Source organism: Solanum pennellii, chromosome 9, assembly GCF_001406875.1.
Source record: "Solanum pennellii chromosome 9, SPENNV200".
Classification (NCBI taxonomy): Eukaryota; Viridiplantae; Streptophyta; class Magnoliopsida; order Solanales; family Solanaceae; genus Solanum; species Solanum pennellii.
Window position 1 is genome coordinate 75,542,279 of NC_028645.1, and position 70,842 is coordinate 75,613,120.

Below are 70,842 nucleotides of genomic sequence, written 5' to 3' on the forward strand. Positions count from 1 at the left end.
TTCTCCACATAATTAATAACAAGAGTTCCTAGGTAGCATTTCAATAAAATCCTAGTAAAAAATTATGCTAATCTCTTTTTTTTCTTAAATACAAATTTTAACCAGTATAATTATTGTATATGGCAGCCGGATAATGACAAAAGAGTTTAAACTTATCAATATGAAAGATCTAAAAAAAAATATACTTATACAATTATATACCAAAATTGCCTATCCAGATAATAATTAATCAAAGTTGCTATGGACATATAAAAACTTTCTAAAACATTATGCTAAAACTAATAAAAAATAATTACACGTCTGAAAAGAGTTTAGATTGAAGATTTTGGTACGAAATATTAAATAGAGATTGATATCTTCTACGCGATAGAAAATATATTAATATAATTTTATAGATTCTGATTCGACATTAAAAATATATATATTAAGGTGGTTGTGAGGTAGACAACTGGGATTTGGAATTATTTAAAGTTGAGCATATTATTATTATTATTATCTTGAACAGATGCATAGATGAAGACTTCAAAAAGAAAAAATAATAAACAAAGACAAGTAACATCATCATATTTTTTTAAATAATGAATAGAGTAAGATGAGTCATCACTTATATATTTGTTTATTAATAGCATGGCCATATATATTATTATATATATACATCTTGTTTTGGCATTTCTAGACATACAGATCTTATTCACATGAGTCCATACCGTGTGTGAAAACTCTAATTCCAACAACAATTTTGAAATTCTATTGAATTTTTGTGAGTGGTAGCTTTAATTGGTAAAAATAAATAGTGTGATTATTTTTTACATTGTGAGCTTTTCAAAGTCAAAGTCATAATCAAAATTTAGTATTGTCGTACTTTTAATATATATCTTAAAATATTAGATGAAATGCTTATATTTTTTCTTTTTAAGTACAAAAATTTGAATGACGTTAAAATCATGATCACATTTCAATATCATTTTTAATCATAATCTTGAATTTCTATATAACTTTCACATTAGGAACGTAATGAATACGTAGATATACATATTATATTAAAAGTGTGATTTTTTTAACAGTTTAGATTCTTAGACGTAGAATGTGTTTATATGTGGACAGATATCATGGAAAAGGGAGAAGATTTGTGCTTGAAAAAGGAAGAGACATAGCATTAGTGAACAAAGCATGTGATTTTTTGAAAGATCATTATTGTGTTCCTCCTAATTGGAGACAAGATGAAAATAAAGGTATGATTAGAGACAAAGATGGACGTTGGATTCAACCTGAACGTCCTAGACTTGATGATCATCCTCATGATATTCATCATCATCTCAAACATTTAGGACTTTAATCTTGTACATTATTAACGTGTGTTACTATGTAATTTTGTATGTAATATAATATAGTGTTTTAGTTTTAATGACTGCTAGGTTTTAAGTATTATTTTATAAATTATGTGATATTAAAACAATGAAAATTCTAAACTCTTCTTTTTTTTCTTCTGCACGATTAAATATTGTGTACTTTGTTCTTGTTGACGGCTCGCCGACACCATTGCTCATGTTAAAGAACAATTATTAATTTATACTTATGTTATTAAGGATACATGATAAGAAGTAATAAATTTCATCCTGCGAGAAGCACATATAGTTTTACTAGTTTTTCATAAGATAAAAGCAAATGTCGTTTGATTGGCTAAAAATAAGTGGGTTTTAAGTAAAAAATAAAAAGTCAAATATAAATGACTTTTAAATCAAAAAATACAAATAAGGGAAGACCTACTTTTGATTTTTAACTTATTTTAATTTTTTTTTAAAACTTTTTCTTCAAGTTATTTTTAACCTTTTCAAACACTTTCTAACTAATTTAAAATTATTTTTGACTTATTTTAAGTTATTTTTAATCTTGCCAAACACTTCCTAACTTATTTAAAATCATTTTTTGACTTATTTTAAGTTATTTTTATGTATGTCAAACACTTTCAGAAGTCAATAACTGACTTAAAAGTACTTTTGGTTAACTTTTAAGCCAAATTCAAACACCCTTATAATTTATTTTTTTTCAAAAATTTCCTAAAGAAAAAATACATTTTGAGAAAAATACCCACTCGAGGCCTGTTTGAATTTGAAGTTGTTAGAAATTATAACTTAATGACACTTAACTTATTTTGTCTTTTTGTTTAAAAGTAAGTGGTTAAATCCACTTCTTTTTATTTTATCCAAATACTATAAAAATATTAAAAAAATACTTAATATAACCTCATCCAAACAAGCACTTTAAAAGGCTTGGTCAAACTTTAATGCTGCTCAACAGTGTGTATTAAATAAAACTTGGCATTTGTTAGCACAAATTAAAACTTTTAACTTAAAGCATTTGAATAAAATTATCATTTCTAAAAAGAGTTTAGTTAAGCTTATCTGTAAGATTAGAATGTGGTGGGAGATAAGATTGAGATGAGATCATCTTAAAAAGCTTGTAAATAATATGGTTGGCTAAGGATTTTAATATCAATACTAATTAAAGATAGTTGTCAGATCAACAGGATCTGTATATAATTATTTAGAGGAAAACAAATGAAACAAAAGGCAAGTTTGTATCACTTTATTTTTTTTTAATTAATAGAAAAATAATGTAGATGACTCATTCATTTGTTTATTTATCTATTCTTGACATATCTTACTTACAACTCATATGGATCCATCCATATATACTATGAATTATGAGACTCTGATGATTGATCAAAAAGGAGATAAAAATTGTTCACCTATAAATTTGAAAGAGGGACTAGACCTTACCTCGTATATATATATATATAGACTATATAATTGATTATAAACTTTCTTATAAAATTTACAGGAGGGACTAGACTTTACCTTATATGTATATATATATATATGTATAGACTATACAACTAATTATGAACTTTCTCTTTTATCATATCTAATTCTGAAACTAGAACCATGTATATAGTTATTTGATGGCATAATATATAAATACAGTTTTGAATTTGCTTCGAACAAATGATATTTATATATGTTTTCTAGTTTTAAATGTGTATAAGTAGATACATACTTAAATTTATATAAAATTAAATAAAAAAAATACATTTTGTCTTACATAACATATTATAAAATGATAGTTTTATGTCTTATGTTACGCCTTATGCGTATTATTTATCCTCCCATTACTATGTTGTTTGAGAAAAAGAATAATTTATTTTTAATAAGTTGTAATTATAACAGAATCAATGAAAAATTTGAATATGTGATTAATGTATTGATTGTTATCAATTATGTTATTAGGTTATTTTTTAACGAAGTATATTCATTATAAATAAATAATTCAAATTTATATTTATTTTTAATAATTTTTAAACCTTATAGGTATAAATCATATTTATGAAATAGTCAAATATTCTTGAAAAGACTTAGAGCCAAATCAAAAACTTGACTCACATATTATTTATCAAGAATATTGATAACTTAAGATCAAACGCTAGTTAAGATTTGATACATGCTCTATTTCTCTAAACATATTGTCTTGGCTGATTTTTCATCTGCAATAGCACCTTGTTTTCCACAATTTCCAACACACCATATATAATTAATTGCCTTCGATCAATAATTTGTAGACAATTATTTAATTTTTTGTAATAAAGTAAGGTGTTTTATTAACTTTTTAAGAGAAACAATAACGCTTATAAGAAGTAGCAGAAATTATTTTTTGTAAAACAAAAGTAGTTTTCATTTTTTAAAAAAACACTTTTTGAGAAAATTAAATACACGTTTAAAACCCGTTTAAAGTTAAAATTTTCAACTTATGACTTTTGATTAATTTTTATTTCTTTAACTTAAAAAATATATATTTGATGCATTTTATCCCAATACTTATAGAAGTGTTTTAAAGTACAATCAATCCAAACAAGCACTTCAAAAGATTGACAAACACTAGTGGCTGTTAAAAAGTGTATTAAATAAAACTTGGCATTTGTTAGCACAAATTAAAACATTAACTTAAAGAATTTGGATAAGATTGAGATGAGATCATCTTCAAAAGTTTGTAAATAATAATGGTTGGCTAAGGATTTTATAACCATTAAATTAAAGATAGCTGTCATCAGATCAACAGGATCTGTTAGTATAATTTTAGAGGAAGACAAATAAAACAAAAGGCAAGTATACATGCACCATTTCACTTTTTTTTTTTTTTATGATAAAGAAAAATAATGTAATTTCTTTATCAATTCTTTACATATCTTACAACTCACATGGATCAATCCATATACAATATGAATTATGAAACTCTGGTGATTATTGATAAGAAAAGAGATCAAATTTAGTCCCACGTATAAAATCTAAACTAATGTTATTAAACAAAGAGGGAATCAAGTCAAGAAATAGTAAGGAATTTTCAATAATGACATATTAGAGATTACTAAATAATATTTGGAATATAATACTAGAATTTATAAGTATGAGATGATCAATTTAACATGATTGTGGAGTATAGGATTGGTTAATGATATCAACATAAAATGTTCTCATTACACAAATATTATCTAAAGACAATGTTTATGCATAAAGAGAAAAAATAAGCAAGTGTTACATAGGCATTTTTTTACTTATTTACGTTTGACTTCACAAACCCCCTTAACATCATCTAAAAGGGGTGTATTCATTTTTCAATGTTTAACGAACTTTATTCTTACTAATTATAACTCATTTAAATATAGAAAAATGAATAGAGAGTATGTAATAGTAGTAAAGATGAAAAAAGACATAAAATAGTAAATTTATCTCTTGATTTTTCAAACTAAATAAATAAAATCAAATGACTGTATTTAGTGCATATTGGACAAATAAAAATGAATGAAGAACGTAAAACTTTATCCATATTATATATATAAATATTGCTATATAACAAGTAGAGAAAACGTGGACAACTGTTCAAATCCATTAGAAAGTGAAAGAATACATATCCCCAACATCATGATCTCAACAACCTAATAAAAATATATATGGTGTTTTTGACCTTATGGAGCCAGCCTGCTTCTTTTCTCAACAATAATTCAAACTCTTTATTTCTTATTTAGTGGGTTTTCATTGATTTCGACGTACCCATTATAAAATAATCTCATAAATATTTCGAAATTATAATCCTTTTTATCAACCAACCAAAGGACCTTGAGAATTGCATACAAAGAAACATTGACAGTTGATTTGGCTTTATCACAAATATCATAGAGGAAGGTGAATTCAACCATGAGTTTTGTATTTAGACAGTAAGTTCTGCAATATATATATAAAATACAACTTTATATCATATACATGAAAAATGAGTGTGTATAATTTATATAACTTAACTGTCATGATTTCGAATGCATCCTGATTCAAATACTGGAACTTCACTAGAGATGAATCAAAAATATTTTAACACATCAAAAGAAGTGGAATAAATTTTTGAATCAGCATATACAAATCAGTATTTCGAACGCATAACATCTAAGTTCTAATCCTGATTCAAATAGTAACAAGAACTCCGCAAGGACTCCATATGTCATCATGAACAAGTTCAAACCCAAATTTAGTAGCTATTAAAATCAACTGAAACAGTTACTTTCTTTGTTTAGCTAAAAGGCATGTAGTCACAATGATGTTGTTTATCAAATCTCAAGTTTAAGTGTTATGATTCTTTTTTACTATATCTAGAGGTGCATGCTCTAATCCTTTTGGCCAAACAAAAAACTATAATCAACAGTTGACTAGCATTACTCACACCACTTGTTCATTATTGTAGTTAGCTGAGCATGCTGTAATGACTTTCCTTTCAGAACATACAATCCAAAGTTCTCTTTACCAATCATCTTCACCTGATTACTGAAGAGGTTTTCATATATACCCAACTCAGGGAAGAATACTACTGAACATCCAACTCCTTGGTAAATAGTGAAACTGATAACAAGTTATACTTGAAATCATGAATATACAAATAATCATTCCTAACATCTCTAGATTAGAGGTAATGTGGTTTGATGCCTATTATTCACTATACTATCTACTTAATATGACATTAAGTTTATAAAAGTACCTGCAGTTGCAGCTTTCCCCATATGTTCGAGATGTTCATTCTTCATTTCCATGTTCAGCATTTGATAAGTTTGTTGGTTCGGCTTGATGGCTGGTTGCTTGTGGATATCCATCCAGCAAACTTATATCAGCATGATTAACAGAAGTTCAAATCTCCCTCCTTTCTTTCTGAACTTCAAAATCTGGTGGATACCCCACTTCTTTTGTATGTCCTTTTGTGTCCCAATACTCGTACTGCATTGGGATTTTCCTTGCCTTGAAATTAACACCCACCTATGTTGTTGAAGCCTGCAGCTCCTTCTCTTACCTCTGCAACATGTGCAAAGTCTGCCAAAAATGTCTAATTCTCCTATAAAATTATCAGTATCATAACCAGTACTTGGCTTCTAGATTGAGCACAAGACTCATTAAAGCTCATTGGGATTATAGGAGTCTTTTAGATATAAAATGTTCTGAAGTTCTTAGATTCTGGGCATGCACTTCCAAGATAGAGCATGAGAACTTTACACTCATTCGAAAGATCTTCCAGTTTAGGAAAAATAATTCAATACAAACATGGTACACTGTGATAAGGTAGCAATCTCTTTATGCAAGTAGAAGATTCAATAGTCATTCACCTTGCCAAATCTCCTTCAAATCATTCAACATTTTGTGAGCATTAAAAGCATACACAATACCATCGACCAACTCCTTACAATATTCATAAACCAAGAGAGGCCTACAACATTCACCTTTTCCCACTATTCATGCAGGTCAAACTCATCTTAAGTAATAATCATCGAGAAAATCTAACTTGCTCTTGCCAAGTAAACCTATCCTCTCATAGATCTACTCCACAGTGCATAGTTCTCAGTCCAGATAATCGAATACAACAGCAAATTACCTGGTGTGCCAGTAGGTTGAAGACACAAAGGATGTCCCAGGGACTGATCAGAAAAAGAAGAGACAAAGGGTGATGGTGCTCAATTGAAGCAACTCTTCCCACTAATCAATCACAAGAGCGGTCATCTCAATAGCTATGAACTCAACTGCTCAAGAACGATTCAACTCAGACTTGTTTGAATCGAAACAACTTCTCCCACTGATCGATCACAGGAAGAAGATGAAGAAGAGAAAACATACTGCAACTGGATCTAGCTACATGAATACACTGTGAAGTCTACTAATTGTCCACTTAATAAACCAACAGTCTAACTGATTGTCTAACTAAACTTTAAGTCAATTAGATCAAACTTTACAGCCTTGCCATTTACTATCTATCATAGCCGTCTCGCAGTTACAATCTCAGCTTGTCACTTGCGCTCATTCTATCAACGAATTATTAACAGTGACTAGCATGTAAAGGTTAAATTGTCACAATATCAAACACCTAACAAGTAATAAAAGATGTGTAAACTGACAGTAGTTTTAGGAAAATGAACATTTCCAATATATAAAAGCCATTAAGCAATCCGCTTAACTGCTATTATTGCTGCATATCAACTAATTTTATAATTACAAAAACAATACTTAATAAGCAATGTTATAATTACACCGCCCAAATGTGCCCTCAAACCCAGCAGAAAAGTAGAATAACGGAGAAAAGCATCATCAAGATATTAGTCAGCAATCCTCTGGACTCCCCTAAATAAAATCTGGACAGAATGTTTAACCTCAATTACTTTGATCAAAGGAAATACTGTTGACAAGATGCAAGCCAATGGATAAATGCATATACCATCATCACAACCACCTTGAGAGACCTTTTTAAGTAGTGAAGTTAGCATTTGTTCCGAGAAGTATTAGTGACTCAGTGTCTTAGAAAGTTTTTTGCTTGTTGTAACTCCATACTGATGTTCCATAAGCTACCATCAGTCTAAAACCTCTTTCAAATTGTACCTGCAAATGTAATGTCCGCACAATATAAACAGTTGTGGATTTGATAAATGGACAACATACATACTGGTTAAAGAAAAGATACTACACATTGAATTGATTGAGGGGGTGGAATATTCAATCTTCACATACAGGGTTTAAAGGTACCATTTTTTTCATTAAAGTGATATCAACCGTCAATATATTGAGCATTTCAAACTTTAGGAGACCATGTAATCCATCTCATATATGGTGCAAGCCAGTTGAACATATAAGGAAATTGTAAAACAGAACTCTTGCTACAGCTAAATGACAATGAGTGCAATCAAGTTGCGAGTCTAATTCCTGAGGTTGTACGAAAATTTGAAAGATGTACTTCATTCCAATTTATGTGACATAGTTTGACTCGGCATGGAGTTTTTTCAAAAAAAACTTGAAACTTGAGGTCTTAAACAAGCCATGACATTTTGTGTGACTATATAAGACTTTGAAACTAGTGATCTAAAACATGGTCATAGTATGGCAATAAAAGCTTCAAAGTTCAAATTAAGAGCAAAAAAGTAAGTTTCATGCTTCCAAATATAGAATCGTGTCACTCATTTTTAAACAGACTAATAAGGAAACAGTGTCGCATAAACTGGAGCCGAAGGAGCAGTAATCATTTTGGACACCAACAATCACCTCAGTTGTAAGAGAATAAAAAAAGATACCAAAACTTGAACACTTAATTAGATGCATCATAAAAGAGTTGTGCAGTTACAATATCCCACATCCACCCTCTGAACTTCGCATCCATATCCTCATAAAATCATTATCCCTGATTGCAAACACTACAAACTGGCAAATTACCATAGGCGCTTCAAACATCTTGAGCTTTTTAGCTCTGCACATGCATATCTGTTATTCATTAGAAACTTGAAGTCTTTTATTTGATTATTCACAATTAAACAAATCATACCGTGTAGGGACAATGTCAATGAATTTGCATCATATTGGATATGATTAAGGATTTTCAGTCATGTTCAATATGTCAGTTCCATAAGTGCTTATTGCAGCATATGCAATGATCTGAGAGATCTAATACTTCTATCAGGATTTATGTTATTGGATGTTTTATTGGCCACAATGAATATTAATCACAAAACTAAAATTTCTAAATTGTGATCTCAGTTCAGACTTCACAACTGAGAGAGTATAATGTTGGCAGCAAAATAAATACAAACTACCATCATCATGTAGTGGTCTCCGTTTTCCTCCTTAATGTGAAAAGACAGAGGTAGTTGTAATTGCACTCAGCCTTAATTCACATGACGTATGGCAACAAGAGGACAGTGGCTAACGGTGATAATCTAAGTGGCATAAATAAGAAGCGCCTAAGAAGACAACACGATATGAGACAAGGCATATGTAAAATTACAAACAGCCTCCTTTTTGTGTATTACAGAAGGAACCCTTTCTTACTCGTGTTCTCTGTGTCACTTGACAAATTGAGCCTTTATCCCCGCATATCAAACTCTTGCAGCAGCTTTAGAGTCGTGCTCTGCCTTACCCTAAAAGACAAAATGCCTAGCCTATTCAGTAGCAGAAAAGAGCATGACACAAAATTAAGACATCAAAAATCTATTAAAGTTTCCACAGAGTGTGAAGTAATTTTTTCAAAGACCAATCTTATTTATTGGAAGAAGAAGAGGGAAAAAGATGAAAGTTGATCATTTGCTTCATTAAAGGGATATTCAGTTCAATGGAGGAACAGTCCTAATAATGAGCACACTGGTTGATACATTATGTGATTTCAGACTTCAGTTTCACTAAGAGTGAGAGAGATGTTGAAGTTAAAGTGGTTCTGTTGTGCATGCATTCGAAGCCATTAAATTTAGTATTTAGTTATATTTTTAGTAGCTTTATTTATTATTCTAGAAGAGGATTTATGTTTCATAGCTTCATAAGTATTAAGTTAAGCTATATTTATTAGTTTGGAATAGGATCTAGATTTCCTACTTTCATAAGAATTGACTTCCTATTGATGTAATAAGACTCCTATTTAAAGAGGTTTTTGATGAATAAAGGGGTAAGTCATATTTCAGAAAAAATCAAGAGATCGGAGTTATGTCTTCCATTGAACTCTAAGGTTTCAGTCTACCTTTGAAGAACTGAAGTTATAAGTTATATACAAAAATAGGTCGACCTGGGAATTCGAACAAAGGCGAGGGGAAGTCGAAGTCAATTGATTTAGATTTTCATGTTCATCGTCATGTGACTCGATCTTTTTCTAATAATCCTAACAATTTCTTCACAAATACTATAACAAAAGAATTACAAGGAGGAAAGCACGAGAATCAGGTAAATGACAAACCTCAGATGGACTGCTTCGAATCTTCCTTGTTGGGGTTCGCATGGTGACAAACTCCTCTGCTGCTGTAGGGTGAATACCCACAGTGGTATCGAAGTCCGCCTTGGTCAACCCTGCTTTGACTGCAACCGCAAATCCCTGGAAGTTTCATTATGAAAAAAAGCATTACATGCATATTTTATGAACAATCTGAAATATGCACCAAAGAATTAAACGGAAACTCCAACCTGTACAATTTCTGGTGCATCGTCTCCACACATGTGCAAGCCCAGAACTTTGCTAGACTTCGCACATACTACCAATTTCATGAAAACCCGATCTGGAAGACCAGAAAGAGTGGCCTTTAATGGTCTAAAATTTGCTGTATAAACATCAACATCACCATATTCTTTGATGGCCTGTAAAAACAATTCAAATCATTTATCATAATAATTACTTATCAATTCACATACTCTCGCTATTATACCTCTTCTTCTGTCAGGCCAACTAGTCCAATAGGTGGCTGGGAAAATACTGCACATGGTACGTTCCTATTTGGGAAAACAGAACACTCAGATCAGGGAGCAGCTATAGATGTTTCTTTTTAAACAAAATAAAATTCAGCTGTGAGAGCTTATGCATTTTACATGGTAGAACCACAGATCTCAAAGCACAATGTACCAATTTGTAGTAAGAAATAATTGGAGAAGTGTGCATCTTCGGCAGTCCTTGTCAAACTTTTTAAGTCATCAAATGAATTCACAGAAGAAAGAAGAGGTACCTATAATCGGGTTTTGTGGGTTCACCAGCAAAAATAGTTTTTGCCAATGCTCCTCCCTCCATCAAAGCAACTGGAGTTAGATTAATTCTATCAGTAACATCTCCAACTGCCCAAATTGATGGCACTGACGTACGAGAATACTCGTCAACCTGTAAAAACAATTTCAAATTAAACTCTCATTCAAGAACACATGCACTAAATAGCTAAAGCAAATTCAAAAAAAAAAAAAAAAAGAGAGGAAGGCAGGAAGGCAGTCACCTCTATGGCTCCGTTCTTTGTCATTCTCACTCCCACTGTATCTAATCCTAAATTCTGCAATGTGTTTAAACAAAAAGAAAATCAAGCAAGTGGTGGTTACAACTTGAATATCCAATCAAAGAGAGCATGTGTTTGCAAAAATAGATGAAAGCAGTAATAAGAAAAGACGATATCCTTCCACATAATATGAACAATATCAAATAACAAACAACGAAGGAGTTGATGATGAAAATAGAAGCAAAATAATCACCTTTACAGGAGTACTAGTCCAACCAAATAATTTACCGCCACCCACCACCCCCACCAAAAAAAAAAAAAAAAACTGACTGGCCTTGGCAATCTCACACCACCCAAAGAGAGGATGGGAGAGAGAGCCCAAAAGAAGGTTCAGTAAAAGATCTTCTCATCAGAGTACCTTGGAGTTCCAATCTCATCAGAGTACCTTGGAGTTCCACTGCGCTAAATGTTATAAAAGCAAACTTTCAGCCTTTCACAGGCATCACAGGGTTTTGGGTTTAGTATCGCCAATTTTGGGGGGAGGGAGAATGATTGGCTAGACTATAGAGTAGAAATCACCATGCTCTTCCTCCATAAGGCTTCAAACATAGTAATTAACTGAATTAACCTATGAGGTCTATCAGAGATATAAGCTACCAACAGAAAGCAGAATAAACCTTTGTATTTGGACTTCGTCCTGTTGCAAACATGATATGAGAGAAACCTTCAACTGTTCCTCTGTTAGTCTTTATAGACAGTGAACCATCTGCTGACTTGACAATAGCCTGAGGCGACTCCTCGGTATGGAACTCAATTCCTCTCAGTGACATCTGTTCACCAACAAAATCCCTAATCTGCATATACAAAAGAAGTTGAGTGCATCATCCAGATTTTGGGTTATGAGAGAAAATACTTAACAGAATCTACTCTGCATGTCAGGGATAAATTACTCACTTCTTCATCAAAGCCTCTCAAAACCTTCTTTTGTCGTATAAATACATGGACCTCACTTTTCAATCCATTGAAGATTCCAGCAAATTCAAGTGCAATATAACCGCCTCCAACAATGGCAATTTTGTCAGGCTTCGTTGGCAAATCAAGGGCAGCATCAGAATCTATAGCATACTCGCTTCCAGGAATGTCTGGGATAAATGGGCGGCCCCCAACTGAAATTAGTATGTTCTTAGCCGAGTAGAGTTTACCATCCACATCCACCGTATGAGGATCCACCACCTGAAAGTACAGACAAACACAAGGTAATATGCTTCAACTTGAAGCCTTAAAGAGCATGAAATTCAAATTCTAACATTTCCCGACCTTTCCCCGCCCTTCTATCAGAGTGACATCCGCATTCTTCAGAATATTCTTGTAGATACCCGTGAGGCGCTGCAACTCGGCATTTTTATTAGCAATGAGGGTGCTCCAATCATGTTTAGGTTCCGCCTCATAGTTCCATCCAAAACCACAACTCTCCTCAAACTCATGAGAATATTTTGATGCATATACGAGCAATTTCTTGGGTACACATCCCCGAAGCACACACCTTCATTAGAGAAATCAAGAAATGATTACACTAAATAGAAACATTATTGTTTATGTTACACTTCATATGAAATTATTTCTCCCCTGGTTCTAAGTTATATGACATTCTTTTCATTTTGGGATGTCCCATAATGTTTGACACCAATCTATTTCCATACAACGTTCACATTTATCAAGAATTCAACACATTAAACTATTCTGATTTTAAAATTTGATGTGGGATGTTTTCACTTCTCACTGTTAAACTAGCTTTTCAACCATTATTACAATATATTTCTCCAATGTCACTACTACAAGACAAATGCAGTCATATAAAATGAAATGGAGAAATCGAGGGAATCTCACAATTCTTTCTTTGTTTACGGTTTTCTAAAAGTTATATAGATACTTCAAGATATAAATGGTGATTTAAATCACTCATTTTTTCTATCCATCTCAAAAGGTTGGATAAGATAGAATAATTACTGTGCCTGACCAAGTCATATATGGTTTTACCATATAACGACTTGGTCAAGTAACCGCTTTTCCGTAGAGAATGGCAGAAGAAAACTTCACTTGAAGGTAAACGTGGTTAGCCAACGCGGAATCAAGGCGGGCAGTTGATGTGAAAAGGAGACAATCAACTACCACAGTTTTATCGAGAACAAGCCGAGCTTTTAGAGAACAATTTTGAGTACAATAGGATGTTGTTTAGGCCCATAAAGGCTAGCCCCATAGATATGAAAATGGACTTTTTGTACATAGAATGAACATCACTCATCATCCAGCATACATGCAACATGCATATTCTTTCACCTAAGTCTATTCCATTCAATTCCATTTGTTTACAAGCTTCATGTGAAGAAGCTGGTAAAAAGAAATGATAACATCACAGGCATTTACAACCTCACTGTACATACTATTTTCTTATATTAATGCTAGTCATAGTCTAGTTTCTGAAAAACAATCCTACTCTCCCTAGAGAAATATGCACGATTTTGATATCAGGACCTTCCACGAAATGATCCTGGAATCCATAGTAAAGCTGCAGTTTTTCCTATGAATCACATAGCTCATCCAGTTCGATCAATTCAGAAACTTTAGCAACAATATCATAAAACAACATTACACTTTAGCTTAAAACATATTTGAGACAAATAAAACAGTGAATAATCGCCCATCTTCTACACTTTTCTCTAATTCAACAATTTGTTGATTCTCCTTCACCTAATTCCCCAGATAAAAGTATAAAAAGAGTAAAGATGACATTTTTTCACAACCAAATAAAAAAGGTTCACTATAATGAAAAACTCACGTGCCACCGACGCCTCCAGTTGAATCAGAAGATATAGTAGAGAAAGGAAGCTCACAAACAGCAACCGAAGCCCCAAAATTAGAAGCAAAACGAGAAGCCCTAACGCCACCACTACCAGCACCTATAGTGAATAAATCGAAATCGTAATGCCGAGGAGTTTCAACTCCATTAGATGACTCAGCACGAGGAGTAGTGAAACGGCGGCCATAAGATAATGATGAGGTACGGGTATGAGAGAGAAAATTGAAGCGGAGAGGCTTGACAGGGTTAGAGAGAGAAAGAAGAGAGAACTTAGAGAATTTGGTCTTGTAAAGAGAATGGAAAGTTGGAGAAGAAAGAGTTGTACTGAGCTTTGGTGAGCTCAAAGATGTAGCCATGGCGGAATAAATTTCTCTGTTTTTTTCTTTTTTTGTGGTGAAGAAATAAGTGAAGGCAATTCCGAATTTGTCTCTGTTTATTTTTAAATTATTTTTTTTTGTGATTCGAAAAATCTCTCAAAGATAGCTATTCAAACTTCACTTCTACGCAGCTTTTGTTTATTTATTTCTTTTGGAAATTTGACTATTTTGGAAGTATCTAAAAGGTTAATTTTAAAAATTGAAGTTTTTTTTTATTTTATTTTTAACTGAAAATACTTTTGTTTATTATTATTATATTATCCTCTGAAAATTCTAGAGTATAATTTAATTTCAAATTAATTTTCAAAAATTTCTGGCTTAATATAAAGTGAAAATAAACCATTGCCAAATGCCTTATTTTTATCAATTTCATTTTTGCTATAAAATTATCATTGTTATTTGTTAAATAATTTTAAAATATCCTCATCAATAAGTAAGCATTCGGTCATGTGATATAATATATGAGATGAAATCAACGATTGAATATACAATTTCAGCCTGATTTCACTTTATGATTCTATATCATTAACTAATACATTCTTATACACCCTATCAAATGATCTTTTAGATATATACTCTGCATAATGGAGAAAGGTAGGAGCATTGTGGAAATTGAAGTTTAATCGGTTACGTTTTGTTGATATATATATATATGTTATTTTCTCTTTTATGTTTATGTGAAGCTAAACTTTACATTCTGAAAATGATAAATTACAGATATTTATATTTGACGATTATTTTCAATCTTAATACGAATTATCAATTGTGATTGTTTTTCTTAATTTTGTTCACAATTGCTTGATTGTTTTACAAACATTTAGGTTCTATCATTTACTTTAGACATGCTCGAGAAAGGTCATTTAGGTTCTATCATTTACTTGAGACATGCTCAAGAGAGGTTATTCTTAGACTAGAGAAGAACTAAAGAAGACTTGACCTAATTTCGTTAAATTTATGGCTAAGATAAAGATACACTTAGTTGTCTTATTCAATTAAATATTGTAAACTCAATGCATTCATAATAAACTAATTTCATAAAAATACAAGTGACAATATACTTTGATAGACAAGTAATAATTTAAGAGAATACTACGAGTAAATCTAATCAAATTAATTAGCAATATATAACTGATAAATCAATATGAAGAAATAATTCGAGAACTCAGTAGGATTGGTGAACCAATTTGAACGCCTCTAACATTCATTATTGAGTTTATGTTTATTTTAATGAGTTCATAATTATAATTGAAAAAATAATAAGAATGAGAGGTGTTAAGTGTTTTATCATCCTGGTGTCGAGCTCCTCTCTTCTTTACTAAAATACTATTTCGAATGAATTGGGAATTACGTCTTTCTTTGATCTACATAATAAGGCTTAGGAGCTTTCTTTGTCATAATAGATCTCTCCATACCAAGAAAGCGAATCACAATGGATCAAAACCCTCAATTTCCTTCCAATTAGTAAGATTTTATCTCTTACTTGAAAAATTGTGATCAAGCCCTCCCTTTATTCCTCGAAATCGAGCGGGCAACAAGAATTAGAGTCAACCTGTATAACATCTGTTTCCATCTAATCGGCATCTAAGAAGCAAAACTTCTCGATTGTTTGCTCCTTGTGCAGAAATGTTTTTCATGATCTCCAGCTCTTTCTCACCAGCTCGTTCTTTACTAAGCATCTAGACGAACCTGATTTACATTAGTTTAATTCAGTAAATAATTAATCACAAGTCCCTATTGGACGACATTACTACTCTTTATTGTATAACCTACATAAATCTCGTCGAGTGAACGTATACCTCATATTTCTTTCTTCCCTTTCTAAACATCACTAATTTTGTTCAATATTGTTTAATGCATCACGAATTGAATTGATTGTTGAAAGAGGAGAAGGAAAAATACAATACTTCAATTGAAGAGTGTAAGAGATACAACATCAAAAGAAGTAGTTAAATTAATTAAAGTTTGATTATAGTATGACAAAAATTAAAGAGACATTCCAGATTCTTCATCTTCATCAAGTCCAGAAGTGTAAACAGTGTAGAGAGACCAAATCAAACCAAATACACCTAAAAGGATCCAACCAAGAAGATTGTTGCTGAGTCCAAATGGTAGCCCTGTTCCTTCAGTGCTCATTCTTTCATCAACCAAAGCCATTGCTACTGGGTTTGACATGCTTGCTGCTACTGCTGCTGCCATCAATGATTCTCCCATTCCAAACTTTGATTCACCCTTTCCTTTTCCTTCCATTGAACATTTCACTTTTCCACCCTTGCTCATTGATGGTAATCCTGAATAAACACAGATTCAGAATTTAAACTTCAATATTTACTCTATCCTAATATATGTGGCGCTTTTTGTTTTCTAAGAATCAATTTGACTAATCTTTGAAGAAGCTACGAGGTTCAAACTAGTTCTGACTTGATATATATACTATTTTCTAATTTTGTCCCAATCTTCGTGTTTTCTGAGAATCAATTTGACTGATGGCTTAAAATTCATCTATTCAAAGTTTATACTATAGTTTTCAATTCTCTTTCAATGTAAAAAAGATATATTTTAAATTATTGATCAATGTTTACATAGTTTGAATTTCGAAAAATAAAAATATAACATGAATTAAAATAAAATAGAGTAATTTTTAGGTGAATATGTGTGTTATACGTATGTAAAGATCGATGAACACATGCTCATGGACTTTCAACTTAATTTAAGTCCAAAAGTCCCTAAATAAGTGAAAATCATCGAAAACTACATAAAAGAAACCGATCAATAATGCCTCTCTAAACCGATGTATGAACTCAACATTGTTATTAACCCTAACCGATGAATGATAGACATGCTTATATATATGGAACGAATTTACTTTCAACTTCTTGAGATTGAACTCGCGATAAACTAAAGCTATCATATTTCAAAATTTATGAAATTAAACTAGAAAATGAACGTACCAAGAACAATCGAGGTGCGAGATACAGATCCCCTTTGCACGAGGGCGGCACGCGCCACTGAAGAAGTTGTGGTGCAAGCAGTGATGGTTGCCATTTCTGTATTAGTGAGAGAGAATGATCACAACTTCTAATTTTTTTTGTTGATAGGGCTATTATCAACTCAGTTTATTCATACACAACATACATATAATTGGGATGAATAATAATCTCTAGTTGAAAAAAAAGCATAACCACACCTCAACATGGATTATTTGGATTGCTCCTTATCTCTTTTTAACCAATTGTATTCAGCCATGTGTCATGTCATCTAATATTAACCACTGTTTTTTTTATGAAGTGGACCAACCAGCCACATCCATTCAAAAGATATTTTTTTATCGTTAGTTATTCTGATTTAAAATAATTTTGTATAGTTTCTAATTATGTGAAGTTATATTTCAAAAATATTGAAGATTTTATGTTTGAATTCATATAAATATTAGTTAGTTTGACCATCATATTTTGAACTTATAAATATATACAAAATCTTTGTTGTATTCTGAAGAAAATTGCTTGTATTTTCTATACGAGTATTATCTTTTTAAGAAAAGTCGATTCTTAATGCCTCAAAAGACATTTTTTTTCCGATTATATTTCTTATTTTTTCCTAACAATATGTTCATGTGTATTACAATTAGTAGGAGAACATGTGCAAGATCGAATTAATAATTTGAAATGTACATGAGAAAATTGTGCTACAATGTGAAAGAATCGAGCTAGATTACATACCTATCGAGTAAATTAAAGCTCTTCTGAAGTCTTAATATTTTATTTTTTTCTGTCATTTATATATATAAATAAAATTGTTTTAGCAGTTTATTTTATATAATATATAATAGATAGATGTATTAGAGGTTTTCAAAACTGAAATCGGTGAGCCCCTGCATAATTAAGATCAACAATTACAATATATATACCTTATTATGATGTTTTCTCGTAAAGTTATTCAATTTTGTCTATAACTCAAAAGTTACTCAATTATATATGTAAATTGTATTCACAAATCACTCAAACAGACTTTAAAACGGTAAACAAACATAACTAAGTCATCAAATATAGTATAAGATAAATATTTATGACCAAGTTTACTAGTCCCTTCGTCCCATTTTATGTGACATTTTTCGCATTTCGAGATCTAAACAAGTCTATCTTTGATCGTAAGTTTTTCATAGATCCTTTTAACATTTTGAATTATCAATTATTGTGACTTATAATACTCTTCACGTAGTTTACAAATATATAAATTTCATTTCAAAAAGTTTGAAAATTCCATACGCAAATGTCCGGTCAAAGTTAAACTGTTTGACTATCAAAAAAATGAAAAGTGCTACACAAAATGGGACAGAGGTAGTATTTTTTAGTAACATATAGAAGTCTTAAATTGAACAAACATATTTGTTTATGAAAAAACTTGATTGTTATAAAAATTTATTTGTTCATGAAAGAACATGACTCTTATGAAAAGTCGTCTATTTATGAAAGGACATGACTTTTATGAAAAGTCGTCTATTCACAAAAGACATGACTCTTATGAAAAATCGTTTACTCATGAAAGAACACGACTCTTATAGAAGTTTGTCTCTTAAGTTCTATAAATATAAAAGCTCTCTTAAAGTAGCCTAAGAAAAAATTGCATATATAAACAAAGAGCTTTGTTGTCACTTGGAAGGATTTGTTTTTATTTTTCACAAGATGTATATAAACAATTATCTTCAAAAAAAGTGATTTTACACGTCTCAAAGCCATCTTATTCTTCAATTATATTTCTTATTTTTTTTCTAACAATTTTAAAGAGAAATAGAGTTTGATTACTGCATTAGTTTTGGTTTATCTCATTTCACTTGATGCAATTCACACCCAATTTTTGTCACATAAAAAGAAAGTAAGAGAAAGTGATTTGAGTTTGATATGAAAAAAATGGATCAAGAAGGAAGCGATGAAAATCGATTTTTATTTTTTGACTTTGCTTAGTATTTAATTATAAATTTTATCCTTTGAGATTTTTGAAATTTTATTTTCATGAATCTTTAGGTAAATAATTCACTTGTAATGATCTTGAAATGCATTTTAAACAAGTTTTGGAATGACATATATATTTGGTATACTTATTAGAAATTTGTTATTTGGGACAAATAAAATTATTATGACATAATTATGTTGTTAAAATACGAGTCTTCTTTTTAGAGCCTTGATTCAAATGTATTGCATACTGTCATTTGAGAAGTTGAGGAGTTGTTAAATGTTTGAACTAACCATGGCAAGTGATAAACTCCATAGGGTAGATTTTCAACTTGTTTTAAATTATTTCTAACTCTGTCAAACACTTTCAAAAGTTAAAAATGACTTAAAAATAGTTTGGTAAACTTTCCAAACAGGCTCTAAGAGGGTGTTTGAATTGACTTAAAAGTTGTCAGGCCCAACGAAAAGTAGCTCCTACTTTTTAATTTTTGATTTAAAAGTTACTTTTAAGTCAATCCAAACGAGCTCTAAGAGTCTGTTTGGATTAATTTAAAAGTTGGTCAAATTTTTTTTTTTACGAATGCAACTTCATATAATACCATTTTAAAGAATATTCACCGTAAAAATTAAAAATTTAGAAGTGTATTTGTGTTGAATAGAATATTTTCTAAAAATTATTTTTAAATTTTCTCATATCTAATCAATTAAAAAATTAAAATATTTTCTCTAGAAAAACAATTTAATTCCTTATATAAATAAGAAAGATATTTTTTTCTAATAAAAGTATAAAAAGAACACAGTTCAAGTGACATTACACACTAATTATTCAATATTGATCTACTAAGAAAAAGCCAATAGAAAATTTAAAGTTCATAAATTCAAAATTTTAATTTTTTAAAATTACTAAATCTAAAATTTACAAGTTATATATATAATAAATATTTATACTAACCAAATTCACCGTCAATAACCTAGCTCCACCTCTCACTACTAACACAGCTCACCACCAATCTCAATCTCAATCCCAATTCATGAGCCACTGTCCCTACCACCTCACCACCTGTCAGATTGCAACCCTCATACCAAGTCACCAATTTAATAATATCCGCCTAAATTATATCACTCTGTTTTATTTTATGTGTCATTTTTAAAATATTAAAATTTAAATTTATCTTAAAATTGTAAATTGTTCATAGATTTTTTAAACATTTTGAATTATATAAATTGAGATAGAGAAAGTATATAAATATTATAATTAAAACAATATTTTATTTATTCTCAAATATCAAAAAATAATAATTTCGTGTCTAAGTATATTATTGTCAAAAAAACATGAAAAAATAGAGGGTTGATACACCGTACTTGTCTGTTTATGTAAGTTTTTGCTTGTTTAACGCACCCACACTCGGCCAAAAAAAACATACAGACATGCAAAACCAACTTTTACTTCTTTTTATCAGTAATAATAACACTATCTTTTGTTTCTTTACAATTTCACCAATCATTTTCATGTCCTTATCTTTCTCTTTTTATCACCAAATTTTTCCCCTTTTCTCTTTACCTTTCAAATTTTCCTTCTGCAAAAACCAGTATTTGAATTCACTTATTTTTGAATTACTATTATTATTTGTTGTAAGTTTGAAGTATGAAAACAGGGGTATCCAGAAGATGGATACTTGTAAACAGTAAAGGGCAGAGTAGTACATTGGATTTGGATAAATATGCTATTATGAAAAGAGTTTCAATACATGCTAGAGATCTTCGTATTCTTGATCCTCTGCTTTCTTATCCTTCTGCAATATTCGGTAGAGAAAAAGCTATTGTACTCAATCTGGAGGTGCATTTAATCCTTCTAGCCTTTCAAGTTTTGATTTCTCAAATGGTCACTCAACTAGTCTCGACTTTCTGGAAGAATAACTGTTAGTTGAGTGACCGTCTAAGAAATCAAACATGCTTTTGTTTCTATGATTCGATATTTTGGTAATCTAATTGCTGTGCTTTTGTTGTTTTGGCTTGTTTCTTCTCTGCCTTCAGCATATCAAAGCAATTATTACTACAGAAGAGGTAAATTTCTATTACTTTCCCTGCACCAAAAATTAATTTTAGCTACGATAATATCTTAATTGTTGCTAAATATTATATTTATTGGCAATTAACATTCTTTGTAAATGCTTTTAAAGTCTATACTGACATTGAATTAAATGACATTTAACTAATTACGGTAAAGAATTTAGCATTCTCTATTCATGTGCATATTTATTACTTTTTCTCTCTCTGAACTCATTTTATACGTCACCTTTCGGATTTCAAGAGTCAAACAAGTCTATCTTTGACGATAAATTTTTCATAATCTTTTAAACATTTTGCATTATCAATTATTGTGACTCATAATACTTTTTACGTAGTTTATAAATATGTAAGTTTTATTTTTAAAAAATTGAAGATTTCATGCACAAATTTTCAGCCAAACTTAAAATGTTTGACTCTCAAAACATAAAAATATGTCAGATATATTGAGAGAGAGAGTACTGTTAAAAGTTGTTTTTGTTGTAATGTTTCTACATTGCCTAACTACCAGATTTTTGTGGCGGTAATGAAATTGAATATAATTTTACATTATCTGTATAATTTATGTTGTTGTACCTTATTTTTCAGGTTACTAATTTCACTTTCTGAGTGATGTAACTGTTTACATAGTTAGGGGTCGTTTGGTAGTATGTTATAGATAAGTAATACATAGTCCTTTGTTTGATATGATTTATTAGGTACCAGTAACACATGAATATGCTTGGTTAAAGACGAACCGTGTGGATAGAAATAATTCAGCATTACTAATACACTCTATTTAGTATTATTCTTATGAAGCGACCCCTTAGAGTATTGAAGATAAGTTCATTGGGAATATATGATTATCGATTGTCGCTTTATAGCTTTCTTGATTTTTTGTTTGATAATAAATGTATATCCCATTGTATGTGTTTTATTTTATTGAGGTAGGTATTGATTCGTGACCCAATGGATGATAATGTTCTTCCTGTTGTTGAAGAACTTCAAAGAAGATTGCCATTGCCAGCTATTAGCTTAGGAGAAGGTGAAGATGATGATCAACCTGTTGTTAATGGGACACGAAATGAAATGCAAACCGTTGAACCAACTGGTATGCACCTACTGCTACTTATTTCGGTGTTGAGTTGTTGGTTACTATGTGTTCTTTCTATGCAAGCAACACGATTGCTAATCATCCGTTCCTATTATTTGTGATGCAGAGTTTCCTTTTGAATTTCGAGCTTTAGAAGTAGCACTAGAAGGAGTATGCAGTTATCTTGACACTCAGACACGAGAACTAGAGACTGCTGCTTACCCGGCTTTAGATGAGCTCACCTCCAAGGTAAGAAAACCACTATGTTCACTTTCATGCTTAGTGCAACTAACTACCTAAACTATGCATTAATAATCTCTAAAAGAGTGGTAATCGTATGAATTAAGCTGGTCAAATTACCTAAAATTGATTATTTTGTATTGAGTTGCTCTAATTACCGCTAATCAGTTGCCATGTCTGCCGCTCTTGAAAGTCATATCTACTTGCTACCACCGAATGTCCAACAAGTTTCTGTTGTTCGATAAGTTGACATGTTATATATGATGGTTTTGTCATTGTTTTCTTCCAAAAGCAGTGGATTAGCAGCTTCCTTTTCTAATTGATTAATGTAGAACTAAGTTAACAGCGGAAGATCTATTGTGAAAACGCTATATTTAGCGTTCTCCCACTTGTCTATGGCTTGAAAGTCAGAAGGGAAGAAAAGGGAAAAAGATAATTAGTTTTTTGCAATGTCATGTTAAGCACAGACTTGAAAAACAATGTTCTTAGAAATATTATCATCCGTAGAAGAGGGAATTACAGAGTCTTTATAGGTAAGGGAAATGATCGCTTCTAACTGATGGATGAATTAATGAAGTTTTATAACAAAAACTTGCAATCAGATATATTTACCTCACCACAGAATCAGGTGGAATATGTTGTAAGAATTATCCTAGATATAGACTTATGGTGCCATTAGATTTTACCACCAGTAAACCTCGTCATCTACGTCAACTAAGATTGATTTTATTTGAACAGGAGGCAACATATTACGACCTTGCCCGATTGTTTTGCATAAATTGAATCGACAAAATGTCTCTACTCAATTGTTTGTTCATCCCAAGTACAACTAAGGAAACCATTGTTTAGTTGCTTTACTGGATAGCATTTTGGTTATGATATGTATGTGCTTGCGCACAGCGCATTTATTATTCTCTCTTGATCAGTTTGTTTCCCAAGTACCTTTTCTTCTAATTTGTGATGTTTCTTTTACTAATTTGCAGATTAGTAGTCGCAACCTGGATAGAGTGCGCAAATTGAAGAGTGCAATGACTAGGTTGACTAGTCGGGTTCAAAAAGTATGTCTCTCTTTTTCTTCTACATGTTATGTCCTGAAACATACAAGATGTTCTGGTCTATGCGTTCGTTTATGGACTAATGATATGGTGTCTAAAAGGAAAAAGATGAGTTCATCTAGAGCTGAATGTTTTGTTAATCTAATTGAATCTAAATTATGCCAATATCTAGGTACGTGATGATCTTGAACAACTTCTCGAAGATGATGGTGACATGGCTGACCTTTACCTCTCAAGAAAATTAGTTGCCGGAGTTTCATCCCCCCTGAGTGGTCAGGTGGCACCTTACTGGTCCCCTGATACGTCCTCAATACGCTCAAAGTTATTATCCAAAGCAAGCAGGATCAGTGGGATAACTCATGAGGAGACTGATGTCGAGGAACTTGAAATGTTGCTTGAGGTTAGTATCATCACAAACTTACACACTTTGGCCTCATTAATCCTCTGCTACTCGTGTTGTTCAATAACTACATGCTTTTGCAGGCGTACTTTGTGCAAATTGAAAGCACGATGAACAAATTGACAACGGTAAGACAATGAAAAAAACAGGAACCTGGTGCCCTTTACATACCCAAAATGAAATAATGAACTGATCATTCAGAACTCTAATTACATAGTGATACTCGTGTTCCTTTATCCAGTTGCGCGAATATATTGATGACACTGAGGACTATATCAATATTCAGGTTACTACTCCGCTCTGATTTAACTTGTTGTGTAATGCTAAAACCTTGTAGCTTTAGGAACTATACACAAAACTAACAGTAAATTCCTTGTTGCTGGCAGCTGGACAATCATCGAAATCAGCTGATCCAGGTATGTTGAAATGTGTACCATCTTGTTAAATATATCCTGTATAAGTCTGCTACTTCTCGACTTGTATATAGGCGAATAAATAACATTTGTTTTGATTGATACCGCAGTTGGAGCTGTTCCTGAGTTCTGGTACAGTTTGTTTGACAGTGTACTCCTTGGTGGCTGCAATATTTGGAATGAATATTCCAGTTCCATGGAAGAAAGACCATGGCTACCTTTTTAAATGGGTGCGCATACTCAATTCTTTTTCTGGAAGTAGTATATTATTATATCAAGAATTTAATTCAAAAGTATATAGAAGTTAAACTCTAGAAGTAAAGCCTCGGAGCAACAATAAAGTTGTCTCTATTGTGGCTATAGAATCAAGTCACTGATGCTCGGGTCAGGATAGACTGCCTAAATATCACATTTCTCTTGGGATGCAATCCTTCCTTGGATCCTGTGTGAATGCAGGATTCGAGCAACAATAAAATTGTCTCTATTGTGGCTATAGAATCAAGTCATTGATGCTTGCGTCAGGATAGACTGCCTACGTATTGCACTCTCTTGGAATGCGATCCTTCCCTGGATCCTGTGTGAATGCATGGTTCGAGCAGCAATAAAGTTCTCTATTGTGGCTATAGAATCAGTCACTGATGATTGCGTCAGGATAGACTGCCTACATATCACACTCTCTCAGGATGTGATCCTTCCCTAGATCCTGTGTGAATGCAGGATGCTTCGTACACTCAAAATATGTAAAAAAAATTTAACCCTTGTATTTATATTGCAGGTGGTCATTCTTTCTGGAATTGCTTCTGCATCTGTTTTCCTATCAATAATTGCATATGCTAGGCACAAGGGTCTTGTTGGATCTTAAATCTTAATACTTATTACTCCCCCGATCTCTATATATAAATATAAAATACACCAGACATGTCAACATGTTGAAATTTAATTTCTAAATTGTAACTTTTTAGAGGATGAGGCAGAGCCATGATTGGAGATAAGATATGCAAAAACGTTACGATACGAACTTATGACCTAAAACATGCTTGTTGTGTATTGATGAATTCAACAATCAATATATATATATATATATAATCTCACATACGGACAAATGTAATTTGTTGACAAAGCGGATTTAACTGACCAGCCTTTGAGCTAATATGACTTCGCTACTGGTTGCAAATCAATCAAAAGTTTCAACAACAATGGAAAAAGAAAGAATTTAAGGATGGTCTACAAGCTAAAACAATTTCTTTTGTAAAATTCAGAGTTTGCTCCACCTATACTCTTGATTCTCAAAGGGGCTATATACACGAGTCTGGAGCCTAAAGGGCAAAAAAAAAATTGACAAAAATTTCAAACGGGTATATCAAAAAACTTTCTAATCAAAACGGTAATATCGCTACTGATATAGCGATTTATTTGGCCGACGATAGAAAAAATTGCTGCTCTATGAGCAATTTGTACAATTTTTATTTTAAGTTTATTTTTTAACAAATTGCTGCAAAGTTATTTTAAGTTTATTTTTTAACAAATTGCTGCCTTTGCAGCGATTTTAGTTAGGTTTTTTTTTTTACATTTGATGTAAAATTGCTGCCTTAGTTTAAATTTTTTTTTGATGTAAATGTTTTAGTATTTTTCTTTTAAAATTGTGTTGTGAATATTTTACTAAAATTTTTCTTTTATAGTAAATTGCTTCCTTTGCAGCAATTTTACTTAAATTATTATTGATATTATTAGTTTTTAATAGTAAATCACTAAAATTTATCTATTTTTTTAAAAAAAATATTTTCCACCAAAAATCGCTGCAAAGGCAGCGATTTACTACTATGTAAAAAAATAAATTGACTAAAATCGCTGCAAAAACAGCGATTTACTATCCACAATTACAAAGAAATTAGAAAAAAAGATTAGGTAAGATCGCTGCCTGTGCAGCGACTTACAATACAATTTAAAAAAAGAATTTAACTAAAATCGCTGCAGTGGCAGCGATTTACAATAAATTTTTTTAATTTTTTTTTTACAAATTGCTGGCAAGGCAGCAATTTCAAATTAAAATAAAAATTGTATAAATCATTCGTAGAGCAGCGATTTTTCCAAACGCCGTACAAATAAATCGCTATATTAGTAGCGATTTTACCGTTTTAGTTAGAAATTTTTTTGAAATACCCTTTTGAAATTTTTTTCAATTTTTTTTATCGTTTCACCTCCGAATTCCTATATACACATAAATAAACTACATATATTAAAGAGAATAATACACAAAAGAAACAATTTTTAACTCAAAATTCAAATTTGAACTATTTGTGATTTGTTATTAAACTAGAAAGAAAATAACAAGTGACAAATAAGAGTGAAGTACTTGTTAGATGTATGTTAAAATGTTTAAAAATCAAATGGTAGCAATAGCACAAAAGAAGTTGAAAACAAAATTACAAGGACTACAAATTTGTTGTGTGGCTGGCACAAGCTGACACTTTATGGCAGGGGAGACTCGATTAATGTCATAAAGAGAATTACTAGGCGTTTGGCCATGCGATATCATATCACGATATGGTATCGTGAAATGAAATTAGCGTTTGGACATGCAATTTCACGCTGATTCCATCTCATGATATGGAATCATGAGATGTAATTTCATATTCTCCAAAAATTATGATATGGAATTATATGGTGATTCCATATCATGATTTGAGATATTTTAATACAAAAATTGATCCACAAGTTTATATTTTGTTAAAACAATCCACATTTATATCTACTAACCATTTATTTCATATGTAAATAAAATTTATAATCACATCATTACTTTTTCAAATTTATTATTCTCACCGACATAAATTTATTATTCTCACGAACATATAGTCACTTTAACTCACACCAACCAATTGTTAAAGTGATGAAGTATTTATGGTCTATAAACATGAAAATATAGTTGCGGATGATATTGACCAACAAACGGCTCAAAGTAACAATGTTAGTTCGTCTTCCCAGTCACATTATCGAAAAATGCAAGTTTAACTTGAGAAAATTATTCGTACTATGTGGGACGATTATATTAAAAACTAATACACTACAATTTATGTTCAATTTTTTTTATTAAATTAAAACTAAATGAAATGATTACTTAAGTGGAGAACAAAATACCTTTTAATAATTTATTATGCGATTTTATAATTTTTTTATTTGATAAGATTGAATAAAAAATTGGAGCTATTTTAATAATTTTACAACTTATGGGATTTTTATGTTTATGAGAAAATATACAACACAAAAACTCCATATTGCATATCCAAACAAACTTCAATTTCATCTTATAATTCTATATCATGATACCATGATACCATATTGCATGGCCAAACGACCCTTTTTAGTACACATCGTTGAAATTTCAAACTACATAAAATTACTCCCTTCCCATATTATATATCGTTCCTTTCTAAATATAGTTGGACCACAATATATGTTATTTTATAAAATTTATGCATAAATTATCATTTTTGCCCATTATACCCTTAATAGTTTAATTAAATTAATCTTGAAAATATATTTACCTTGACTAACCTAGAAAATCTACAAGTAATTAATTTCATTGGTAAAGTACTTCATTCATTAAGAAAGTACTTTATTCATTATTTATTCTATGAAATCTGCTTTTGAAAAAAAAATCAACAAATAAATTAAAAATAAAAGATAAAAATGGAGGTTATAACCACATGAATCATCTCTAATGTAGTTAAATATGAATCAATGATCTTAATGACTCTTCATTTACGTTGTTATTTTTTAAGTTTTCATCTGTTATTTATTGAAAAAGAAAAAAAATTATGAAAATATAAGATAAAATAAAGGTTACAATTGCATAAATCATCTATAATGTTGTCATGTTTGCTTTAAGACTTTTGGATCTAAGCCCACTTACTTTCTTATTATCTTGAGCCTAAGGTCCAAAGAAGTAAATTTCCAAGAATTGGGCCAATGGCTCAAAAGGAAAATAGGCTCAAGTATTAGCCCACACGAAAAGATTCAGACTTTGGCTCAAATCTTCGTTCTCTATCTTATTTATTTATTATTATGTATTTATTTAATTTTAAGGTTTCAAAAATTTAACTTTTTAAAAGGATAACCATTTTGCATTAAAAATTTAAAATCAAGTAAATATTTTATTTTAATTTAGCCAAGCATGCTTATCTTTTAAAGCATTAATCAAATAATCAATTGTAAAGTAATCGTGCGTTAACGGACATTTCGAATACTAATACAAATTTCAGAACCTCTTTAACTGTTTTTCATTAGAATTTTTGTTTTAATCATTTGAAAAAATAATTTTTTTAATTTCTTTAAAAAATTAAGTGATTGACTCTAAAACCAGTCTAAATAAATATACATAACAGTAGTTCTACACACAAGCTGAAAGGTTCTCTTTTTTTTGGGCTTTGTTCTCAACTGAGATGGGAACACGAGAGGTATACGAAGAAAAGCTGAAGAGAGGGAATCTCCATCATGATCCTACAATCAAACCTGGCCTCGGCTCTGCTAGATGTCCTCGTTGTCTTTCTCTCTTGAACTCCAATTCAGTATGTATTTTTGTAATTGTCCACATCTTGTCTAGTACATGCTTGATGAAATGCCTAACTAGTAGTTTGAATTTGATTTCGGTTGCAGAAAAGTGGAGAATGGGCGATTACTCCTGTTCTACATGATTTCACAATTGTGGTTAGTATGCTATATTACATGTTTCGAATGGTATTTGAACTACGAGATCGAAGTAGCTAAATTTGTTGTTATGATTAAAATTTACCTAAGTAGTCACAAATTTTAAGATTGAATGGTGTTGGTATTTGTGATCAAAGTCCCACTTTGGTAGTTCAAAATAAAAAGTAAGCTACTAACTATAGGTGTTGGTTATATTAGGAGTCGTTTAGTGTGAGAGATAAGGTATACTAATCTTAGGGATAAAATGCGGGATTATTTTATCATGCGTTTGGTTAGAGATATTAGGCAGTTTTGAAATTATTTATCCCACCATTTAGACCTTAGTGATGGGATAAGTTATCTCATATACACGGTGGAATAACTTATATCCCGATTATTAATTTCGGTATAACTTGTTCTCAACCAAGTGACCCCTTAATAGTATGAGGCCCTTTAGGGAAACTGTACATGCTTGTCCCAAAGCAGACAATATCACACATGTTAAGTGTATCTTTCAGCTGTTTAACCTAATGACTGCTAGACGAGTAGGAAGATGACGTAGTGATGTTGTGGGGACCAACTCTGAATTAGCCCATGAATGGCAATGGATCATGTGGAACTTAGTTAGTGGGGGAATTGTTGTGTGTGCATAAACAAAGTCCATATTGGTAACTGAAAAAAAACATAAGTTACTTATAAGCTGTTGAATCCTCTTGAGATTGGTAACCTAGCCCAAAACCATGGTCATGGAAAAAAGTATGGGGATAGTCTTAATGGCGTGAGGCCTTTTGGGAAATTGTGCAGGCTTGGACCAAACCACAAGATCATACCATGTTGATACTGAAAGTGGTTGATGCCGAAGAGTTATATGAATGTTTTGTATATGTCCAAAACTTCAAGATTTTGTTTTATAGTAAATTGGAATTGGGCTTAGTTGAGTTCTATGCAGAAGAAAGTTTCTATTGTGACCCCTGAAAGAGTTCCGTTTTTTAATGTCTTCCACTTGAAAATCTGAAAGACTATCTTTTACCCGAAGCCGAATATTTTACCCTTGTCTTACTAATCATAATTTTTATAATCGGTTGGACAAGGCTTAAAAACCTATAGTGAACAGAGTTATAGCGCAACCATAATATGAAGAGATTTTACCAATTAGTTAAAGTAATATTCTTTACCTTTGTGTAGGCTGGCTCTGGAATTGGTGGACTGCTCAGTGCAATTCATGGTTTCAATACAGGCATGATTAATTAATCATCTCTTATGTGCTTATCTTTGTATTCTTTTTTGTATTACTCTCCTTATAGTAAATCATGGTTGAAATATTAAACTTAATACTTCCTTCTCTTTTATCTAATGAAGTCATAGTTGAAGTCTTAATGCTAGTACTTTTCAGGAATTCCTTTTGTCCAGAGACATGTGAAGGGTCCAAAGTGGCTTCCATTTGTTATAGGGGTAGGCATTGAATCCAATTTTTCTGATCTTAAAGTCTTTTCTTCCTCTCTTCCTCCTATTCATTGCATTCTTGATTTTTGTGTTGTATTCAAATCTATGTATAATTGAGTATACAATTGATGTGTTATCTAAAACTTCACTTTTCCCCTTGTTTTGTTCTTGCAGCTTCCTCCATTACTCATGTTCTCTGCAGCTAGCGCGACATTTGGTGGTAATTCTATGAAGTTCTAATTTCATTCTTTCAATTTAGCATGTGTTATGTTATGAATTGATAATAAAGTTGTCATGACACTCAGCATATTAATCTTTTTTTTAAAAGTGACCCTCTGTAACGATACTTTCCTATGCACCAATACTTAAAAGTTGGTAATTTGAAGTTTAATGCAATAATTACTTGCTAGGATTTATATTGGGTATCTCTGTTTTAGTTTACTTTCTCTATCTTAATATAATTGGATATCACTTTATCCCATCAGTATTTTGAGTATTTAAGAAAACCTAATGTATAATCTTTCCGCTTTACGCAAGTATATAATTGTTGGTGATATTTCACACCTTGCTTATCTACTTCTAATGAACATTGCTTTCAACTATATACTGTAAGAAATCAGAATTTATAATGGATATGAAAAGAATGCTGTAATCAAGAAGAGATATCTTGATCAATTGAGAAACTAACTATCACATATATCAAATATAACCCCTCTAATGTTGTTCTGGCGTATTTTAAAGGTGTACCTTAATCGACCAAATAAGGTAATTCTGGTAATAATATAATGTGGGCTCAGCACGGTGCATTTTATTTCATTTTTGAATGACTGATGTTGAAACCTCACTTTGTAATAGAGGTAAGGTCTATCGAAAACAGTCTCTTTATCTTGAGGTGAAGGTAAGGTTTGCATACACTATATCCTCCCCAGATCCAATTTAACTTTGTGGGACTACACTGGGAATGTTGTTGTGATGAGTATGACTGATGTCTAAACCAACACTAAGGAAGTGCTATGACACTTGATGGAAAAGTAGACGAGCCTCACCTGGAAATAATTCTCGGAGAGAAGAATAGGTTACATCACACCTGTAACTTCCGGTGGCCATGTGGTTGACAAGTTCATTCTCAAATCATGTGAACTAAGTAGCCACAAAAATTGCAATCTATGCACATAATAAAATTAAGCATCTTTTCCTTCCTTAAAGCTCAATGTCAAAAGTGTAGTAGTCCATAAATTTTGTGTATTCTACAGTTTAGATACCTGTTTTTTTCTTATAAGAAAATTGCACATGTTCTGGTACCCGTATTTTGTTGAATGTATGTCATATATTCGAAATTGTTTGTTTCAGATCATTGTTGGGCAAGCTTTCTGTTATGCTTAGGTTAATTATCTTCTTCAAGATATGAGCATCTTATTGTTACGATAAGAAATATTGAGCACTTGAATAAGAGGCGTGGCCAGTGTACAATAGTGTCATGCCATGCACAATCAAGGATCTGAAGATACAAATACTTCTAAATTTGGGGAATTGTAGACATAACTGACTTTACTGGACTTAGTATTTTTATTTATCGCTTTGTCGTACTTATTCTTGGTACCAAGTTTAAACAACATACATAGAAGGTCTAAATATACCCTTATACTATGCAAAATTGAGCAGATTTTGCCCTATGTTAGTACTTAAGTTCATTTATGCCCTTACCGTCAAATACTTGGTCCAAATACTATGCGCAATTGAGCAGAACAAGGGCGTATTTGTATCAAGTATTTGATGCTAAGGGCTTAAGTAAATTGAAATGCTCAATTTCATATAATATGAGGGTATATTTGAACCTTTCCAGAACAATAGATTGTATCTAGGGGACAAGTTAGCTCATAGGGCTGACGCTAGTACTCTGCAGCAGATACGTGAATTGGCCTGCTGAACTAATCTTGCTTACTGGGTGAAGAAGGGTATCCAATTGAAATCCATGCACGCACTTTTTCTATTTTTCTCTTAGATGTGCTCGGCACCGAATGCCTGAAGATTGATTGAAAAGGCAGGCCTAACCGACCCTCTCCTCCTACTTGTCCCGAAGAAATATTTCTTCACTTTATTTTTCAAAACTAGAATAAATTAGACTCTTTACAATATTTTGAAGGAATAATTCATGGGAAAGTGCCATTTAAAGGAAAATAAAGTAGCCACTCATTCTTACACTCGTTCGAAAGTACTTTAATGACAATAATCAAAGATCTTTTCTCATGCTTTAATCTTAATTATGAAAGTAATTTTTGATGTGTAAATGACCAGATTTTCCATTACAGGATATACACTTCCAAGGTTTACTCAACTTACGATGACTTCATATTACACTGCTTCAAGTGCCTCACATTACGCAATATCATTGCTTACCAGACGTATTGAGGAGACCCATACTTCTGGTGTTCAACCTAAAAGACCCGGCTGACTTGAGGTGCACAAAATCAGAGCCAAACTTTACTTCAAATTTTGCAATGTATTATATATAGTTGGAGCAATTGTCAATTCAAAAGATGCATGTTCATTGCTTTGGTGACTTCTCTTTTGATAAAATATATAGTTTTTACTTTGTAATAATAGGAATGTTTGAACTTGGAAGAAAACACTTGAGCATCTGTCAAAACTGGATCTTGTATCTAAGTGCTTTGTATTAGAACAAAATGCTTTGTCATTGTTTTTAAATTGATACATCCTCATCGGTGCTAACTGCGACTAAATAACCCTTCAATTCCTTTTGTAAGTCGAGAGTTTTCTACCCCACAAAGGTACAGGTAAGATGTGCATACTTCCTACCTCCAGACTCGACTCGTGGAATTACACTAGGTATGTTGTAGTCACTTTTCTATTACTAACTTTATATCTTTGAAGATTTTTGGAGTGTGGGGTTAAAGAGAGAATTTTATGGCCTGACTTGCACAACATGTTTTGGACCAAGTATTTGACACTAAGGGCATTAGTGATTTGAAGTATTAACGGAGGGAAAATATGCATAGTATGAGGGTATATTTGGACCTTTCCCGAACAATATATTGTATCCCGGGGACAAGTTTGCATTAGTACTACGCAGAAGATGCGTGAACTAATCTTGCTTTGGGCGGGTGAAAGAAGGGTATTCAATTGAAATCTATGCACTTTTTTTTCTTTCTATTTTTCGCATAGATGTGTTTGACATATTAATATCTTATTTATCAAAGTGATTTTTGATGAGTTCAAGTAGAAAAGAACCTTAATCCGATCATTGCTGATTAAGTAACTCCAACATAGTTGGTTGGACCTCTAGATCCCGACTAACTTTGCTGCAAGAGAAGAACATATTGCTGCAAGAGAAGAACATATATATCAGCACACACATGAGTTTCTTTTTTTTGCAAGCACACGCTACTCCTTATCGAGTATGCGCCGATATTATGGGCATGCAAGGGTATTAGCAACGGAAAACAAAGATACAGTACCTATCAAAACGCTTTGTGCCTATAGCATCAATCAAAATAATGCAAGGTGATTTCTCTTTTGCCAGCTGGAAAGCAGTTTTGCTCCATCTCCAATGAACATCTTAAAGTTACAACAGGCATATTTAATTTGTAACAAAATTGTAAAAGTTCCCATGCAGTAGTTGGTGACCTTAGGGTTATGCTTTTGTGTGGACAGTGGTATGAGACGCTATTCGTAAGTGTTGCCTAAGGGTTACTTGAGGTAAAGGAGATGGGTTATATGCGTTGAACCAAGGACTTGCATGTGGGTTTTGTTTTAGTATTGTGCCTCTATTATCATGTGCATAGAGTTTTATAAAAAAAAAATGGCATACTAGCACAAGAGATGGTTTCAAATCAACTTATAAAGTGACTAGGAGCAAGAACCGATCCAACAATTCTTTCATACTTGAGATATCATCACAAAGAAGCTGTTCCTTTGAATCCCTCCATTTTTTCCTTTTGTAAATTCCTAACATCTGGCATTGAAAATTCCTAACAATACCCATCCTATTTTTGTGCAGCCAAAGACCCACACTCCTTCTGTAATAACATTATTGGTACTTGTCACTATCCCATAATCTAAAGTTCCTGCCTACAACAAGGTTACTCTGCCATCATGAGGGGATAAAAATCCATTCTTCGACAGCTAAGAATGTACAAGCCCAGTGAAATGTATGCTGAATAACCCCTAATCTAAAGTACAGAAATATTTACTCGTGTTATTTAACATTCCAAGTATAAAGTTAAAGAAAGCTAGCACATTTTTTATTTAAAAATAACACACATACTGAGACGCCAAATATTTTCAAGACGTACTCTTACATGTGAAGCCTACATACATTCCATCTTAAAATAATAATAATAACTGGAAGCAGGCCTTTTCTCCAGTAAGTTGCTTTATAATTTCAAAGTACAAACAAAATTAGATAGATACAATATATCTAGCTTGTCAGTTGGCTTCTTTCTCTCTAAATGACGACGAATTAGCCCCGTCCACGGCCACCACCTGTACCATCCAAAATCATCTGATTAGCAAATGGCTATATACATATTGCATTTCACAAATATACTTGAGAGGACTGTTACAACATAGAGATTAAATTCAAGCACTGAACATGAATGTATTGGTAGATAGATATATGCATGAATAAGATATCTCACATGGAAATGCAGTGCCGTGGATTGAGACTCTGGGGATAACATAAGCTTTAGCATAATTGACAATAAAATTGCATATTGAACACTTCATACCTTTTCCACCAGACTTGGCACCAGGTCCTCCTTTGCCCCGGCCTTTGGCACCTGCATCTTCCATTCCACGCCCAATGCCTTTCGTCTGTCTTCCAGCAGCACCTTCATCCCTACTACCTCCTCTTCCTCTTCCTCGACCACCAACACCAGGTGGTTTTCTATCTGCGAAAGGATTTTAAAAATATACTAATTAAGCTGAATGCTCAGACACTGATCCTAGGCTAGTAGGGCAGTATTTGTAAAATCAACAAACCCCACACTGATCCGTAGCTAATTAGCAGTTGGTTATAAAAATTCCTGATAATTAACAGTCCAAAGTAGTACCTCCACGGCTTTTTGTTTCTTCTTGAACTTTATCAATCACCTGGAAAATTATAGCATAGTTAACCAAACAGCACTAAGAGGGATTATTAACTTGGTCAAATGAAGAGCCAAGGGCAGACTAAGCTTCCAGAATTTATAAACTACTGCAAGCTCAGTCTCCAACCCCAGTGATAAAAATGCACTATTCAAACCAGTAAACACAAGTAGGTATGTTCATATTTTAATATATATACATATATATCATCAAGAATATCTACAAAGCTTAGCCTCTCAGTAAAATAATGTTGCAATACTAAAGTTATTCCATGTACAAAAGAAAAGGCAATCTGCATTCTTTTCCATTTTTGTAGAAGTGAAAGTGTAAAATCTGCCTTTTACGTCTGAAAGGATATAGGGGTTTTTCATTTTACAGTTACTTATCTGTTAACGTTATGACTTTTTAAAAGAAAATGTCAGCTGCCCATGAAAATTCTTCTCACCTACCTCTCCTTTTCAAACCCCCCACCCCCTATGTGTCCAAACAAAGGAGAAGTACAGAAAATTAGGATAACAGTTGTATTCAAAGATCATCTCCCTTCCTAGCTAGTTTTGAAAGCCCTCACAAACAAAAAGAAAAGCATCTAACAGAGGAAACAAACACTGGGGAAAAGATGGTTCCTGCCACTCCTAAAAGATCAACAAAAGGATAACCTCCAAAACTCAACGGTCATTCCTGAATCAACTATGAATGTGTGGAAGGTGAATGGACGAGAGAGGTAACTTCCCATATGTGCCTGTCATGAGCTATAAAAAAAACAGGGCGGAGTGCATAATACGCTGTAAACAGAAAATAAAAGCAGAAAGCATGCGCCGCCGCTTTATTTAGTCAAAACTGAAAACGTTAGATATCACATGGAAGCTCGTCATTGCTAAAGCAAATTCTCATTGCCATCTTCATGGAGTCGCACTCCTACCTAAGGTGTCAGATTCAACGGTCCATAGGGAGCACAACAATGTCTGATTTGGCTAAATTGCATCACATCAGCATAATCAATTCTCTTCTTCCAGGAATGTTCTACTCACAGTCACGAGGAAATGAACACACAGTCGACTACACGCATGCAAGAAAGAACAACATCAATAGGGTTTCAACCTTATGATATCTAACATTTTATAATCTTTTTTAGTATAGGATATCTTATATAAAATAAGCCAGTATATTGGAAAATAATTACTTAAGAACTAAGAATTATCTAACTTCCGAATCTTATATGAAAACCACTTGGCTACACATCTTATTTGAGAAGAACACTATGTTCGAAGTCTAAAACACTAATGTTCCAACCACAACAATGATTTCATTTCAAGAAATCTATGTTATCAGTAGAAAAGAGGCAACAAGAGTATGAATGCATTTATATTTAGCCTTTAGGAGCATCAGAGTTGTGTTATAAGTTCAACCTTCAGTTTCCTGCATTATTGCTTGGACATGTGTTACTGCTGATACCTCTTTTAACTTTTCTATCTGGTTTCTATGTTTTCCAGCTCTGAATCCAAGTATGTCAAGGTAAGTTTAGCCTCATAGACCCAGACACCACAGATTAGCTAGTAACATAACTCCAGCCTACAACAACACAACTGAAACCCACCCCTAAAAGCCCCATTGAGTGAATAACCAGACAAGTATATCCATGAGTCCGGTCACACCAAAATTAGCTAGTATCTTGATTCCACCTACTTACATCAAACCAAGCCCCTAGAATGCACCACGATAAAGGTGTAAATGGACCGTCCTCGGTGTTCTATACAAGATGTTATTAAGTAAATTAAAATGAGTTCTCCCTAACAACTTAAGCTTTTACATCAAATGATCACACATTTCACATCTCAACATGGTGCAATTCTCAACCCACCCGTTATCAGAAAATAAGTTGTGTGCTTGGCACGGGAAAAAGAATTCAGGCCTGCTCGTTAGGTGTGTAAAAAAATACTATTGTGTATATTAACATCTACTCTATGAAAACTAAAGATTTTTCAAACTCATTGTCATGTTGAGTGATAGCACTAAAGCAAGTAGTTTAGTCTTAGTTAAGTAGAAACTGCCATTCCACAACTAGTTTACAATTTTTACAGTCACCCTGCAAAGCAACCATTTAATAATACAAATAACTACAACAAAATAGGCACCCATCTTCTACAAAGTCCAAAAGTGCTATACACACTATGTTGCAAGTGAAAAACAAATAATACTACACGAAAGCATTATTAATCATAGTAATTAAGAAGATAAACTAACCTCATCAGGAACTCTAAGATACTTTATGGTATTGCCACGAATATAACATTCAGGCATTCTCCAAAATCTATCTCCATCCTGCATTAATTTTTCAAAATCAGGTGGTCTTACACCAATTACATTTGAAAACCTAGCAATAACATATTAAAAAACAATGAATTACCTTTGACGTACAGATAACTTCACGAAGATGGATATTCATCCAAGTATCACAATTCACCAAATGACCATTATAAGTCTCTCCATTTTTTAGCTCCACCAACTGTATTAGAAAACAAAAGTTTCCAGATTGAGATAATTGAACAAATACAATAATCCAAGGACTTGTGGCATATTTTGGAGATAACAATATAAATATGCAGAAACTGATAAACTATACCAACAAAATATATGTTGCCTTTTAAGAATGTTAGCCAAAAGTCTCAACTAACAACAGGACAAAACATGAAATCATTATTGTTATTCTCCCTCCAATTTCCCAAACAGGAGAATTACACTCCTGTATTCTCCTATAACTACTTTATTCACATGGTTTGTTGTTTTTGTATGTTATTAATAAGTTGGGGTTCATTCAAAACATGCAGCACTTGGAAAAACCTAATTGATCTGACTACATTACCACTCCAAAAAGAGTTTAAGATCAGACTAAACAATAAACTAGGACGAGAGAAAAAAAAAACTTCCAGATGAATTCAAAAGCTTACCATGGGATGCCCCTGTGCAGTCTTGAGCAAAGAGAGGGGAAGCTGAGAGAGAAGAAAAATAAAAATTAGAGCTTCATAAGAACTCAAAACCCTAACCCTCAGAAGGCGATTGTCTCTAAACCTACCATCTTTAGATGGGGAAAATTCCAAATTCAAGATTGCCCTGCAAAATTCAAAACAGAGGAATTACAAATAAAACAAAAAACTGATCCCGAAGAATTGCGCACAAAAAAAACAAACAAACTTAAATCTGTAAACTCTCTCTTTAATACATTCAAATGTAGACAGTTCATGAGTTTATACGCAATAATTTTTGCTAATACATAGTATAAGATATTCAAAGCCTTACCTAGCTTGATTTTCGTTTTTCTACTCCATTTGTTTGAAAAAAAATAAAAAACGAAAACGTAAGGTTCCCCAAATAGAATTTCATTCTTATTTTCTTATTTCATAACAGAATTTATCTTTTTCCAGATAATCATTTTATAAAATTTTCATGTGATATAATATTTTATTTTTTAGATAAAATTATATGTTATTCTAAAGTAACATAAATTATAATAAATAAATTAATATACAATTCAAATAAAAGTGAAATACAATTACTTAAATGTTACATAAATACTCAACTTTTAAAATTATTATGTTATTTTCAAAAATGCTCTGATAATACATTACAGAGTTCAAAATTAACGTTTTTATCTTAATTTTTTACTTTAACTAAAAATTGTTCAAATAGGAGATTTTCATCTACCATCATTTTTTATTGGTGCAATTAGAGTCGGCTACATTCAAACAACGAAACGGTGAAAGGCTAGATGGATATATCAAACTCAAGGAATTTATAGGAGAAAATAAAATTTTAAGGAAAAATTTAAAAGCTATTAGTGATCTAAATGTTCATGATTACATGCAACAAGAACAACTATGAATAATTGAAAAAAGAAATCAATATGCACAACCGCAATTACAACAATTTTCTGGATCACACATTATTATTTTTTCAGAGTATTGCTAAATCTGAAAATGACCTGCTGAATTATTAAATATTGTTGTGATAAATAAGTTATTTATGTTATTTATTGTATTGTTATTTTGTATTTAAATTATTATTATATGTATTGCATTGCTATTTAAATTATCTTTTTATGTATTGGACTTTTATCTTGTATTTAAACTATTAGTTATATATTGTACTTTTAAATTAGAATTTTCATCTTATCAACAACAAAATCGACCAACTAAACCACATCATTTTAAATAATGAGTCAAACTAGCTAGGGGTTAATTGAACTTTATTTGAACTTATTTCAACAAATAAACAACATTAGCTATAACTACATTTGTATTAATTCCAACAACTAAATCCACCGACTAATAGGATCAACTAGTATTTGATAGTTATGCTTATCAAACACATTTTTCCTAAATTAAAGCTTATCATCAACACAAGATGAACACAAATCAATCTTTTGTAAGATATTTTTATTTAATTGAGAAAAAATTAAATATTTTTATTTATTGATTCATAAAAACCGACTCGTTATAATCGATTTTCTAATTTTTTTTATTTTTTTATTCTTTTTAACAATACCAACCTCTGAAGGTCGAAAATTACCGACTTCTATTTGAGGTCGGTAATCACTATTTTTTTAGTAGTGCGTTTGAAAAAAGTTTACATTATAACAACTAAAAAGTATCAAGGTTAAAAAACATGAAGAACGACTTCCAAATCAGTACTTTACAACTCTTCACAGCATACACAACTCTCTCAGCCCAACTGGCAAACTGACAACTAAGGGACAGTTCACAAATTAGCATGAAAATTCCTCTCTCAAAGGAATACAATAGAAAGAAGGCAACAAATAGCCGGAGACGGCAATCTCGAGTAAACTCGCTTGTCATATCAAGAATGGTGTGTACTTTGTACATATTCAACTTGTATAAAAAGACATGCAATGTTTCTATTTTCCAATTCCAAGTTCTTTTTCAATGTCTCTTGTAAGGCTAAATTGTGCAGTGTTGTGCCATGGGAACAATGTACGAGTAACGGGAAGCTTCCTCCGCAAGTCCTGCAAAAGATAAGAAACATCCATTTCATGGTGCAAGGTGGTGAGAGGTGTTTCTCTCAGCTAAGACATAGTGAGAAACATAGAAGGAGTACCTTGAAAGTGGTATCAGGCAATTTCAAGTAAGATGTCTGCCAGTAAAAAGTCGATCAGTAACTTTGAACGAAAATACTGGCAACAGAGACTTGACAGAGAAGTGGTGGAAGAGAGGGGAAGGGAAGGGGGAAGTGTTAGGTGACATGATAGAAAGAGGGGTTGAATGTGATGCAGGAACAACGTAAAAACCTGAAGAGAAGCCAGATACTCAGTCTCATGGTGGCGAATAGTGTTGACCAAGGAAATTGCAGAATCATCTGGGGACTAAGAAAGACAACACAAAATCAGTAAATTCAAACTCGAACCATTGAAAATATAAACAAAATCACAAGATAGACTTGATCAAACTTTTATTTCTTCGAGTTAATAAGATTGTTCAAGAAAATAATTTGACCTTCAAATTTTACACTAGTTAAGCAAATAGGATTTCCAGAAACAGTTGTCTCACTTTTTGTTCTTTCTGGCTGTCTGACCGTGCTACTTCTTTTCTTCCCTGTTCGATTACTAATCAGATCACTCAAGATTATTTTTAAAATTTTTTTAGCTTTTACCTTTTTCCAACAATAGACCAGCAAAATATAGGATATCCAGAAACTGTTGTGTCTCACCATTTATTTTCTTAACATGCTACTTCTATTTCTTCTACAATATGATTACCAATCAGATTGCTTAAGGTACAAAGTGTTGATATTAATATGACCTTCAATCTCTACACAGATACAAAAAGTAGGATGTGCAGAAGCAGCTATATCATTTTTCATTTTCTTGGTTGTCTAACCATCCTAGTGCCTTTTTACTCTCATTGAAAGTATAAATTACGGACAAATCGTGTAAAATGAAAGAAAATTATGAAACAAGCTATCATAGACGGAAGTCTCTTCTACTGACACGACAACAAAGCAAAGAGAAGTTTATGAACAAACTATAGTCACTTACCTGAATTAGCGTTGTATCCTTACATTTGTGTTTTGCATCTAGCTGTACATTTCCCTCTTCAAAGTAATGGGCGCCAACCTGAATACAGAGCAGGTAAAGGACATACAAGTTTGAATATTTAAGCTTTTGATACAATAAAAAAACAACAACTACCCTCACCCCTAAACTAGAAGGTCGGCTCAATCCAAAAAGAATAATTCAGTAAAGTCTACATTCATGACTAAAGTCAGTGAAGAAACCAGAAAACTGTGGAAGGGTTAAAATAAAGATCAGGAAACCAACAGGCAAACACTATATGCTCATACTGTTGATGAAAGCATACCTGCATCTCGCCTCTCACTTCTACAGATTGAATATCGTCCTTAAATTCAATATTCCATATTGAGCGCCAGCTTCCATTGCTACAAAAGATGCATATAGTATCAGCTTCTTTAGACAAAGCTATAAGAAGTATCAGTGACCCAATTGACAAGTCACACGTGCTATAACAATATATCAGTTGACCCAAGTGACAAGAGTGAAGCTGACAGGAAAATAGGCAACATAATCCCTCATTCTTTGTTTATATATAGCAACCTATTAATTCAGTATCGGTTTACAAGTTCTGCACCACGATAAGTATAACTATTTAGGAATAGGGAGTATTGCACAAATTAGTCAGGGTTAGAATTTTAATAATCCAACACACCAGAAATTCTGAGGACTATGTCTAGCAGCTGAAATCACAACAACAAGTTCAAAGTCAAATCCTGGCTCTTCCACATCCTTTCCCTTCGTACAGTAAACTGAACAGATGCCCTTTGGATATGTTTCACTCACATACTTCATAATTTCAGCATCCATGGCAGACCTACACAAGAATTACCATGAATAGGAGAATTTGGCAAGCAACGGTAATCACAAAGTCAGTACTCATAAACAAAGCCTCTGATGAGAAGAACTAACCATGTTAAGAAGGGAACTACTCACATAAAACAAAAACATGATTTTTATAATCTGCATGCCAAGCATTAAGAACTATTGAAGAATTCACTGCTCTCTCAGAATATAATCCTTTCATACTCTTAATGCCTCCCAATTATACCAAATTTAGGTGTCTTACTACCATTTTAGCATCTGACATTGATGTCATTACCCATTAATTTGGAGACACCTGTTCCTCACCGATAAAGATGAACAAAAAGGTAAACCAGTGTATTATGAATCAGATCTCTTTATGGAATAAAAACACACATGAATCATGATGTAGGATAGCTTATTAACACTTGAGGACTGAGGTGAAGATTACTAAGAATATCCCGAAAGAAAAGGCATAGAATGTAATATAGAAGGACAGAGAATAAATGATACTGATTAAGAAGAAGAGCATCTATATAGGAGAGATTAGCCTAAACTATTTATTTTCAGACTGATTTCGGTAAGCGCAGACCAAAACATGCAGCTTATTTTCCAATTAAGCTGGAAAGAAAATTTCCACAAGAAATGCAACTGTTCTAGCATATCTTAAACTATAATCTGAGAGCCGTCTGAGAACTGAGGTTGAATTTGCAAGTCTTGTTGAGCATGGTTAAAAAATAAGCCCAATTAGGCAAAATAATTGTGAATGTCATAATATAGAAGAACTTCAACATCTCAATGGGAAAAACAGAAAGTGAGTAACTAAAAAGGGGAGCAATACCAAAGATATTAAACTGAGAAATATATCTCATACCCTACAGATGCGTACCTATACTCTTCCACGAAAGCAGATGGAAGTTCTTCATCTCTTGCTGGCCTAACGTCTTTACAAACCTAGAATGCAGACATACCATGAGCATACAAGAAGGGAGCATAAATTATTACACGGCAACAATAACTAGGGAAAAAAGAGAGAAAGAGGAAATACATTTAATTTCACAGCCCTTGAATTATGAATAAAACTATGCACTTGTTATATTAAGCAGAGACCACTTCCACTTTTCCAATCTATTTACATCTACTTCATCACATTAACAAGAATAGAAAAGAAATGCATGTTATGTGACATTCAGCACTGTAGACTAATGAGGATTAATTGAAAACCATGGACCAGCTATAGTAGAAGAGACCTTATTTTACTTTTCCAAAATTGGTATTTACTCCATCACCATTAACAAGAATAGAAAATGCATCTTATGTGAAGTTCATAACTATTGAATAATGAGGATAATCAAGAGCTTGCTATATCAAAGCACATTTTTCAAGTTTACAATATCTTCATTCTTGATATCCACTTGTATCATGAAAACCAACCTAACAGTTAACACAATTCACTCTGGTGTTTTGTTCTTTATCCCTAATGCCTGAATGTGTTTAACAAATCAAGTTCCAATCAGCCAGAAGATGTCTAAACATACTAAACTATAGATAAACATGAGCATAAAACCAGTTTGTGTAGAGATTTTTAATTGCACAGCATAAAAAGGAGTACACCCAGCACTATATGTATGCTTCTCTTTCTTTTTTTCTTACTTCGTCCTGATCTTTTTACTTTTCTTTTCCTTTCAGAAAAAGCACATTTTTGGATATAGTCGCACCATCTCTACTAGGTTTATGTCTGTCCATATTATTGCTTTTTTGAATTACCTTCTAAACAAAATACTCATCCTTACAAACCTGCTTCCTCTTCTATGGATCCCACCACTCCATGCCCCGAAAAAAAAGAAGGAAAAAGATAAGTTTTTCATCGTCACTTTAGATTATTATTTATTAAGTTCTGTCAGCTCAACTGATAGGAACAGTGAAATGGACTTTTTCAATCATAAAAAAGATAATAGAAGTTATTAAATGATTCCCTTCAAGATTATGAGCTTTTAAACTTACATATCATGCAACTATTGGGGAAATTAACAGACTGGGGATTTGATGATAAATTCCAGCACCATTTTTGGTGCTTTTGTGTTTTTGCAAGGTAGTTTGTTAGTGGCACATGGAAAGAGGTGCCTCATCCAACGAAATTATTAATCTTATCAACAAGAAGAAAGTCAAAACACCAAACTGTAAAAAATCCAAAAATAGCATTTTGCATGGTATACTAAATGAATGACGTACTTGCTTGACATGGTCAACTCTGGCAACCTGGGCAGTCCGGGGATCAAGATACTCATCCTTATCAACCTCACTAAATGATGTAATCAGTACCTACAAATTAGTGAACAGCAACTTTACACAGCTATATCATGAAAAATAGCTTCCAAGTGGCCATTACTACATAAATGAAAAGCATTATACTTTCTTTTTAGAAGAGGGGAACAAAATCTTAGACTTCATAAAGAACAGTTCTCCGGAAAGTTTTCTTTTCTATATTGAAGAAGTAATCATTTATTGAAGTGGAGGAAATTCCCCAAGCTTTAAACAGATGTAGAGAACTTGTCCATAAACATGGTGCTCAACAAACAACACCCAACTCATTCATATATAGTAGAGCCAGCATCCAAGTACCATGAAGTATATCTCTATCCTAAAAGCCTTACTTGAAGACTTATTAGATTAATCTTACTTATTTCTCATGCAACTTTTTTTAAAAAAAGTTTCTCAAGCATAAGTTTTATCCTTTGTTTTCATTCAGTCTTTGAGCTCCAAAGGATGACTAGAGAGGTCATGAACCAAGTAAGGAAATTGCAACATCATATTGCTTCCAATTTACTTCATATTTTAATCTTCAACTACCGAAAACTATCAAATCTGAAATTATCAACTAAGGAAAATTACAACATCAGTACAATAAGTATTGCTTACAGTTCACTTAATATTTCAATCTTCGACTACGGAAAACTGTCAAATCTGAAATTATCAATTTGAATGACACGATTAGTCTAAATTACATTTTCAAAGATCTAACTTACCCAATGAAAATAGAAAACAAGAGAGAGACTTACATCGCCACTTCTGTTTGGGAATTCGAGACAAATCAAGTGAGATTTGTTGTACGAAGGAAATGACTCCTCAGCCGCTTTCTTATATATATTTTCGTCCTTTAAAATAGCTCTAACGTCTGCAAATCAAACCAAATGACGCTCAAAACCAAAAATGTAAACAATAAACTGCCGATCGCAAATGAACACCAATGCGGTCACATTTTCAAGCACGAAAAAAGCTTCAAAATACAAAAAAATTAGCGCAGAAAATAAACGAAAGAGAAGAAGAAGAAGACCTTTGGCGACGTACTGAATTTCACCGGCTGGGGCATTAAGAAGGAACCATTTGGCAATCTCAATTTTCTGGTCATCGGTAAGTTGTGTTTCTGATTCCAGGAAATCTTTGTCTTCTTCTAACATTTTTATCATTTATTTTTTGCAATCTTATTAACAGATATTCTTCTCCATTGAATTCAATTCAATTCAAATTCGAAGAAGATACCATCAACCCCACCAGAGTCGCTTTCCCCTCTCTTTTGTTACTAGATGTAGTGTGCCCGTGCGAGGCACGGACATGTGCCTGACATTGTTGTTTGTTATATCGTTTAATTTGATAAAAGATAAGGAGAATATAAAGATGAAATACACATCAAAGAATGTCTTAAGAAGTCTAAGTCAGATTTGAAAGCTAAAGAGCTATTCCACTCTTTTCCCATAAAAAAAAATCATAAAATTATCTTAAAGTTAGTTCACTACTAACCAGCCAATTAGAGTGTAAAAAATAAGAAACCAAAGAAGTATTTGAAGAAGCCAACTTCACAAATTTCAACAGACATTGCAAACCAAAGAAGCATCCGGAGCAGACAACTTCAGAAATTTCAACACACGTTGCATCTGCCATTACAAAGTACGACTCGAACATTATCAAGTGTGTAATGACACATCAAACTCTAATTCTTCTAGCACAAGAAGTACGTGATGATGACCGTCAACGGATGCGTAATATATCAATATTTGAAGACGAAAGAAGAGGATTAATCATAAAGAAGTAAAATTGAAACAAAGACAGCTCACTCTGAAACTCGCAAAACAAAATCTGGTAGTCATCTATCAAACTCTAATTGAATGCCAAAAAGGTTGCCTATAGTAAGGCGCTAATAACTTACCCGCTTTTACCAAAGATAGTAGAGGGTAAGTGTAACAGGGGCAAGATCCCCCCATGTACGCTTTGTTACTTCTTACTACTTAAATCAAGACTTTTCCATTGCCATTTACATGATGCAAGACATCATCTTCCCAGCCAACATCACTGAATAAACTAATTTTCTTTCTTACTGTTGTCACTGTTGTTATTACATGAACTTGAGATGAAACATAGGCAGAATTTGACTAACCATATATATTTCTTTCAATCAGAAAAGGTGCAATATATGAACACCTAATCGTAATATTGAATTAAAACATCAATTTTTACAAAATCATTTAACACCTCAAGCACCAACTTGTAAAAATAACTACATTACTCTAAAATATTCCAACTGTCCCGTCTGCTGGACACGCATTATCAGTGTGTCATTAGCATAATTTATGAGAGTTGAGACACCACTTCAGTTATTTTTCCTTCCTGCCCACCTAATAACCCGTAATCCAGCTCAATTGTACAGCTTATTTCAGCATTTTGTTCTGATCCTCCATTCATTATTAAAACAAAAAAAAAAAAGAAGACAATGGTCTCCTTGCCTATCCTCTATGAGGGGAGAAAACTCCTCTGCTGAAATAAACTACAATTGATAGTTTGATAGCATAGATGCACATACTGTTCCAACTTACTTTTGCCTGAATCCCACGAGCTTCAATATCCTTAAAGAAACTCCGATTCACACGATCATATTATTTTGATATTTAGATGTCTATATTTTGCCTCAGCTGCTAATGGTGCTTAGTAGTTCATTTAAGAACTTACTATTATGTACATTCTGGACTATTGACTTCCACATAGAAGTTGTTCTCTTCGAATAAAATTTTTGCTCTTAGAGAGCTGTTTCCTCCGCTTCACTTAGAGAAGTGTTCCTTCTGTTCAACTACACGTTCAGATTTATTCATATGATCACACGTACGTAATAATGAAACTTTATCAGCACCTCGCAATATTGCATATGGGCTCAAGAAATACTGTTTGTTACCATCTATAAGGATAACACAGCCTGTTATGTTCAATTATCTACCAAAAATTTTTCACATTACAGGAGGCAAACCAAAAAGGTGAAGAATGTTACATCTTACTAAGTTCATATCGACTACGACATAGTAGTTGCAAGTGTAGTGATAATTCACACCCATTGACTAAACAATCTTGCATCTAGCTCTATAGTAATCTCTTCCATAGCCTAGATGGTGAAGAGAATCTTCGATGTTGACAAGTATAGAGCCCACAACTCAATTTGTCTGGTAAACTACTCGGGGATCCCCATGGGGTAGTAAATGTGTTTGGGTATTACAGAATATATTTCGTGAGACCTCTTCACTCTCTGGAGGGCTCTAGTTTAGTAGTTCAGTTAGTAGAGGTCACATAGATAGACAAAGTTAGTGAGTTAGTTCAGTCTTGAGTATTCATATGTTTTAAACATTTTATTATTATTGATGAATTTCTATTGGCCAAAATTGGGGGATTATAATTAACAAGAGATTATCAGGAATAAATCAATTTAGCTACTCATGATCTTTAAATGAGTATACCTGCTTTTGTAGATTCTTTGTTTCATCTTTGTTTTCCATAGCTTATCTTTGTTAACTAGCTCTGACACCAATTTTGGGGGAAGCGGACTTTTTAGAAGTAATAAAGAAGAGAGAGTGAAGAGGAGAGTTGATTAGAAGTAGTCTGTTTATTATTGAGGGAGAAGCCCTCTATTTATACAACATTTTTACAAACTTGGCCAATAGAAATGACCAACAATATACTTTACACTTGGCCTTATATCTTTTGGCCGACACAAGACGATAAAATACTTTAATAATAATGGCCCTTTACTTTATTTATGGCCGACACAACTTTTTACATATGGCCACCTTATCTTTGGCCGACACAAGACGATAAAATACTTTAATAATAATGGCCCTTTACTTGGCCGACGCAACTTTTTACTACTTACACATACTATTTTATACTATACGCATACTATTTACTACTTTTACATATTTACTCCAGCTGTACATCTGGAATATAAGTATCTTCTCCTTCGCACTTTGAACATAGATGATCGGGATATTTTTGTCCTATTATTTTACAATATCTTGTCATTAGATTAGGAGAAATAAAGTTTTTCCGAATTGCTCTTGTTGTAGGTGTTTGCTCTGGTTTTAATAGGCTTGATATCCACTGCCTTAGGTCTTCCATATCTGCTGCTCGGATTTCTCTGCAGTTGGAGTATATGATTGTCTGATCTCTGTTATAGTAACTCCAAATTGCATTTTCGTTCAAATAGTTGTTTGCTATTTCATTTAATATAGTAGCTATTCCAATAGTTCTCTTATTTGCGTAAAACTCTGGAATATCTACCTTTTGTATTTCTTCTTGCGTATCTATCTTTTCAGGGATTATCATTTCTCTTTATAGCTTGTATCGTAGGTTTGATCTCATCATATAGTATTTCCGCTGTAGCTGAATAGAACTTTATGTAAAATAGAGTTCCTTTAGTTATTCTCTTGTATTGTAAAAATGCCTTATATAATTCTGATATTTTGGATACTTCTTCTCCTGTTGTTGTATATACAGTACTTAATAATCCATAGTTGTAGCAGGTTGCTACTAGGTTTGGATTTGTTCCAGGTTGTGCGATTAGCTTGTTATAACCTTGTAAATATTGGGTTATATAGTCTTCATTCGGGTTTTTTGTATCTTTTGCTCTGGGGTTCTGATTTAGGAAAGTTTGTATTTTGTATATANCCACCATTTTACCTGTGTATTATCTGTTCTTACAATAAATTTATTGTAAACAATATATGGTTCAAATGCTAATAAACATTTATATAATGCAAATAATTCTTTTCTATTTATTTCCCATTTTATTTGTGCTTCTGCATAAGATCCTGAATAATATCTACAATGGTGTTCTATTTTTTCTTTTTCATATTTATATTTTAAAACTCCTCCATAACTATGATCACTTGAATCTGTTTCAACAATATAAGTAAATGATTTATTTTCATCAGGGAAATATAGTTTTGGTAATTTTTTACATAAATTTTTAATATTTCTTATATGTTCTTTATCTTAATGTCGAAATAGTATTCAACATCTTTTTTAAGTTTTTTATGTAATGGTTTTAAATATTCTGCTAATTTTGGTATATACTCTCTTACTTGATTTACTAATCCTAGAAAGGATTGTAATTTATTTTTTGTATCTATATTTTCATCAAGGGTGATTATTTTTTTGTACTATGTGGTTTTGCATTTTTATTCCATTTCTATCTATTTGTATTCCTAGAAATTCTATCTGTGGTTTCATAATTTCTGCTTTCTTTTTACTTAAACTTATACCTGAATGTTTAATTATATGTATGAATTTTTCTAATAACCTTATATGTTCATCTTGTATTTTAGAATATAATAATATATCATCTATATATACAATACAATTTTCTAACTGGTTAAAATAGTTATCCATAAAATGTTGATATCTACCTGGTGCATTTTTGTATCCAAACGGTAAAACATTCTATTCATAGAAACCTTGCGGTACTGTGAATGTTGTTAGCTGTTTAGATTCTTCTTCTAATTTTAGGTGATAAAATCCTTATTTACAGTCAAATTTACTAAAATAGTTATATCCTTGTATTTGTCTTATTTTTAGTATCTTATTTGGAATTGGGTAATTATATGTTTTAGTTTTAGCATTTAGGTTGCGATAATCTATAACCATTCTACTTTTTCCTCGTTTTTGTTCACTATGTTTATTAACTATAAATGCTGGACTTGTACGTTTACTATTGCTTTCTTGTATATAATTATTCTCTAATAGTTCATCTATATGTATTTTGAATTCTTTTAAATCATCAAAATTATATTTTAATGGTTTTTGTGTTATTATGTTGTTTTCATCTATTAATTCAATTTTTATTTTTGTCTTATGTTTTTTCCATCCTTGTAATGGATTTTCATTATAAAGTAATTCTAGTTGTTCATTAATTATTTTAACTTTATCTATTGTAAATATGATAATTTCTAATTGTGTTATTTGTTTTTTATTTATATTTTCTATTTCTTGGTTTATTTTTTCACTTCCTCTCATCCATTCTATAGGTTTACGTTGTTTGTTATTTACTCTTTTTGCTCCTGTCTTATTTCCGCATGGTGTAGTAAACCACCAATGTGTTTTTGTTATTATATGTGGGTAAAATTTATCTAGAAATGGCATTCCTAATAACATATCTTTCGTTGTAAACTCAAAATTGTACATTTCTTCTATTGTTAGTATTTTATCCATATTTGTATTTTTATATTTTTTGCTTTATGTGTGATCATACTTCCTTCATTATTAAATCCTGTTACTACCATAGGTGTTTTTAATTTTTCTCATTTATCTTCTGGTAAACAATTATATTTACATATGTTTGCTTTTGCTCCTGTATCTATCATAGGAGTATAATATCTGTTGTGATAGCCTTCTACAATAATTTTTGCAAGTATATATATTTTCATTATTCATTTCGTCCTTTTAATGATTATTTTCTTATTTTGACAAGTTATTGTTAGTTGTTCATTTTCTATATTGTATGATTTAACTTTTTCTAACCATTTAATTCCTAATGTAATGTTCTGGTTTCCTTGATAAATTTTAAATGGTATTATTAACAGTATTCCTCCTATAATTATCTCCTTTTCTGTTATTTCTTCGTTCGTATTTACTATCTCGCTAGGTAGTCCGGGGCATAATTGTCCTGTTTTTATAATTTTTGTTTCTAATACTAATTCTCTTGTTATGTAATTTTCTTCTTGTCCTGTATGTTTAAAATTTTATATCTTCTTTGGTCTACTATTCCTGTTATAAAATAATGATATGTTGTTATATCTTCTAATAAATTTTTCGGAATTTCATAGTTTCTTCTAGATGTACTCATTCTTGATGAGGTAGTTCTTGTTAGTGTATTTGGTACGCTTGAAGTACTTAATCTTTCTTTTACTATTTCTAAATCTTCTTCTATGTCAATTTCTTTATAACTATAGTCATTATTATCTATTATAGTAATTATTTTTTCAAAGGGATTTTCTACTTTTATTCTATCAATTTTATTTCTCGCTGTTACTTTGTGTTTTGTTGTTAATATATATAAGTTTTTACATCTTGCTGTGAATATTTTACTTCCTGGTGCTAGCTCTATTCCAGACATCTTCCAATATAATACTAATGATTTATCTATATTTCTATCTGTTAATGCTACTGAATAGTTGGCACTTATTATAAACTTAAATTTTTGGTATATTAAATTTCCTCTAACTGCACTAATTACACTTTTTTCTATAGGGTGTATAATTCTATCATCTGCTAAATATATTTCAATAGGTGTATCTATTCCTTCTCTAAAACAAGCTTTTATTAATATTTATGTTCCTCCTAAATGTACACATTTTATAGGTATTTTAGCTTTTATATCTTGTATTTCTCTATTTATTATTCGTTTACTTAGTATAGGTATTTGTGTTTTTCCTTTTGTATATTTGCAATCTATGATATGTTCTTTCTGACTAACTACATAGTATTCTTCTTTTTGTCTTTTAAACCAATTTCTTAAAGTAGGTATTTCAAGTACTTTTTCAACACTTAAATCTAATTCTTTTCCTTTTATTTGTTCAAAGATTGTATTATCAAATATAATTTTTTGTTCTGATAATTCTTCATTTCGATAATCTTCTTTAGATATTATTTTTACGTCTTCTTCAGTCATTATGTTTCATCTTCTATTTCATCATTATCTATATAAATATTTTCTTCTTCATTTTCAAATTCTATATCTGATACTTCATATATACTATCATTTTCACTTAACTCATAGTCTATATATTCTATTTGCATATATTCATCATTATCTATCATTATTTCTGCAATTTGTTTTCTTTTTGGATCTTTAGGTAACTTACAGTCTCTAGCTAAATGTCCTATCTTTCCGCAATTATAACAGGTACATTGTGATATTTTTCTTTTTGGTCTATATGGTCTTTTTATTTTATAATTTTTTACATAATATCTTTGTCTTGGTTTTTTATATTTATACCTAGTTTTAGTTTTTCTATAATTTTTATATTTTCTAGCTTTTTGCTTTTTATAGTATTTGTTTGTACATCCAAACTGTGGTGCTGTTTTATTTTTACAACAAGCTAAATTTTTAACTAGTACTTTTTCCATTTTTATTTTTTCTTTTTGTTTTTCACATAGTTGTATAAATCATTGATGCAAAAATTTTATTCTAACTCCCAAAGTATCTGTTAATCCTTCATCATTCCAATCATTAATTATTTTTGTACTGAATGGTTCTGGTAATTTTGTAAAATATTGTTGTCTTATTTCTTTTGCTTCATTCATATTATATCTTGCTTTGTAATAATATTCTTTAAATGCAAATGTGTATTATTCTATGTAACACATTTTACATATAGCTAATTTTGTCATAAGTTGTCTATTTGTTGTTTTTTCTCTATTTTGTTCTCTTATATCTGTGGTCATACCACCAAATTCATTTCTTATTGCTAATTCATATTTATCTAGTATATCTATATTTGTTGTTGATGGAGATCCTTCTATTTTTTTAATCACTTCTAAGTGTTTCTAAACTTTCTGGGGTAGATATTCTATCCATAATTTTGTTGTTCATACAAATGTTCTTTCTAGATATCTTGGCGTCTCTCTAGTTGTTATTTTATTATCTATTAGTTGTTTAGATGTATTTCCTATCTATAGTAATATTGCTTTATTTATATCTGTAACACAATCTAAATCTAAAAAATTATATTGTTCAGTGTCCATTTTTTATTTAATCTGTTATTCCATATTGCATTTGTCCTATCTGATTGTTCATAATTTTCTGTATAATAGGTTGGTGGTGTCCATTTAGGACTAGTTCTGGGACTGTTATCCGGGGTTTTAACTCCTGATATGTTAGGTCGATTCATATCTCCTGTGTTTATTTCTAATTTTTTTGGTTTATTTACTTGTTCTAAAATTTCTGTGTATGTTTCACTTATATCACTTATTTCTGAGTTTTGATCATTTATTGTATCCGATTCATTTTCGTCTATTTCATTTACTTCAAGATTTTCATTTAATTTTTGTTTCATCTCATTTATTTCATTAGTTAATTCGAGTTCTTTATCTTTTTCTATCTGTTTCTCTTTTTGTTTAGTTTCATATAATAATTTTAACTTAGCTAATTCTTTTTCTAATTCACTTATTCTTGTATTTTTTATTTCTTCTAGATGTTGTACTTCTTGCTTTGCTTGCATTTTTATCTTTTCAATTTCTTTTGATTTTTCTATTTCTTCATTTTCTTTTGTTATTCTTATCATAGCTGTTAGACTATCTTCTAATTTTAATGTTTCTATTTCTAACATTAAATATAAGTTATTTCCTATTTTTTTATATCTTCTTCCTAAATTTGAAAATATTATTTTTATTGTTAATCCGTCTTGGTTTTCATATGTCTTTTCGTCTACTGCAAAGTCTTCTTTATTCATTATAATTTATGAATTATATTAAGTTGTAACCTATATTCAAGGCAATCTATTTGTATTTCTAACATAAATATAACTTTTCTTTGTGCTAATATTGATTTTTTACATACTCCTGCAACATATTTTCTTTTAGCTAGAGACTGTAAGTTACCTAAAGATCCAAAAAGAAAACAAATTGCAGAAATAATGATAGATAATGATGAATATATGCAAATAGAATATATAGACTATGAATTAAGTGAAAATGATAGTATATATGAAGTATTTGTATATACATAACTTTATATCAATCATACCAAACACCTCAAGGCCATCAATTCTATCATATAGCTTGTACTATCAAAAGGTGGAGGTAAACATGAGGTAGGCGTAAGTGCAAGTAATCGCCTACCTTTCCATAGTTTTAACAAAAATCAGTAATACTGTAGGTAGAACCACGAACCAATATCACAACTACTCAAGCTTCTGTGGTCGGCTAAATCAGCACAAAATCCTTCTTTTCTGAATTTAGCCAAGAAATCAAACTGACACACATAGTATAAAAGTAACATTCTAGAATAGCAGTGCAGAAAATTTTAGATCCATAGCGCAGAGCCCTTTCCGTGGATGTTGAAACACATAGCAAAACAACTAATTTTAGCATGCTATAATGATTACAAATTGGGAATACTGAAATGAAGAAGCAAAGCGGGTAAACCAAAGTGCAAGAGATATTTTTCGGATTCAACAAACCAACCAAATTAACACTAAGTTTAAGCGGAAGGTAACAATTCATATTAGCAAATAAAAACATTAATTATTAAACAACACATAAATCAAGTAAATGAAGGCGAATTTGGTAGATCCGATTGGAAGGAAAACCCAGAAAATCAATGAATGAGAAGCAAGCAACAAACCAAACAAAGGAGTGTACCTTTTTGTTCGTAGGAGCAAATCTATGAGGAATTTCCGTCTCCGAAATTGGGCAGAAGAATGAATCTACTTTTTTCCATGGAAAGTAAGAGTTTTTCAGAATAACAAAGAGGAAGATAAAAGATCGCAGAGAAAGAAGAGAAAATTAAGGTTAATGTGTCAAATAATCGTTTTTTGTTTTTGGTAACAGTTTGATCAGATCCTCTTTTAAGTAAATATGGTATCAAATTAATATTTCTAAAATTTTCTAATCTTTTATAAAATATATAAAATTTCGATAATTTCAATCAAATTATTTTTAAAAAAAAATCTTTTCAGCTTCTTCCTTTCTTCTTTCTCGGGGGATTGTTCTTCCTTTTCCTTAAAAATTTGAAAATTCCTCGTTACTCTTTCTCTCCGGTCCTCCATTATCTTACCCTTCAGTCGTTACTCTCTCATCTTTCTGAACTGTAATTGTGTTCGACTAGAAATGAGTAAGTTATTTTTTTGAAATATTTTACAATTTTTGAAGTTTTTTTCTTGGATTAATGAAAAATAAAGCGTTCCATAATTGTTAAAATTGAATAATCGACTTAATGGTGTGTATTATTTATTATTTTTGAAAGAAAATCAACCAACTCAAAAAATCCTCATTTTAAGGAAATGTATATGTATTTTGTTATCATTAAGTGAAAAGTCATTTTTTGTTGTTGTTGTTGTTCTTTTTTGTGATTATTTTGATGATATGATTTAGAAATATAGTGTTGTTCAGGTGTCCAACATATATTTCATTTGCTGAATTTTTAGCGTATGTTGTCACATTTTAGTGATATGTTGATGCATATTCAAATAGTTATCATATGTTGTAACATCTCAGTTTAGGTCAACATCTTGAACATTTGTTGCCACATAAGATTCATATGTTGCTAAAATCGGTATATTTGTGTCAACATATGATTCATATGAGCAACAGAAATTTTAAGTGTTGCAACAGCAGATACATATGTGGCAACATAATGTTAATTCATAGCAACAGACTATCCATCTGTTGCAAAATACTGCTATTATTATTTTATAATAAGTTGTAAAATCTCATTCTTTTTTTATTTACCTTGTAGATGAAATGATACAAGAAACTTCATCTTCTAACATGAAATGCTCTTTTTGTCTATGTGAAAAATGTGAGCAGCAACATGATTATTTTATTAGTCGTATTAAAAAACTCACTGATATTTTTAAGAAAATGTCTCATAATATTGATGTGCAAAGATCCAAGAAGATTTCACAGCCTTTGAAGTGTAGGAGATTGAAAAAATCTATTTTTCAAACACTTTATGTAATTAGTGAGAAGAAAGAAAAGGAGAAGAACACAAAGGAGGAGAAAAAGAAGGAGAAGAAGGCAAAGGAGAAGAAGGCAAAGAAGGAGAAGGAGAGGGAGAAGAAGGCAAATGAAGAGAAGGAGAAGGAGAAGAAGGCAAAACAGGAGAAGGATAAGGAGGAGAAGAAGAAGAAGAAGACAAATGAAGAGAATGATAAGAAGGCAAAACAGGAGAAGGAGAAGGAGAAGAGAAGGTGAAGCAGAAAGAAAAAGCGAAAGCGAAAAAGAAAGGGAAGAAAGTCGAAGTTGTCAGTTGTGATGTGAAGCGATAATATCCATTTGAAGGTTTTAACATTGACGGCGAAAGTCTAATTGAACTAATGTCATTCTTCTCGCACTGGATAAACGAGGGTCTTTACAAACATCGTGCAAAAAAGTAAGTAAAGTAAGGTCGTTCAACTATTATTATAATTTCTTCTTGTTGTCCAATAAATAATGATTTATAATGATTACACAACTGCAAAGGAAAAAAGGAGGATCACTACTTAGCCAATTGCTCAAAACTTGAATTTGACCAACTTGATTTAGTAGTTGCATTTTCAACGAATAAGGACTGGTTTAACGTAATGTCTCAACCCAATAGGTGCTGGAATGATGAGGTAAATCCATGCCCACTTTTATATGTATTGTTTAGTACATGAATATATACAATTAAATTGATACACTTGTTTCATCTATGTGTGCAGTATGTGGATGTCATATTTTACTATTTGCGTAAGAAGTCGAAGCAGCAGATTCATTCTAAATATCAATATACCACCACTAGTCGTTTTTTCAAAACATACATTGACAATTCTAGTGAATATGAGGATAAAATCATTGACATAATGAAAAGGTATGCTATATATTCTGGAATGCCGTGGCACTTGACGGATGATGTTTATGTCCCTATAAATAGTAATGTGGAATTTCATTGGGTCTTGACAGTCGTTGCATTGAAGGAACGGTGCATAAAAGTGTATGATTCCATGTCCTCAAATAGGTCTAATAGAAAACTATCCTCCGAGATTCAAAAGATGGCTACAATGTTGCCAAAGTACGTTGAGTTGAGTAGATTCTTTTAGCAAAATGAGTGAACCAACTGGTCCTCTTAAATGTTACCAAGGAAAGAACAAATCTCACCCATTCGAAGTCAATCATTTTACTGTATTGCCCAACAAAGAAGCAGTAGTCTGTAAGTATCACAATATTATTTTGTCTTACGACTATCGAAATGTGATGTTGTTATATTTTCTGGTTGATGATATACCATGCAAAGATTGTGGAGTTTTTGTTGCTGCATACACTCAGTATTTGAGTGATGGATTATAAGTACCATAATGTGGAATTAGTGCTGACATCCTTCGCTTGAGATATGTTTCACTCCTATGAAATTATGGGATTGTAAAGGCTCGAAATGGTAATATTAGTGACAATGAAGACCCAGAGATGCGTAGAACTAAAACAATAAGCTAAGATCAATGAAAATGTTGTGTTTACAACCATTGATTAGATATGTGATTATGTATTAAAATATTTTTTTGATTATTTTGATTTTGTTTAAACAAATGTCAATTATGATAGAAAGGATCAAAATTACATGTGGCAATAGAGCGAATCATCTATAGCAACAGATAGTATATGCGTCACAATATATGTAATTTCTGTAGTAATAAATACGACAAAATTATATGTGGCAACAGATCGTATATATGTAGCAACATATAGTATATATGTGACAACATATGTCACAGTTTGAATTGACCTAATTAAAAAAAAACGGCTTTAATATTCATTTTCCTCAACCCTCTCGCCTCATCTCTCCTCTCTTCTAAAAATGTGTCATTTCGTATTTCAAGATTTATTTATTTATACTAATAATTAATTTCAGTTTTCTCCTCTCCCTTTGCCAGTACAGTACACTTCTCCTTCTTTTCTCTTCTTTTCTTCCTTCTTTCTCAAATCATCTTCTACAACAAAGGCGGTGTTGTGTTGTCCTCATAATTTCTACTTTATCGTTGATATATATCCTATCAGGTAATATTTAATTAGGGTTTGAAATGTATTTGCTTGTTTATCTCCTTATTGCGCTGTTTTGACTTGTGGTTGTAGCTCATTTTGGGGCTTTTAAATATTTTATTTTTGTGGTTGCAGATACAAATGTAATGACTCCTATCAATAAAAAATTGATATTGATACATCTGACCAAACAAAGATCCAGAATAAGGCTATATCTAAAATTACTAGGGGAGGAGCGAAAATACTACACTTTTAGAAAATCTTGCAACTGAAGCAGTTTCTTCCTCTCAAGCAGAAGTAGAATTTTGTCAAAAGTAATATGAACAAAGACAAGTAGTGGAGGAAGAAGATGAAAAACAAGAAGTTGAGAAACAAGGGAAAATAAATGAAGTTCAAGAAGAAGAAGGGGAAATACAGAAGTAGTAGTTGTGGCACAACAAGAAAAAATAAATGAAGTTCATGAAGAACAAGAACTTCATGAAGAGTTCAATGCTAGTGGTGATGATGAGATTAAAATCATCAATGCAGACACTTTTTCTGTGCATCTGCAGCCTGATGCTAATGGTGACAGCATCATTAGGTCAGTCATGGGAAGACCTTTCGTCAAATTCAGGGATATCCTCAAGAGAAATCAATTGAAAGATTTTTTTTTCCAGAAGTAGTTGTTTTGATCATTTTCTTGATTTACCCATTGATTCACTTCCACGTTTTCAAATGACCATCGTGTATGAACTTTTGAAAAGAAGGTATATTTTTGAAAATCCCAATAAGAAGGATGAGATTCTAATTAATTATTATGGCGTGCCAGTTTTCTTTGGCATAATAGAGTTTGTCATGGTTACAGAGCTAAAATGACATCCTCCTGTTGAGCCCATCCCTGAATACATTGTTAAAACAGAACCACGAAGAAAAAAAATAGTTAAAGAAGTAGCAGAAGCAGGACAAGAGTCACTGCCAACTGAGGAGCAGGACTTGATGTCCCTTGTTGGCAAAAGCTTTAAAAATTCTGACTTATTAAGTTTGTTGGAACAGGAGGATACACCAAGGAAGCACAAGGAGTCATTGTTCTTACTTTGATTTATACATAATATTCTTTTGCCGAAGGATCCGAACAACAACATACTTTTAAAGTATGTCAATTTCTGTCAGGATATTGAAGTTTTCAAGAACTACCTGTGGGGTCATGAGAGCTTTCATCTAACTGTCGACTACATGTTGAGGCCTTTAAGAGAAAAGACCAGTAACTTATTTGGGTTTTCATGGGCTTTCATGGTAAAGCTGAATGTTTTTAATCTTTTTATATTATATTAAGTAATAATTCAACATTTGATTATTGACAGGTTTTCCTTTTTTACAAGCATGGGCATTTGAAGTCATTCTTTATTTGATCCACCAAGTAATTGCAACAGAAGAGAGATCATCCCCAAGGATGATGAGATGGTTGATGGCAAGAACAAAAACTGTCAAAGAAGGGTAGATCTTTTTAACCCTTTTGATGTAGTAAGTTATTATTAGTATATTACAAGCATATGTTGCTACATTTGTGTCACATGTTGCTACAGATAATTCATTTGTTGCTATATGTGACACAAATGTTGCTACAGATGAATCATGTGTTGCGACATGTGCCACAAATGTTTCTACAGATGAATTGTTTGTTGCGACATGTGCCACAAATGTTGCTACAGACGAGTCATGTGTTGCGACATGTGCCACAGTGCAATAAATGGGTCTTACATCCAAAATATTAGGTTCTTTCACCCACATTCGATTTAAAATGCACTGCAAATGGTGTCGAAATCTTCTCACTATTACTGACATATTTTTTTTCATGTTGACAATGTACATCAAGCCTTCTCTCATGGAAATACCGCCTTCAAAGATTGAAACTACGACAAGCACATACTCTACACCACGATGGTCACCTTCTGCTTTTTTTTAACCATTCTCAGTGCAATTGGATCATTACGATTGAAAAAATTAAACTATAAAAGAAACAACACATTAAGATTACAAAATAAATTGATGCAAGGTAAAAAAAAATTAAAATAGTAAAATTACCACGCCTTTTATGTATAAGGCTTCTAAGTTCTCCGATGCTATGAAAATATCATGAATGACCTGGCATGTTGATTCCTCGTCCATGTAGGTTCAGTGGGAAAGCTGGCCAATGTAACCTTTTGATATACAAAACGTTCATTACCAACTTCATTAAGAAACCTAAAACATAATTTAATAATAACTAAATCTTCTAGAGAGTAGGAAGCAACCCTTTCAACGATAAGAATTACTAGTTCAGTCGGGAGGGATTCAAAGAGGTTTTTCCTAGTTGAAACCATTTTTTACAATGAAGAATAAGAGAAGACAACTTTTGACTTATCTCTCCCTTCTTGTGTACTTATAAAGGCCAACAATTTTGAAATGTTGCAAGACATGACGTTTCAACAAAGTGAATTGAAGAGTCGTAATTATTAAACAAAAGGTATTATCTAATAGTACACTCCCACATAATCATTATTTAAAAGTATATTGGGACAGATGATTATATGTAGCAAGATTTGAGTCATATGTTGCTACAGCTGATTCGCTTGTAGCAACATTTGTTGCATATGTTGCCACATCTAATATATCTAAAAGCACACTCCCACACAATCATTATTTAAAAGTATATGTTACTACAGATGATTATATGCTGCAGTCATATGTTGCTATAGATGATTCGCCTGTAGCAACATTTGTTGCATATGTTGTCACATCTAATATATCTAAAAGTACACTCCTACGTAATCATTATTTAAAAGTATATGTTGCTACATATGATTATATGTTGCCATATATGATTATATGTAACAACATTTTAGTCATATGTTGCCACATATGATTATATGTAGCAACATTTGAGTCATATGTTGCTACAGATGATTATATGTAGCAATAGTTGAGTCATATGTTGCTACAACTGATGCGTATATCGCAATATTCATCTGTCACAACATGTGGCATATGTTGCTACAGCTGATTCGCCTGTAGCAACATTTGTTGCATATGTTGCCAAATCTAATATATCTAAAAGCACACTTCTACGTAATCACTATTTAAAATTATATGTTGCTACAGATGATTATATGTTACAGTCATATGTTGCTACAGATGATTCACCGATAGCAACATTATTTTAACTTAATGTGCGAGAGTGGGTTCCACTTAGCACATTGAATTGCCTCTTCATACACAATGTGATACACCCCATGCCTTGCCAGTTGCCACATTGCCCCACTTAAGATGCTTCCTTTCATGTCAACAATTTATAACTCACTCTTCGACTTTCTTGTTGCCTTTATTATACTAAATTACTAATGAAATATATTTGCTTCAAGTACTAAAAGTTTGTGATTTGATTAAATAATTATAATTATTTGTTATAACGAAATGAGGTATCAAACTTTTGTGATAAACTTATGTAAATGGTAACAATTAGTGGTTCAAATATGAATTAGAATAGTCATCGTAAAAAAGGATTTACATTATGACATGAGTTGAGCTATTACATCGTTGTAGTACGAACATGAAATTGAATTGCATTACTCTATTTTTGAAACACACGGATTCATGTACAATAAATTCAGCTCAACGAATGATGAATATTTCAACTCGATACGAATGATAATTGGATGCATCTCCATTAATTTCGCAAAATATTTATTATTTTTCAATAAATTAAATTTAAAATAAAATAGTACTAAACTCAGTTCTTTAATTACTAAACCACATCATTAATGCAACTACTATAATTTTTTCTCTTGAAGTATTTAAGTTCATAACATAAATCTTATAAACAATTTTTTTTTTATTTCTTAAAAAAAGAAATATTTCATTTGCACCTAATAACTAATTCAAAGGACCTTAATGTTTATGAATCATGAGTAAGAGTTACTGTTAATTAAATTGAAAACTCTATATGTCACTTAATCACACAGAGTACTATAAATTTAAATGCAACATATACATACATGGTGAGTATAAATAAAATAAATGTTTTCCTTGCACCACGAATTGGCTAACATGCGTCGTGAGTACAATTAATCTCTAAACTACCCTCTATCTGGTCCTTTTAAAACTCCGTCGTTACATATACTGAACACAAAACGAGTATTAATCAGCCCACTCCTTTCGATCATTGAGTGTCTGTACGAATATAATATATGTTAATTTATTATCTTAGTTTATACGAAAAAAAAAGTTTTCGAAGAGTTGATTATTGTGATAATATGTATTGCTTTTTCATGTCATTATTTATTCGGTGCAAAAATAATTTTTTATATCTTTTAATTTTTTAACTTATTAGTAATTGTGTTTATCGTATATTTTATGTTATTTAAAAATAAAATATTTATTTTCGCTGTTTGAATTTATATGATACGTACTAAATTTTGAGGATCAATCAAATGTTTATATGTTTGTTAAATATTATAAGTTGTTTTGTGATTTATAATATCTTTTACGTAAATTTCAAATAATAAATATGTTACTTTCTTTGCTTTAATTTATATGATACTTGTAGAATTTTGATAATCATTCAAAAAAAAGATTATGTTTTAAAAAAATTTAAGTTGTTAATTATTATGACATATAGTACATTTTACGCATTTTTATAATACATAACTGAAAATATAAGAATTTCAAATATTTTAAATTTCTAATCTTTTTGACTTATAATATTTTTTTAGGTAATTTTTAAATATTTTAAAACTGTTCTCGAATGGAAGTAGACATATCAACGAAAAAGGTGTCTACTTTCAACAATTAAGGCAGACATATCAACAAAAAATTATCTAGTTCCAGTAACTAAATCAGACATTTTAACCTCAAACATTTATCAACAAAGAGAAAAATATAATCCTTTCGTTTTAGTATATGAAACATTAAAATATTATACATTAATTTCATATAAATTAAAAAAGGAGCGAGATGAATTAACAATAGCAAATTCAATGATTAGAGTTAATATAAGTATTGGGTTTTGTTCATGAGCTATTCTCCTCACCCCTACCCACCCACCCTCACCCCCCAACCGAAAACACCGTCGATTTCGACTCTACATAGCAATAAGAGATCATTCAACAACTTCACTTTAACCCTCAAAATCTAAATCCAAACCAAAATTTCATCCAAATCTCATCAGATTCAACACTCGCAAATCTGCTGTGTATCGTTTTCTGGGTTTAATGCAGATGATAAAAGTGAGTGATGAATGAACGTAAAACTCCATGTGTGTATGAAGCTGTTTCTAGCATGCACCGCTTCACTACGTGTTATTGAGCTGATAATAGAGAGGTGGATAATATATTATGACGAATCAATTGGTGAAGGTGAAGAGAGATGTGATTGCGGCATGCATGACATGCCCTCTTTGTCATAATCTCTTCAGAGATGCAACTACTATTTCCGAATGTCTTCATACGTGTGAGTTCCTTGTCAATGTTACCTGTTTGAATTTTGAATTGGTTTCGATTTTTCCGATTGAACTGTTTCCAGTTGGTTTTACGATCTGGGTTTTGCTCTGTTTGCATTATCTTAGCTGGAGAGAGTCGTTTGCCCATCTGGGTGTTTCGTCTTTGCTCATTGTAACGAAATTGTAATAGAACATGGGAATATTTTGGGTTTTTTCAGCTAAATGGGATCCATTCCATTTGGTCAATTGGTGATATATATGGATGGTTTCGTTTCAGTAATATTTGTTTATTGATGTTGATTGACTTGATTTATTTGTATCCTATGATTCTTTTTTGGGTTTTCTGTTGCGGCAATTTGATCTCATTGACAAATTGGAGCACAGCGTAGGTGCTAATTTGTGGTTGTTGCTTTATGCCTGTGTGTTTGTAATGAGATATTTCTTTGTTCGTAAGTATTCCTTTAGAAACTTACACTGGTGTATATTGTGTGAAGCATCTTGTTGGATGCATGCCTTGAACTTTGCGTACTTTCTTCTTGTTCCTCTTAAATAAAAGCTTACTTTTTTTTGCATTTTGGTTTGGGTATTATCAAAGCTAGTAACTGCTTCTGTGAAAAAGATGACTACTATTGTGACACTGTACCTTCTGGAACTTTACTCAGTTTGCAGGAAATGCATCTACAAGAAGCTGTCCGATGAAGAAACAGAACACTGTCCAATTTGCAATATTGACTTAGGCTGTGTTCCTTTAGAGAAACTGAGGTCATATTATCTTCTAGCTCTTGTTCTTTTCCTTCTTCCGTAAATGCAAAGGTTGCTTAAGTACTCCGTTGACATATAAGTTTCTGTATGTTTATTTAGCCATAGGTTATATGTCTGGCTATACATGTTGCCTTCATACTTACTCGCTGACTCAAGATTGTTCCATGTTTAATTTGAGAACGATGTGACATGTCCACCACAGTTGGGAACTTCTTTCCTCCACCTCGTTCACCTTTCTTCTTTATGCACTCCATCTTCAAGAGACAGGCATGCCAGCTTTTTGTTGACATTTAGTTTTTTCCTGGGCTGTCTTTTATAAGGTTTGTTGTTCTTGGATATAGACGATCAGATTTTCTCTTATTGTCATAGTGCTATATGGGGTAGTTTGCTTCTAATGTGTCACAATGAATGGCTAAAGACTTAGAGTAACTCTAGTACATGTTTAATCAATCATCAATTATGTTATATCTGAAACTAGCTGGGATCTGCAATATGAATGCTCTATATCCGTTCAGATCTATTCATGCAAGTTTCACTCCAATACTACATAATCCGCCTCTTAAGGCAAATCAGGAGTTCCGTAAAAGTATAAGTTCTCTAAATTTGACAGCTGTCTCCACACTGAATGCAAGTCTCTTATCAGACTAAAAGTTTAGTCTTTTGGTGGATACATGACATAATGTTAGCTGCGACTAAGCCTGAATCCCAGCTAGTCATGTCATCTATGGATCCTTTGTTTTCACCGTGCTTTGCACTTACTAAGTTCACATTGATCACGAGGTCTTCGAGTCAACTCCCTCAATAGGTTTAGGTTTGCCTCACTCCTTTTAGTACTTTCAATCATCATAGTGATGCAACTACACATTAGTGTATTTACTTAGTGACATAGTTAAACCATTTCAGATGAACTTCTCATATTTTTTCATATGTGCTACTTGTTGCACCCCTTACACTTGTCGGATGCACTTCTCTTTTGGATATGTTAGGTCTTTCAGGCCAAATATTCAACCCATATAACAATGTTGATCCCACAACTGGTTAAATTTGCCTCTTGATCAATCTACGGACTTGGATCAGTATTTACAATTAATTCTGATTTCTGGGTACTGTTTGGAGGTTCTGCAGTCTGGGAAGTAAGACAAAAAAGTAACTAGAAGAGATTGATTTTCGAAATATAGGGAGGAAAACTTGTAAAATATGCCAAATTAGCTTCCTCTTATGCATATTATATTTACTTCTGCAGTTGAGTGGAAGATGAAATTTCCTGAGAATAGCATTTATTTTTTAAATTATTTTACAACAGGCCAGATCATAATCTGCAAGATGTGAGAGCAAAGGTATTCCCTTATAAGAGGCGAAAGGTGAATGCACCTGAAATTGTGACTTCAGTAGCGTTGCCAGTGAGGAGAAAGGAGAGATCACTCTCGTCACTTGTGGTCAGCACTCCAAGAGTATCTTCACAAACTGGAATAACAGGAAGAAGAACAAAATCGGTGGCAAGAAAAACATTACGTGGTTCCAACTTTTCAATTGAGAAATCTCTCAAGAATGAAGAAGGGTCTGGAGAAGATCAGCTGGATAGCTCTAGCTCACTTGAGACTTTGAACAAGTTCACTCAGAACATAAGGCTGGTAAGTCATGTTCTTCAGATGTTAGGTGCGGTGCCTAAATTTGGACTTTATTAGATCTTATTTTTGCAACATTTTGCATAGAACTGTGGTAATATTGTTACAGTCGATCATGTCAATTTTTTTTAATTTCTCTTTTTGCAGAATTCTTCCAGTGCTGAGCCTTCTAGTCACCCTACACCTGATAAAGAAACTGAAAATGGCAGTCAACAGTGGGAAGGCAAAGTTGATTTGTGGAAACCTTTAAATTGTTTGGTGGAAGCAGCAAACAGGAGCAAATCTTCGAGGTTTACCTCAGACGGTTCTACTGCTAAGTCAGAAGGTCTGCATTCCCATGACCGTGAGGGTCATGTCCGTAAAACTAAAGTCAAAGAACATGGACAGAAATCAAAGATCAAGGATGACAATAATAGTGATCCTGCTCCTCCAGAATTTGACAAACCTAAAAAGTCGCGTAGAATTCGCCAGAAGAAGGCATCATTTTATGGAGAGTGTGATATTTCACCGCAAACTTTTCTGGATGCAACCACTGCCAGATGTGAAAAGAGAATCTATCCAATATGGTTTTCGTTGGTGGCCTCGGAAGACCAGTGAGAATCTGATTTATCTTATAGAATTTTTCTGTTTTACTTTTTTCAGAAACAAGATTGAATTTCCCTTGTTTTAATTCTCCTTGTGAATTTTCAGGGAGGGAGATGCACCCTTGCCACAGATTTCTGCAAGTTACTTGAGAATAAAGTAAGTTCGTTTTATTCAGTGAACCAATTTTTTTCTGATGACGCTCTTAGTATGCCTGTTAGTTCTTATAATTCATAAAGGTTGCCCCAACAATATTTTAGCTGCATGAATTTTGGTTCTTACAACCTTTTAAATCTTTTTCCTCCCCTTTCTGAGGTACAATTCTGCAACTCGTCTATTTTTTGGTGGCTCTGGGGAAGTCACAGTCACGTTGCATAAAGATAGAGAATATAAGCTAATAATGGTAACTTCTTAATGTTGCTTCAGAATCACTATAACTAGACTTTTAAAGTAGGATATGCTGATGAGAGTACAGTCAATCTGCTGTGGCGACAAGCCTGGCAGTTGATTTCAATTACCTTTATTTTGTGCATCTGATCACATCTGATCAGTATGTCACATATCATTTAGGGGGCAGCCAGCAATGATCAGGAAAGATATTATCTAAATTGAAGTTGCTAATTTGACTATGGACTTGTGCATGACTTTCTTTATTCTAACATAAAATGTTAATTTAGCGGGTTATATAATCAAATAGGTCGCTATCCATTTCTCTCTATATCTTCTGGTGAAATTTTGATTTAAGTATCTATAAGAGTAAAACCTTGTCGTAGATGTACATTCCTTTAATGTTGCACGTACCTGTCAACCACTGTGTACTTCAGTAAGTTTGGTATTCATGTGATTGACCTATATCAAAATACATGTCATGCCTTTTGCTTGGCCATGTAAAATTTTCCCCTCCAAAATGAAACTAATTATTAAAGGTTCATGGTTCTATGCTTACACCTTTCAGCTTTTAACAAAATCAAAGATACTCTGTACCCACCATCCACTAAACTTGTTGAAGTGTGAAATCATCTCATCTAAAAGCTTAAGCTATTAGAGAGAGCACACTTTTATTATTTAATTGTATTCTCAGCAAGCCCCCTCATGTGCCAGCCTGATTCTTTTTATGGGCCAAACACGTGGAAATTCTTTTTGATATGGGTGGCGGTGAGATTCAATCACAGGACCTCAGCCTGCTCTTCTGCCTGCTCTGATACCATGTGTTCAAGTATGAGACCATCTCATCTAACAGCTTATTTGATTGTATTCTCAACACAGCCCATGGTTAATCTATCACCTCACTTTAGACCCATTTTTCAGAAAAGAACCCCATATTGATGACCATTAAATCAGTTGTTGTTAGCTTCATAATAGGTGGCTAATAGCCTGCTCCTCTACGGATTCTCCACTCAAATTCCAAACTTGGTTCATACGATGACTCGAACTCTTAACATGCGCCTACCACTCATACCCATTTAATGATAGCCATTGGGCATGCAACTTTTCTTCTCAATATCCAATTTACTTGAAGAGATTTAATAGATTTCCAGAAAGAATGAGGAATTTGGTCTTGCTTTTGTTATTTTATTCTAAAATCAAAAACAATATCTGCCAGAGCTCTCACATCTCTTTTCTTCTTAGTTATTTTGGTTAATGTTTTTCTATGTGGTTGATGCCTTCTGTTTGGTATCTATGTCCTTGATTTTTTCCTTCTGTTTTTTCTTCTTCATTTGATCTTTTGTTTTGTTTGATAAGGCGTTGTAGTTGTCTTTCTAGAACTGTTTGATATTCTGGGTAGATTTTTTTAATTTTCATGCTCAAGGCAAAATGCATTTTTTCGGGTATCATAAATCTAGTCCAAGGACAGTTCTGCCAAGCAAGTTCTGTAGGTTCTGTTTAGCTCTGCCTATTAATCTATATTCGTTTGTTGAAGCTTTCCTGCAGTGCTGCTTTTCCATTATTTGGCAGTTCCCACTGCATCATCTGGTAAACTTCAGTTGGGTGCTGTTTGAGCCCTTATACTAAACCTGAGAAACCCATGTGAGCAGAGAGGAACCGGAAATGGTATTCACTTAGATGACCTTGCGCCTAAATGACTGAATACAATCATAAGTGCAAAGAGTTTCATGTACTAACTAGTTTACCTATGCTATTGTATATCAAAAGGACTCATGAGAGCAACTGGCTTCAATCAGGTATTTACATATGGAACAACCAAATGAGGGACATGAGGTGTCTTATAAGAACAGTCAACAGTATTTAGTGGACTCTCACAAAGTCTTTTGCATTTGGACTTGGAGTAGCCATAGATCCTCTAAGGGATTGGAGTACAGGCATTGCTTGTTCCTTTTATCGATTTTAGTCAACAGGATGCTTACTTTCTGTCTAAGACGTCATGCACACCCCAGTTATAATTTGGTTTTCTTTCTCTGGAGGAAGTGAAATTCGGAGCATAACAAATAGGTGCTGACCACGGAGATAATGTACCTGATGGATTACTAGGAAAAAACTGCTGACCAATGCATTGTGGATTGTTCTCTTCCTTCAGGACATGGCCAATGGGAATTATTTGATAGGCCAAGTATCCTGTAGGAATTGTAGCAACTTATGAGTGAACTGTCTTGTAATGTTAGTGTAAACCATAAGCTAGTTACTTGGTTCAAAATGATAATGTTGCTTCACCTTGGGTAGTATATAGCTAGTGCTAGCAAAATGGACCCATATTTCAATAACCCACCCATAGTTAAGTGGGTTGGGTCAGTATTAATTAAAATGGATAAAATTTGGGTTCACGCCATTTTTGAACTGTATAAAATGGGTCGCTCACAAGTTATTTACGGGTCAGATATGGGTTAACTATGTTGGTATAGCTTTCTGGTAAATCACTCATGGTACAGACTTTGTCCTTCACGCCACTCACATGTTTTAAAAATCTTTGCTCAGTCGATGCTTTTCAAATAATCTGACTTTGCTCTAATTTAGAAGAGGTATTCTCCATTGTCAGCTCTCTGAGCATCTCAGACACGTGGCCACCAGAAGAAGCAACTTCTCGTAGCCTTTATACTCTTGCAGTTGAATCCAGACCGAATTTTTCTTATCTGATCTAAGAACAATTCTGAATAAATGATTTAAATTGATTTTGGTGTAACAACGTTAGAAATCATAATTTAAACTGTGAATATATTAAACCGTTCATCGGAAGAGTTTAGTGTCAAGTTTGAAAGAAGTGTGAAGTAATACTTCCAAAATGTTTAAGATGTACCTTCACCATTTATATATTAATTGCTTTAACTAAATTTAAATTTTAAAAGAGACTCCTCTTTCAATTAAACTGCTTATTATTGTAGTATATCGTGTGCTGTGATGAATAATGAATATGCAATTGGTGAGATTTGGGTCTCTACCTAGTCTGATATTGTAGTATATCAACAATAACATAAGCAATTTTCAACACTCTTCTACTTCAGTTGTTGCAATCTAAAAAAGTGGCTCCTCCTCAATTTCTGCTTTGGCAGTTGGTGCTGAGTTTTTTGACTGCTTTTGAACTTGCATACTTCTTTAACAAGACT

At 32.2% G+C, this 70,842-nt stretch overlaps 8 protein-coding genes and 1 non-coding gene across 15 annotated transcripts in view; 4 read left to right on the forward strand and 5 right to left on the reverse strand.

Annotated features, from left to right (window-relative positions):
- LOC107031690 (phospholipase A1-Igamma2, chloroplastic-like) overlaps positions 1-1,425 on the forward strand; it is a 3,705-nt gene extending 2,280 nt beyond the window's left edge. The window contains exon 4 of the mRNA XM_015233137.2: positions 1,105-1,425. Coding sequence (XP_015088623.1) covers positions 1,105-1,336 — 232 coding nt within the window. The 3' untranslated portion in view covers positions 1,337-1,425. The remainder of the gene's footprint in view (positions 1-1,104) is intronic.
- Positions 1,426-7,493: 6,068 nt separating this feature from the next.
- Positions 7,494-14,631, reverse strand: LOC107031213 (glutathione reductase, chloroplastic). Of its 2 annotated transcripts, XM_015232501.2 has the most exons (11): positions 14,127-14,546; positions 12,608-12,833; positions 12,245-12,523; positions 11,968-12,144; positions 11,294-11,347; positions 11,036-11,184; positions 10,742-10,805; positions 10,503-10,673; positions 10,279-10,413; positions 9,387-9,475; positions 7,494-7,949 (listed from the first exon to the last, which is right to left on the reverse strand). In XM_015232501.2, the coding sequence occupies exons 1-10, from the start codon at positions 14,501-14,503 to the stop codon at positions 9,434-9,436; spliced, it is 1,674 nt and encodes a 557-aa protein (XP_015087987.1). In that variant the 5' UTR covers positions 14,504-14,546; the 3' UTR covers positions 7,494-7,949; positions 9,387-9,433. The 2 variants fall into 2 exon arrangements, with proteins under 2 accessions (XP_015087987.1, XP_015087986.1); XM_015232500.2 differs by lacking the exon at positions 9,387-9,475 and having other exon boundaries at positions 14,127-14,631.
- Positions 14,632-16,399: 1,768 nt separating this feature from the next.
- LOC107031507 (photosystem II reaction center W protein, chloroplastic-like) lies at positions 16,400-17,674 on the reverse strand. Its single transcript, XM_015232913.1, has 2 exons — positions 17,473-17,674; positions 16,400-16,812 (listed from the first exon to the last, which is right to left on the reverse strand). The coding sequence occupies exons 1-2, from the start codon at positions 17,564-17,566 to the stop codon at positions 16,508-16,510; spliced, it is 399 nt and encodes a 132-aa protein (XP_015088399.1). The 5' UTR covers positions 17,567-17,674; the 3' UTR covers positions 16,400-16,507.
- Positions 17,675-20,975: 3,301 nt separating this feature from the next.
- LOC107029168 (magnesium transporter MRS2-I-like) lies at positions 20,976-25,764 on the forward strand. Its single transcript, XM_015230517.2, has 11 exons — positions 20,976-21,307; positions 21,505-21,534; positions 22,468-22,627; positions 22,737-22,858; positions 23,833-23,907; positions 24,077-24,304; positions 24,388-24,432; positions 24,546-24,590; positions 24,691-24,720; positions 24,828-24,947; positions 25,493-25,764. Exons 1-11 carry the CDS (start codon positions 21,116-21,118, stop codon positions 25,577-25,579), a joined length of 1,134 nt encoding a protein of 377 aa, XP_015086003.1. The 5' UTR covers positions 20,976-21,115; the 3' UTR covers positions 25,580-25,764.
- Positions 25,765-29,096: 3,332 nt separating this feature from the next.
- Positions 29,097-33,558, forward strand: LOC107029665. Its single transcript, XM_015231101.2, has 6 exons — positions 29,097-29,285; positions 29,374-29,424; positions 30,589-30,640; positions 30,797-30,855; positions 31,021-31,066; positions 33,156-33,558. Exons 1-6 carry the CDS (start codon positions 29,160-29,162, stop codon positions 33,296-33,298), a joined length of 477 nt encoding a protein of 158 aa, XP_015086587.1. The 5' UTR covers positions 29,097-29,159; the 3' UTR covers positions 33,299-33,558.
- Positions 33,559-35,081: 1,523 nt separating this feature from the next.
- On the reverse strand, positions 35,082-39,361 carry LOC107029578 (probable U6 snRNA-associated Sm-like protein LSm4). Of its 2 annotated transcripts, none has more exons than XM_015231014.2 (8): positions 39,247-39,361; positions 39,023-39,060; positions 38,898-38,939; positions 38,357-38,455; positions 38,194-38,271; positions 35,919-35,958; positions 35,595-35,756; positions 35,082-35,349 (listed from the first exon to the last, which is right to left on the reverse strand). In XM_015231014.2, the coding sequence occupies exons 2-8, from the start codon at positions 39,023-39,025 to the stop codon at positions 35,327-35,329; spliced, it is 447 nt and encodes a 148-aa protein (XP_015086500.1). In that variant the 5' UTR covers positions 39,026-39,060; positions 39,247-39,361; the 3' UTR covers positions 35,082-35,326. The 2 variants fall into 2 exon arrangements, with proteins under 2 accessions (XP_015086500.1, XP_015086501.1); XM_015231015.2 differs by lacking the exon at positions 39,247-39,361 and adding an exon at positions 39,170-39,234.
- Positions 36,826-36,942, reverse strand: LOC114074130. Its single transcript, XR_003574612.1, has one exon. It is a non-coding gene; the product is annotated as a small nucleolar RNA snoR127 (small nucleolar RNA).
- Positions 39,362-40,596: 1,235 nt separating the features above from the next.
- LOC107031766 (F-actin-capping protein subunit alpha-like) lies at positions 40,597-55,707 on the reverse strand. 4 transcript variants are annotated; one of them, XM_015233236.2, is made up of 11 exons: positions 55,511-55,707; positions 46,634-46,767; positions 46,170-46,453; positions 45,895-46,010; positions 45,068-45,157; positions 43,725-43,789; positions 42,687-42,848; positions 42,321-42,399; positions 41,999-42,076; positions 41,062-41,326; positions 40,597-40,969 (listed from the first exon to the last, which is right to left on the reverse strand). In XM_015233236.2, the coding sequence occupies exons 3-10, from the start codon at positions 46,300-46,302 to the stop codon at positions 41,075-41,077; spliced, it is 975 nt and encodes a 324-aa protein (XP_015088722.1). In that variant the 5' UTR covers positions 46,303-46,453; positions 46,634-46,767; positions 55,511-55,707; the 3' UTR covers positions 40,597-40,969; positions 41,062-41,074. The 4 variants fall into 4 exon arrangements, with proteins under 4 accessions (XP_015088722.1, XP_027767589.1, XP_015088723.1 ...); XM_027911788.1 differs by lacking the exon at positions 46,634-46,767 and having other exon boundaries at positions 41,062-41,097; positions 41,252-41,326; positions 43,710-43,789; positions 55,511-55,698; XM_015233237.2 differs by lacking the exon at positions 46,634-46,767 and having other exon boundaries at positions 41,062-41,097; positions 41,252-41,326; positions 55,511-55,697.
- An 8,213-nt stretch (positions 55,708-63,920) lies between these two features.
- The window catches only part of LOC107029630 (E3 ubiquitin protein ligase DRIP2), an 11,095-nt gene continuing 4,173 nt past the window's right edge, over positions 63,921-70,842 (forward strand). Inside the window, exons 1-5 of one of the 2 annotated variants that reach the window (XM_015231063.2) lie at positions 63,921-64,327; positions 64,979-65,078; positions 66,382-66,709; positions 66,851-67,296; positions 67,394-67,444. In XM_015231063.2, the coding sequence (XP_015086549.1) occupies positions 64,213-64,327; positions 64,979-65,078; positions 66,382-66,709; positions 66,851-67,296; positions 67,394-67,444 (1,040 nt within the window). In that variant the 5' untranslated portion in view covers positions 63,921-64,212. The remainder of the gene's footprint in view (positions 64,328-64,978; positions 65,079-66,381; positions 66,710-66,850; positions 67,297-67,393; positions 67,445-70,842) is intronic. The other variant, XM_027911888.1, reaches the window with a different exon arrangement.

Bases quoted from the DNA above. Each gene is read 5' to 3' on its own strand.
- LOC107031213 (XM_015232500.2), bottom strand. From the start codon at position 14,503: ATGGCTACATCTTTGAGCTCACCAAAGCTCAGTACAACTCTTTCTTCT. The intron at 12,524-12,607 runs GTCGGGAAATGT...CTGTACTTTCAG, and splicing joins TGATAGAAGGGCGGGGAAAG to GTGGTGGATCCTCATACGGT. The intron at 11,185-11,293 runs GTGACTGCCTTC...TTGTTTTTACAG, and splicing joins CAAAGAACGGAGCCATAGAG to GTTGACGAGTATTCTCGTAC.
- LOC107031507 (XM_015232913.1), bottom strand. From the start codon at position 17,566: ATGGCAACCATCACTGCTTGCACCACAACTTCTTCAGTGGCGCGTGCC. The intron at 16,813-17,472 runs GTACGTTCATTT...GTGTTTATTCAG, and splicing joins TCGCACCTCGATTGTTCTTG to GATTACCATCAATGAGCAAG.
- LOC107029168 (XM_015230517.2), top strand. From the start codon at position 21,116: ATGAAAACAGGGGTATCCAGAAGATGGATACTTGTAAACAGTAAAGGG. The intron at 21,535-22,467 runs GTAAATTTCTAT...TTATTGAGGTAG, and splicing joins CAATTATTACTACAGAAGAG to GTATTGATTCGTGACCCAAT. The intron at 24,591-24,690 runs GTTACTACTCCG...TGTTGCTGGCAG, and splicing joins AGGACTATATCAATATTCAG to CTGGACAATCATCGAAATCA.
- LOC107029665 (XM_015231101.2), top strand. From the start codon at position 29,160: ATGGGAACACGAGAGGTATACGAAGAAAAGCTGAAGAGAGGGAATCTC. The intron at 29,425-30,588 runs GTTAGTATGCTA...ACCTTTGTGTAG, and splicing joins TACATGATTTCACAATTGTG to GCTGGCTCTGGAATTGGTGG. The intron at 30,641-30,796 runs GCATGATTAATT...AGTACTTTTCAG, and splicing joins AATTCATGGTTTCAATACAG to GAATTCCTTTTGTCCAGAGA.
- LOC107029578 (XM_015231014.2), bottom strand. The intron at 35,757-35,918 runs GTACTACTTTGG...ATCCTTTCGCAG, and splicing joins AGAAACAAAAAGCCGTGGAG to ATAGAAAACCACCTGGTGTT. The intron at 35,350-35,594 runs GTATGAAGTGTT...TGGATGGTACAG, and splicing joins TGCCAAGTCTGGTGGAAAAG to GTGGTGGCCGTGGACGGGGC.
- LOC107031766 (XM_015233236.2), bottom strand. From the start codon at position 46,302: ATGATAAAAATGTTAGAAGAAGACAAAGATTTCCTGGAATCAGAAACA. The intron at 46,011-46,169 runs GTCTTCTTCTTC...TTTGATTTGCAG, and splicing joins AATTCAGTACGTCGCCAAAG to ACGTTAGAGCTATTTTAAAG. The intron at 43,790-45,067 runs GTACGTCATTCA...TCTGCATTCTAG, and splicing joins GAGTTGACCATGTCAAGCAA to GTTTGTAAAGACGTTAGGCC.